The following is a 70086-nucleotide window of genomic DNA, read 5'->3' as shown; positions in this document are numbered from 1 at the left end:
GGTTTATAAACTGAGTGCTGGAATCCCCTCTCTCTCATTTGTTTACTAAAAATCTTATATACTTCTGCATTTTTATGTGTTTTCTCCATCATTTGAGATATCTGGACATCTGCCCAGATATCTAGGAGGCAGCGTGTCTCCTCAGAGCTCGGTTAAGCCACGGCTCATCTCTACCTAACCTACCTGCGTTTGTTTGCTTCACGTGTCTCTCTCTGTTGTGTGTGTCACTGGGCTATCCTACATTTCCCATAATGCGCGAAAACTACGGGAAACTACGGGAGCTCGTCAAATCCAAAAAGGTAGATTTTTGCAACTTGGATCGGATCAAGGTCGGGCTGCTTTCACACCATAAAGGAACCGCACCAGGGTTCGGTAGGAACCGCTCCGAGACCACCTCCTCAGCTGGGTCTCGGTCCGCTTGTTTGGACCGCACCAGAGTTCGAGTGATTGTATTCACACCAGTCAAAAAGGTCCGAACCAAGCAAGGAAACGAACTTGAGTTCGTTTTAATCGAACTAAACAAGGCAGGTGTGAATACACCCTAAGGGTTTTGACTGGTGTGAATACAATCACTCGAACTCTGGTGCGGACCAAACAAGCGGACCGAGACCCAGCTGAGGAGGTGGTCTCGGAGCGGTTCCTACCGAACCCTGGTGCGGTTCCTTTATGGTGTGAAAGCAGCCCGACCTCGATCCGACCCAAGTTGCAAAAATCTACCTTTTTGGATTTGACGAGCTCCCGTAGTTTTCGCGCATCTATCAAGAAGCGTCTGTGTGTCTGTGGCACGCATATGTCGCGAACCGTTGGCCCGATTGATTAGAAACTGGGCAGGTGTCTCGCTACGGGCACGAAGATGTGCACTGCTAAGTTTGACGTTGTTTGGATAAGAAATGTAAAATATATCGGTAAAATAGATTTTCTCCGCTCTAATATTTCCAGTTGCCTGATGACAGTTCTAAATTATTGCGCTGGCTCAAACGCTAGATGGTAACCATGGCAACGGAGACTCAACGTTATTTTACAGACAAAACATGAGTGATTTGATCATCTATCTATAAATCAAGAATTTCTTTTAACTTATCTGGTGAGTTTGTGTCTGTCTGTCTGTCTGTGGCACGCTGATTTGAAACTGGGCAGGTGTCTTTTTGTGGGGAGGAGACATGGGTCACGACAATGGTCACAACTGAAAAATCTTCTTCAGCTCCCACTATAGGAATACATACTTCCGACGGGCACTGCATTAGTTATGGGAAATGTAGGATAGCCCAGTGACACACACAACAGAGAGAGACACGTGAAGCAAACAAACGCAGGTAGGTTAGGTAGAGATGAGCCGTGGCTTAACCGAGCTCTGAGGAGACACGCTGCCTCCTAGATATCTGGGCAGATGTCCAGATATCTCAAATGCTGGAGAAAACACATAAAAATGCAGAAGTATATAAGATTTTTAGTAAACAAATGAGAGAGAGGGAATTCCAGCGCTCAGTTTATAAACCATATTGCTAGCATAATAACAAGTAGACCTACAGTACGCAAAGTCTCCATTGTAGCCTATTTACGTGGGACATTTGGCTTCCTTCTTTACCCCGCCTATACGTTTACCAGCCAATGGCTGAACGACCTTAGCACATGTGTTTTTGTTTATAAATTCTGGTCCGGTTGCAATTAATCACAGTGTGAAAGCGAACCGCACTAAAAAAAAAAAAAAGAAAAAAAAAATTGGTCCGGACCAAAGCAAGTGAACTAACGGACCTTCCTGGTGTGAATACGCCTTTAGACATGTAGCACCCACCTAGACCAGACCAGGCACCCCCACCCCACCCCATAGCAATGACACTCCTTGATGGCAGCAGCCATCCCCAGCAGGATGCAGCCTGACACAGACACACACACAAAAACACTTTAGGAACAACTAAAAAAAAAACATGAAGAACAGCACAAGGTGTTGACCTGGCCTCCAAATTCACTAGATCCCAAACTGATCAAGTATCTGTGGGATGATCCACAGAGGCCCCTCCCCTCAAAGGCCCCCCACTAACAACATTGTGTTGCCAGACTCCACAGGACACCCTTGTCCATTCTCTGATGAGTCACCACAAGGAGACCTACACAATATTAGGAAGGTGGTCATAATATTATGCCTGATCGGTGTATACCCAGTATTAAAGTGCTGCCAAGCATCTAAATCTTCCTCTAGATGTTTGCTAGAGATGACCAGTGTTTCTAAACTGTTCCTAGACTGGTTGAAATGGATGTAAACCATCTGATATCAAAGCTTGTGACTCTGAACTCCGTATGTACGAGACCAAGGTAATGCGACGGTGACGAAGAGGATGTTTTAAACCAACATGCACGTGCTCTGCCTCCATACTGGAACTTTACTCACAGCAGTGTTTCTGATTAACATGGAGACCTGAAGGATTCATTCATCTTTAATGGCCTAACAAGAGTAGGAACACCCTCATCTCCAATGCAAATGCCTCGTATATTAAAATTTTAAAAGGGTGGTGTAATCTTACATGTAGCATGCAGATTTATTCATTTATGCTATTTGGGTTGTGGATAGAGAGATAATGGCGTCCTTTCAAAGCAGATAACGCCACATCAGCGTTTGGTTGGTTGCTAGGAGGAAAGCAGAGAGAGGACTAAGTGGTCGGGAGGTGGATTTAAGTTTCTGGGGAGATACAGTATGAAGCCTCGGGTCATACGCTGATGAAACTGGGCTCCAATAGTGACTGTCTGGGTTTGTGAAGGCACAGCATGTGTCCACCAACTTTAAGAATAAGAAAGAGCAAGAACAATTACAGGGAAGGTGTTTTTGTGTATGTAAATGAGCAGGCTAATGACTTATCAGAACAATATCCTGGAACAATATCAAAGTTAGTGTCGTGGTTGCAAAATTGCAGTCAGAGGATGAGATGCACGTTGAATATTAAAGGGCAATTACTGTTTCTTACAACATGGACCGTTATTTCTGGCATAAAATACGATCGTTTATTCACCCATATGTGTAATTTGTAGTCATTCGGGAGATATTTAGATCAGTGTATATCCATATAGTGGGAGTGACTGGGGCACCGAAACGCAGCCTCTGAATAACGCACTATTTGCCACGCATTGTTTACCTGTAATTTGCTACAGCTATGGTTCGTCCACAACCTCAGACTCGGAAAAATTTTCAGCCATGTTGCAAAAAAACAAAATATTGGTGAAATGAACGGGTTTCGAGGCAGATCATGCGTTATTTAGAGGCTACGTTTCGGTGCCCCAGTCACTCACTACTATATGGATATACACTGATCTCCTGAACGACTCCAAATGACACCAAAGTTATATGTGTGAGTAAACGATCGTACTTTATGCCAGAAATAAGGTCCAAGTTGTAAAAAACAGTAGTTCCCCTTTAAGTAAAGATAAAGTAATATACTCAAACAGATGATGCATGACGTTGGCAAGGCTGCAGTAATTGTCATGCTTTAAATAAATATAAAAACTCAGGGGTTCCAGATTAGGTGGCAAACCTTAGAACCTCCCGAGAGGCTGACAGCTGGAATCCATCTCATTTAAACTTCTGACATCCAACGTCTGGTCGTGATTCGCTTTCTTTTATGTGTGGTTTCATCTCGCCAAGCTGCAAAGAGTCCTCTATCACCGTCCGACGAGGAATTTATACAAATCTCAACGTTATTATGAGATGAATCATTTCATTAGATGTGACGGGTGGGTTTACAGAATATGATATCGGCACTAGGCTAATTAGAAGGTGGTTTCACTCTCATAATTAGTTTCCTCTGGACGCGCTCGCATGCTTTATCTCTCTGAGGCCACCTGTACCGGTGGATGCTATTTGCATTTCTTAAGCCCTTTGTTTGTGGCGGCATGTGAGCTGGATGTACTCAGCACCTGTGGCTGCTCAGATAGTGTGACAAAAAAGATTGTGGATCTGCACAGATACATATCCCAGAGGAGGGAGGGAGGGAGTTCTGTTGCCGTAAACAGCGCAGCTCAGTTCACTCAGAATATTTGTCTGGAAGGCTCTTAAAAACCAAATAATGTTTCTCTCTTCGCTGGAATCGCTGACTTTGAATGTGGAAAGTAGGGCAGTTAACAAATGGCAGCAGCTGCAGCAGTATGTCCTTCCCCCAGGTAAGGAGGAGCTGACAATGATACTATTGATTATCACTGAGCTTACCTCGCGTCTATCTATGATGGAGTAAACGCTCTCCTGGCTGCTAATGCAGCTCTCCAGTCTGCACGGCGTCCTTGGATGTTACTGTCATTGAATACTGTCTATATGCTGCGTGTATGACTTTGTGACCCACGTGAGATTGATGTGAATCACCACGGCTGTCTCTGACAATAAAAATGAGCAGTAGGTCAGCATAGTGCTTTGACTTAGTTTAAACGTTTACACAAATGAATCCAATATCTTACTTAACAATAGCAGAACTTAACTGTGTGGATAGTTAAGTAATTTGTGGTGCTTAGTATTGTAAAAAGAACAAATACAACAAAAAATACAATACAATATGAAAAAAAGTGCTTTTGTAGAAACACCTGTTAAGAGACTTTCTGTATAAAAAAGGTTTTAATCATCAGAACTGCTTTAAATGTGATGGGTCGTTCTAACCTTTGGATTAGAAATGTGACTTTTGGGTATCCAGACCCTCTAATGGGCCATATTTCACATGGGTTATATTTCCAGGTTTTATCGTTCCTGCATGCTAGGAAAGGCTTCAACAGCTTGTGATGCACAAGAGGATGCACGGATGGTAGTGATGTGCAAGCATGTTGCTGTTTTTCTATGAAGAAAACAAAGTACCATAACGTAAATTAAAGCAGAATGAAGTACAGGAAAATACAAAAATACTAAGAAAAAGAAAAATATACATAATAGTGCTGCTATATTAAAAAAAAAAAGTTCACATGGAAGGAAGAAATTAAGACCTAGTAGCACAACCTCTTCACCTCTGAATTTCATCTTCAGTTTTCATTTGATTTATTCACACATTCAAAATGAGAGGGCGAGGGAAAATGAAATACTAAAAATACTAAAAACTAATAATACCATATATATAAATACACCTACAGTAACAATTACTAACAATATCTTATTACTACTAACTTAAGCAGCTGAATGAATGACTTATTGTTTGACATGGAATTCAGCGGCTGTAAAATACTCTTTTTTGCACGTACCTCTCTACGTCCAGGGCAGACGATGCTATGAGTGAAAAACACAAGATAAATCTAAAAAAACAAAATGCATGCATGCACATTTTCTTATGCACGCGCAATGTCATCATAATGGTAATAGTATAATGCCATAGCCGTGCTTCAGCTATGGTCTAATTTTCTTTATCAGCTGCAACCATTGCAAGATTACTGTCGTGATAGTTTAATAGGATCAGTGTTTTCGTTTAATTTTTTAACAGCCAGCACCTTTAAGTGATGCAATTACCCCGCTAAGTGAAAAAGACCATTAACAACCCTTGTGAGTCCCTTATTTACACTATAATATTTTAATTAAGCAAAGGCACCTGAGACGGGGGTGAGACATGAGCAGCGTGAGCCAGACTCCTGTGGGGTGACGACAAGAACCTGATGAGACTGAGGCATCCCAGCTGTGCAAAGACACACACACACACACACACACACACACACACAGACATGCAGATATTCAGACCTCCCGCTGCAAGCATACAGTGAAAATCCTATTTGTCACAGAAGGCTTTAATTAATAAGGCTTGTGCTGGTAGAAAATTGAATTAGCTGATTACAGTAAACAATGTGGCCGTTGTTAGAGGAATGAAATGCGACGCAGGATCCCAAATATATAGTCAGCTACATTCATAACTGATGAATGCGTAGCCTTTTTATAGGCTTTGCATTTTAAGTTGGACATATGGTCGGGCAGAATGACTTGAAACTACGTGGACTCAAAGTCTTATTAAAGTCAAAGAGGTTTTTATTGTCATTTCAAGCATGTGTAGCAGGTACAGTCCATAGTGAGGTGAGAGGACGTTCCTGGAGGAGCATGGAGCTGCATGAAGACACAGGACTTAGGACAATACAAGGGACTGAACATAAAGTGTGCATGTGCAAGCTGATGCAGACGATACAAAAGCAGGTGCAAACAGTAGGAACGGTGCAAACGTTTGCAGACAACAGTGCTAACAGTGCAAGAAAGAGAGACGGTGCATGGAACATGTTTGCTTTTGAATAATTTGGACAGTTATTAGACTACAAGCCGAGGGAAGCAGCGGGATCCTCTGGGGAACCTTGGATCCTGGGATTTATGTGGGCTCATGATCTCAATCGGATAAAGCATCAGGCTGAACAACCTCGCAACTTACGGGATAAACGTACCTTCAGACTCTTTAAACAGTTTTTACCCAGTTTTAGCAATAAATGTTTGAGACTCTGGTCTGTGAAACTTCAATCTGCAATATCTGATTAATACTTGACACGGGTACTGTGCAATATGAATCAATAAATATATAAATAAATCTTTTTATTACTGTCGAGATGTTGTGTTTTTTGGAACATATACTGTGTTCTCTTACCTGCACCTTACTGTATTTTTTATATACTGCCTGTTTTCTAGTGTTTTTTATGCTGTCTTTGTTTGCTTTTACTCAGACCACATAGGAGATGACTCTAAACTCTCATTGTACTGCATGTAAGGACAATAAAAGCGTTCTGATTCTGTTTCGGTGCCAGAAACCAGTGCACACCTTCATCTACCAATGGCTCCATAGCAGCACAAGGGGGACCTACACAATATTATGCAGGGGGTTTTAATGTTGTGGAGTATCTGTGCACGTACCACGTAGAAGCGCCATCTGAATGCATCTCTCTCTGAGTTTCACCCCCCATGCACACAACACTGAGTGTCACACCCCAGTTAGTGTTCGCTGTCTCTTTATTTCTGCTTGCCTCAGCAATGTGACTTTTAGAGGAGACACTCTCTCTCCCTCCTCCCCCCCACCCCGCAGAGAACGTCTCCCCTTCACCGCCTGCTGGGCAAACTCGTTTTGGTGTCGGCATCACGATGGCACCCTGCCCTGGTTTCTCCAGCCCGGCTCTCGTCTGCAGAAGGATGCATGCGCAGCCTAAGCAGAAACACTCTCTCCTCCCACATGGGAATCCCTCGGCTACAGTGACAAATGTGTTGTCGGTGTGTGTGTGCTGGGAATACTGACAAATATGGTGCAGTCAAAAAAGTGATGTACTGCAGCAGTTAAATAAAGTTAAGTGTATGAATCAGAGGGAGAGCGTCTAATCCCGTATATTGTGAGTCTCTCTGAGGCACAGTAAGCTATAGGTCTTCATTAATCACTGCAGATCTCTGCTGTGCTATATAAAGTATACGTACAATAATCCTCGTGGTTATGAGTCCTATAAGCTGAGAAACACAGCTGTCGATTGGTCTCGGTAGAAATTTCTTTAAAACATGTAGTAACTAGATATTTACATGTAAATGAAACACGTTCAAACACATAAATGATTCTTACGTAGAGATTTGTTGTTGCTAGATATTTACAACCATGTAACTGAAGCCAGTGTTGCTGGATCAGGTGGTTTCACTTCCTAGTGAGGTGGAGAAGGTGAGCAGCTTTAAGTACCTGGGGGTCCACATCAGTGAGGACCTCACCTGGCACTAAACAGCACACAGCTGGTAGAGGAGGCTCAACAGTGGCTGTACTTCCTGAGGAGGCTGAGGAGGTTCAGCATGTCGTCCAAGATCCTCCATCATTCAGAGCATCTTGACCAGCTGTGGTACGGCAGCACTACGGCCATGGACTGAAAACACCTGCAGAGAGGATCACCAGGACTCCACTGGCCTCTCTGCAGAGCATCTACCAGTGTAGAGTCCACAGGAGAGCTGCCTCCATCATAAAGGACACCATCAACCCCCAACATGGACTGGTCACACTCCTACCCTCAGACCAGAGCTGCAGAAGTGTCAAATGTAGGACCTCAAGACTGAACAAGTCCTTTGTCCTCCACGGCCATCATGGACTATGCATCTATTTTATATTCTACTTTTAATATTTTACATGGTTAGGCATTCGGGTGAACGGCAAAGAAGACTATCATTGTACAGGGAAACATGTTTCTACACTGTGCACATGACAGTTGACTCTTTGAACTGAATCTTGAATCACTTGTGCAGCTTTGAATTTTATTTTACAGCTAAAAATAGCGATGGGCGAGTGAACTAAGTTTGGGCTGGTTTAGGATCATCTGACAGTTTTTATAATTCCTTTTTAATGGTGGTTTGAAACCAAACCAATGTACATTTACTCTTCCTCTGTGTTTGCTCTGCCTGTGCCTCTTTCCAAAGAGTAGAGAAGCTCCATCAGTGTACCACATGATGTGATCAAATGCTTCGTAGTAGCAGAATGTCAGTAGCTGTGGTTATTGGCTGCTGCTGTTTGTTTTCTTATGGTAGACTGCACCAGTGTAAGGAGTCAATATACGAAATGAAATATTATTTTAATATTTTGGGGAGTTTTACATGAGTGTTGGTGTTTTTTTGAACAGAATTAGGACTGAACATCCATGTGTGAAGGATTCACTTCTTCAGATTTAAAAATTATTTAATCGAGACTGATAAATTGAAACCGTGTTCTTCCTACGATAAAAGGAGTATATTATTCCAGTCAGGAGAGAGACCAGTAGAAGCTCCATGATGGGACTGAATAGAGACTGGTTAGACTAGTTTCACTTCAGTTGGTTTCTTTTTTAAATTCTTTCAAAATAAAAGCACGTCAGCTTTTAATGACATTTAATGGAACAGACACGAGATTCAACATCGATAGTTGTAGTGTTTTTGTTTTGTTGTTGTTGTTTTTTTTTTTTTTACAACAAATTATAAAAATATTTTTTTAAATAAGTTGCCATGGATACAGTGAGCAGCTCTGCAGGCAGCAACATGAGTCCTGTTTTCTATCTGTTGTTCATTCTTTGCTGTGTACTGTTGGATGTACTGACAAATATCACTGACTTACTCTGATGCTGGAGAAATATTTAAAACCTGGAGATTCTCAGGGAAGATAGAACATGTGTGCTGCAAGACCTGAGCCTTGTTTTTAGTGTTAACGTTATGGAAAATGAGACAGAATCAGTCTCAGGGTCAGAGTAGAGTTCCTGCTTAAAGACACAAACACACACAGAAAGGTTGAATTAAAAGAGAAATATAGTCAAATGACTAATGCAGAGTTTCACGTAAACATTTTTAACTCATCATCATCATCTACTCCTCCACTGTTCATATGTTTGAAACTCTGTTCTACAAAATCTGGATAAATACACTGACCCAGACTATTTTTTATTATTTAGAGTGAAACAGTTTATTTGATCTAAATGTAATGTTATATTTAAAGAATGTAAATGTTGGAGCATAAAAACAGGTGCTGCAGATGGAAGTCATTATAGAAACTGATGCAGAAGATAAAATCACTTTCAATCCTTTTGTTTTTTAAATGAACACACAAACAATCATAACCAGTATTATTTATATCAAGGTTAGTTCCAAGGTTTACATGTTCTTGGATATTCTTTGATTATAACAAACAAAAAACGGACAAAGTATAAAAATCAAATAATAAAACCAAAAGACACAAAACAAGTGGAAGATCAATTATTCATCATATGGAGATCATATGGTTTCATTCCATACGTTTCTGTACACTTTCAATTTGAGATTAAAAATTAAGTTGAAGCTTAAAGTTCAAACTAAAATTTTGAAATCTATTCAGATTAAACCAGGATTTAGGTGAATGTGCATCTTAAAGGAACAGTCTGACATGCTGTGAGCAGGTAAATGTCAGATCTGTTGTTAAACATGAAGCTCCAAGCAGCAGAGTTTCTGCTCAGCTCAGCATAAAGACTGGAAACAGAGGGAAACAGTTCGTCTGTCTACCAGCACCTCTGAAGCTCACAGGTCAACATGTTCTAACTCAGGTGGTAAAACAACTTCCTGTAGTTGTGATGAGGTGTCACATGTCAGAACATGTTGGCCTGACTCTGTCCAAAGGTGGAGGATCATCAAGGAGCAGTCACCTCCTCCTCCAGTCTCCACTGGTTGATGGTGCTGTGATGACAAGACTGTAGGAAGTCACTGAGCTCAGGAGACAGAGGTTTGACTTTATTCCTGAACCTTCAGACAGAGCCAGGCTAGCTGTTTCCATTTGTTTCCAGTCTTTATGCTAAACTAAGCTAAGATAAGCTAAGCTAAACTAAGCTAAGCTAAGCTGGAGCTTCATGTTAGCGATATTAATCTGTTCGTCTCTCAGCAAGACACTGAGAAGACATGTTTCCCAAAATGTGAAACTATTCTTTCACATAGACAGCAATAGACATCCATATGACTTCTATTGTATTTGATTTTCTATTGTGTCTCTTTTTAATCACCTATGTAGTCTTTTAACTGTCTCCTGCTGCACGTTTCCCCACAGTGGGTTAAATAAAGGATTCATTTATCTTATTGTACAGAAGCAAGAACACTAAATAAAAAAATAACATGACAAAATATATTGTATAAATACATACAAGACCTTCAACACATCTGCTCATGACTTCATGTCTCTGATTCCTTTGATTAGCAGAGAGTCAGACTCTGAACCTGATGTCAACCTTCTCTGATGAGGATGCTGTGACCTTGTCTCCATCAGGTTGTGTATCAGAGACATGTCCTCTCTGTGACTCCAGCTGTCTTCAGACAATACATTTACATTTTTACAAAGTTACAGATAATATCTACAACACTTCTGATCAGTTCTGCTCGTCTACTTTCACAGATTTCATTTAGTGTTTTTTTTTTTTGTTCAAGTGTATCTGGATTTGACCTGAAGTATAAAAATTAGTATTCATCCCCTGAGGAATTCATATTTGCTCATATATGATATCACTTTATATCAAACAGGCCACTTTATCTTAATTAGAAAACACTGTGTATACAAGTGTACACCACTTTACAATAAAATATATGTTAGTAACATGGATCAACTTTTGTACATTTTGGATTTAAATAAAAATTAAACTACCCTCTGATTGAGAAAATATTCTGTCAAAATGTTTTCACTGAAACTCAAAGTGGTCATCACAGGAATAAAAGCAGACAAGGATGAAACATACAAATCACTTCAGATCTGTCACCATCAGTGTCACCAGTTTTATCTATGTCGGTGTGTCTAGAACGGTGCATCCTCAAATTAGAATCTGACTACTTCATATTCGTCTGTGACTGTTTGAAGTCTGCCTGCAGAAAGAAAACACAATTATTTCCCCTCAGTTTCCTCTGACACAACATTTCTTTGTGTGTCTGACTCTAAAAGTGTTTTAGTATCAGAAATGAACTAAATCATGTTGTTCTGATCCACTCCTCTTGTTCATACTTCCTCCTGTGATAGTGGTCAAAATCCACAATCCTCATTCTGAACTAAAACAGATTCTAAAGTTCAGATGAAGCTTCATCAGTCTCAGTCAGACTCAAATCAAGTGGGTCTCTTCAGAAGTTCCTGTCACTTTAGAACTGAAAGGAAGAGAAACACTGAAAGGACATTTGGTTTAATGAAGGAGAAAACTTTGACAAATATCCAGTGGATGAAGTCAGACTGCTGAAAGCCTCACATTAACTCCAGAGAATAGAATGAGGACTGTAGATTGTGTCCTGTCCATGTTAGGATCAGTATGAACAGGAGGAAGGATTACAGCAATCAGAAACAGGTTCAGTGATCATGAGTGGAAATATGAACAGAAGGTTTCATTTCTGACTAAACTACTGTCAAGACTCTGAGCATGGAAACACACAAACAAGATGGTGTCTGATCAGATTTACTGGTAGAGAGAATGATCTAGAACTTACCTTTAATAGACTGTTTTTTTTTTCATGTAATAAACAAAGAAACTAACAGCAAAAAGAAGAGCAATAATACTGGCAGCCACAGCAATAGCCACCCATACAACAGAGTACCCTGAAACAGAAGACATAAAGTTAATGTAACACTCCTACAGTTTGATGAACAGAAAGTTCCTCATCAAAGAGAACACCAGCATGTGTACATGCTCCTGAAATCTAAACTCTAGCAGTCAGTGCAGATTAAAACCAGGCTCAGTGATGTTAGCATGGATCTAATGTCCAGTTTCCTCCTGCTTGGTTTCACAGCTAACAGCTTGCTTTAGGTTTTGGTGTCAGTAGTGAGGAGGCTGATGTTGTAGCATCCTCCTCTTTCTGAGACGTGTTGTTCATCAGTATGAAGGATGTTTGAATCTCTGTCCTGCCTCTCTACTTTAGGCTTTTCCATGTGACTTGTGCTTTTCCTCCTGCTGTGATCCTGACCTGATCTGAAAACATGTCTGACAGTCTGTCTGGAGGTTTTCTCCACCCTGAGCCGAGGCTGTGATGATGGACTCTGGACTACATCTCAGAAACATCTTCATCTGGTCATGCTTCTTATTGGAGCTTTTAGATCATGAATTATAATTTTAAATGGAAACTGTTCACATTATAAATGAGTTGTAATTATTAATTTGAACCAAACAGCAGCTGATCAAAGATTTAACTGGAGTGTATTTTATTTTATTTTCTATTTCATTTAAAACTAGAAACCATTAATGTTCTAAATAATTTAGATGTTAAGAAAATGAAACTCCTAACAAGACAGGAGGTGAATCTACATCACACAGAGGTGAGATCTGAGATTAAAAGAGAAAAGAAAACACATGTTAGAGACGTTTGTGTGAAATCATCAACTTAACAGATAAAACTGAGGAAAATAAAATAAAGTGTTTCTCTGTTTATTCCACAGATATTTTATCAGCTCTATTTTATGTCCATCTTCTCTTTAAGTCAAAACCTAATTCTGATATTTAGGAGCTTCACTGCCAGCAATGAGAACTAATCACATGTTAATCATTAAACTGTAAACTGAGCCTTTATGTTTCTATGTATTATTTTAGGACCTGGTGCTGTCATTGAACAGATTTAGAGTTAAAGTTCAGTCCTAGTTTTTAGTTTGAATAAAATCATGAATGACTGGAAGCTCCTTCATGTTGTTTGTTCTGTGATTCATGTGTGACCTGGTTGATTAAAGTCTCTGTCTAATCTCTAATTACAGACAAGAAGAACTTCAGTAGATTTTAGAGGCACATGTGGATCCATAGTTCTTCACTTTATTACATTTTAATCATTAGAATTATTTATTAATTCTTCTGTTTCAAACCAAATTCATTTTTAAATGTGACTAACTCTCATCTTGTATTTCTTCTTCTACAGATGCACCAGCTTTTTCTAAATCTATTTTAGAGTCTGAGTGTGACTGATTCCTCCACACTGTCTCCTCCTCCATGTTCTATATGTTCTTACTGAAACTATGACCTCAGTATTAAATACATGTTTACACATTTCTGACAGCTTAACAAGAAAAAACATTATGAACTTTGTAAAAGTAGAAATTATGAGAGAATGGAGTTAAAAAAATAAATGAGAACAACTGAAGATTTAAATAAACACGCACCTTCAAAAGATACGTTTATCTTTCGATCAATCTGATGACAGATTTCTTCTTGTGTGGAAACACAGCGATAGACATCAGACTTTGTCACAGTGGCCTTGAGGATAATGTTAGATTTTCCTTCACTTTCTGTGACTTCACTTTCTTCAGCAGGAACTCTGTTGTTATCACTGTCCAGCCACTCGACTTTAGGTTTTATAAAAGCATCTTGAACTTCACACTCCAGCACACGCTGGCCATCTGTTTGCTCAAGGTTTGTGACACATGGCTTTGGAGATGAACCTGTGAACACAGAATAAACAACAGATTGAAAACAACACTTGACATATAACAGTAAAATGTTTTGGTTCATCCTTTCTGATTCTATATATGTGGATTATAATGTGTTTAGGAGTAAATAAAAACTCAGTACATACCTGAACTGAACCTCTCAGCTTTCTTTGAACTTGATATTTGAACAGAATTTCATCTTAACATTTTATAGAGTGAACTATTATTTTATATCACCACGGATAGAATAGATATTAATAATACACAATAAATCCATATAATATCATCACAAATAGTCACCCAAATTATCCTACAACTAAACATTATGACCTGAACACTGGAGAACTGGAGAATTAGACTGAAGTACTTGTACAGTGGGGAAAATAAGTATTTGATACACCGCAGATTTTGCAAGTTATAAAGAATGGAGAGGTCTGTAATTTTCATCATAGGTACACTTCAATTGTGAGAGACAGAATCTAAAACAAAAACCCAGAAAATCACATTGTATGATTTTTAAATAATTAATTTGCATTATATTGCATGAAATAAGTATTTGATACACTAGAAAAGCACAACTTAATATTTAGTACAGATCCAATTACAGAGATCAAACGTTTCCTATAGTTCTTGACCAGGTTTGCACACACTGCAGCAGGGATTTTGGCCCACTTCTCCCTACAGAGCTCCTCCAGATCTTTCAGGTTTTGAGGCTGTAGCTGGGCAACACTGAGTTTCAGCTCCCTAAAAAGATTTTCTATTGGGTTTAAGTCTAGAGACTGACTAGGCCACTCCTGGACTTTGAAATGCTTCTTACGGAGCCACTCCTTAGTTGCCCTGGCTGTGTGTTTTGGGTCATTGTCATGCTGGAAGACCCAGCCACGACCCATCTTCAATGCTCTTACTGAGGGAAGGAGGTTGTTGCCCAAAATCTCGAAATACATGGCCCCATCCATCCTCTCCTCCATACGGTGCACTCGTCCTGGTCCCTTTGCAGAAAACTACCCCCAAAGCATTATGTTTCCACCCCCATGCTTCACAGTTGGGATGGTGTTCTTGGGATTGTACTCATCCTTCTTTTTCCTCCAAACACAGCAAGTGGAGTTTATACCAAAAAGTTCACTTTTGGTCTCATCTGACCACATGACCTTCTCCCATGCCTCCTCTGGATCATCCAGATGGCCATTGGCAAACTTCAGACGGGCCTGGACATGTGCTGGCTTGAGCAGGGGGACCTTGCATGTGCTGCAGGATTTTAATCCATGGCAGTAGTGTGTTACTAATGGTAACCATTGAGACTGTGGTCCCAGCTCTCTTCAGGTCATAGACCAGGTCCTCCTTTGTAGTTCTGGGCTGATCCCTTACCTTTCTCATGATCACTGACACTCCACGAGGCGAGATCTTGCATGGAGCCCCAGTCCGAGGGAGACTGACAGTCATCTTGAGTCCCTTCCATTTTCTAATAATTGCACCGGTTGTTGCCTTCTCACCAAGCTGCTTGCCTATTGTCCTGTAGCCTATCCCAGCCATGTGCAGGTCTACAATTTTGTCTCTGGTGTCCTTAGACAGCTCTATGGTCTTGGCCATGGTGCAGAGGTTGGAGTGTGATCAATTGTGTGTGTGGACAGGCAGGGGCGCCGCTAGGGATTTTGGGCCCCATGAAAAGAATCTTTACAGGGCCCCCCAACACAGCGGCTACATTTTTTGATGCTATTTTACATACAATTATGCATTTTAATGGTATTTTTGACTATCGTTACCATATTTGTGAAAGAAGAACAACATGACAGTTGACATGTACAGTAGGGGAAGAACTGAGCACTCTGAATACAATGGAATTCATTTTGATTCATTTATTTGCTGCAACACTGATTCTTAAATTGGAAATAAACTCTTCCATGAAAAAAATAGCAATTATAATCAGTGGAGAGAAAAAAATCTCAACAAAAACAAAAACACCATTAAAATACAAAATGGCCATATATGATTTCTCATCATTTAAGTAGAACTTAATATATGAAAGAATGGCAAATATATAACGTTGCTGACTGAGTCAAGCTTGCTTTTGCAACCTTTCAATCACTGGTCCTTGCTCAACTTTTCTCACCAAAAGCCCAATGCCGAGCCTTCTCACGTGCAAAATCACTTATCAGGTCTTTGAAGTCCAGCTTTCTAGTCAACTGACTCTCAAATGACAGCATAGCAAGACTGCAAAGTCTTTCCTGAGACATTGTGGACCTCAAATAGTTGTTTTTTTTGATCATTTTTAGTTTACTGAACGCTCTCTCACCACCAGCAACAGTAACTGGCAGGCTTGCCCGCTGTGGCGCTGTGACAAACCGCCGGTGCGCTACCTGCAGCTGATCCAGTCGGACTGAACCATTTTACATAAATAGAGGGGGGGAAGGGGGGCCCTGCAGGAGTTGATGTTGCCAAAACAAATAAAGTTATTGTTACCAGGACATTGAAAATAAAACATTTGTGATTATATGTTAGTTAATAACTTAGTGTCATTATTTTTTTCTGTATTATAATTTCATCATCATTAGGGGCCTCTCTGGGCCCCCCTCAATCATGGGCCCCTAGAATCCGTCTCCTTTACCCCCCCTTTTCGGCGCCCCAGTGGACAGGTGTCTTTTATACAGATAACGAGTTCAAACTGGTGCAATTAATACAGGTAACGAGTGGAGGATAGGAGGGCTTCTTAGAGACAAACTAACAGGTCTGTGAGAGCCAGAATCCTTGCTGGTTGGTAGGTGATCAAATACTTATTTCATGCAATAAAATACTAATTAATTATTTAAAAATCATACAATGTGATTTTCTCCATTTTTGTTTTAGATTCTGTCTCTCACAGTTGAAGTGTACCTATGATGAAAATGACAGCCCTCTCATTCTTTATAAGGGGGGAAACTTGCAAAATCGGCGGTGTATCAAATACTTATTTTCCCCACTGTAAGGAGAAACTGACAGATGAGACTAAATCAATGTCAGAGGATCATTACAGATACACTGACTGATACTGGATTGATTAGAATGGAAATAAAGAACATCACTAGTATAGATGTGTAAAATATTAAGAAATATATCATTAACATTTAACCAGAAAGATGTTAATGTGTCTCCATCAGTGATACATGGAGATGTAAAGATCATCTGATTTGAACTGAGACAGCTACACCAGTTTAGAAAACCTTTATCAATATTAGTGCATCATAAATAAAGTATTGAGAATCATCCAGACGTCAAAAATGTACTTTCTATAGTTTCAGGTCACTTCATTTCTATAATAACTATTTACAAACCTTCTACATGATTAAAACTGGTCCAAACTAAAGAGATGTTGGTGTATAAATGTGTCCAATAATCAGTGATTAGTTCCATCACATCCAGGTGAGATCATTCATCAGTGACGTCATCACAATCAGGACTCACCTGCAATATTGTCCTCTGTTCTGTCTTTTAAGGTACAATCTAAAAGAGAAAAGAAAATATATGTTAGAGTTGTTTGTGTGAAATCATCAACCTGACAGTAAATAAAACTGAGGACAAGAAAAGAAATGATCAACCTGTTTATAACAGACATATTTAATGATCAAAAAAAAAAAAAAAAGCTAAATTGACAGATGTCATCAACGTCCTGTCACATTTCCAGAAGAGACTGGTTTCTATCAGTGTTTAGTGGCTTATAGTCACAGAGTTGGGTCTAACAGCAACAGATCAAGAGCAGAGGCTCAAATTGAATCATTTTACTAGTGGTTTGATGATGATTTGACTTGAGTCCATCTGGGACACATGAACCAGTCGCTTCTGGAAATAAACAGGAGTCTTTAACTGTTTCATGGAAATACTCACCAACATGGAGTTTAATGATGGATCTTATCATTGGCTGATGACTTGGAAAAATACAGCTGTAATATCCACTGTCTGTCACCTTTGTGTTTCTGATAACTATGGAGGCATTACCAGACTGCAGTTGATCTTCAAAATGAAAGACTCGACCTTTGAACTGTGGATCTTGACCTGGACGACCGTTATTAGAATGTTGGCCTTTATCATACAGGAACACCTCCTCCTGATCATCTTTATTCCATTCAAAGCTCTCAGATCTAATGTTGGTAGAGTCTAAGGAACAGGGTAAAATGAAAAAATCTTCATCTTCTTTCACTCTCATCTTGGTGATAGGTGTGTCTGGGAGACAAAAACATTTATTGTATTAATCAGTGTGTTCACATCCAGAGTGATCAGTCAGTAACACAGTTTACATGTTTCACCACAGTTAGACTGAAAACAATCAGTTCATGAACAGTTTAGAGAACAGTCAGGTTTGACTTTTAGTTCTGTTTCATGTTTGTTTGTTCAGACTTTGTTGTAACAGTATCATGTTCATCAACAGAAATGTATTCAGAGAGAAATATTCAGAGATATAATTTGGGCTTCATAACATATGATACACTGTTGATTATATCCAAGTACTGCATCCAGTGTGTTTCAGCTTAGGTCATAATTAAATACTTTTCATTCAAACAGCCTCATTATGAATGAAACCATTTGATTTATCTCTAGAAATAAAGTTACAACATGGTGCAGGTGTTCTCTCATTACATCCTCTCCTTCTTGTTGTTCTTGTAATTCATGTGGAGCATTATTTAGCAGAGTTGTTTCTGCAGCTGATTCTTCCTGCTTGTATTTCTCTTCAGACTCCAACAGTAACTTTAGACTCAAATAAAACAGCAGCTTCCGCTTGACCTTTGCGCGGCCCTGCTACAGGTGTGTCACATAGACTGTGTCGTAAAACGGAGACGAGCACAAAGTCACTAAAATGTCTGTAAACATAAAACGTTTTCTCTCAGTAAAGGAGATCTTTTGTAGTCACACCACATTCACACAGAACCTTGATGAGTATATTTGTAATGAGACTGAAATAAATAAAGTCAGGAACACCTCAGTATGACGAGGTTTACTTGACTTCCTCTTTTATTTCTACTTTATAACTTTAATAAATCCTGGAGCCTGACGAACCTCAGAGCTCATGTTTCATTTATCTGTCGATACCAGGATACTACACCTCACACACAAATACTGGAGTTTTACTTCAGTAATGGAGAATTATTCTACTATATACTATAGGCCTACTCCTACAACACGATATATCAGAGTACTGTCAGATTATTTTAACAATAATTACTAAATATATGACCGTAAAAGACTGTTTGACTCTTACCTTCAAAACAACTTATTATTCCAGGTAAAGTCAGAAAATAAAACAGTAGAAGCTCCATGGTGCTGCGTATTTTCAAGTTAAAAGTTTAAATGAAGTGGAGACAGGTGCGGTTTCGCTTTTGTCTCACCTACGTTTCTTCAAAATAAAAGTGCGTCACGCGCGTAACGAACATGAGCTTGAATGTCGATATAAGTGTTTATTTTTTTTCAACAAATTATAAAAATCATTCCAAAAATAAATGAATAATTTTCTACTGCTTTGAACAGATACGTCTAGCGTCAGGGGCGTAGTTCATTCTCTCAGTTGATGTTATCAGTATATTTGAAATACATTATGACATCAGTTAATTGGATGGCCCAATACATTCAATAAAATAAATAAATAAAAATCAGGATTTTCATGGGCCTACTGCTTAGTTTTAGTTTAGTTTTTATTAGTTATAGTTTTGTCATACTTTGGGTTATTTGTCAGGTGTGGTATTGTATAATAAAATATAATAAAATTCAACAAAAAGATAAAAGACAAAAGAGAAAAGATACGTTTAAAAAATGAGGGTGAGTTAATAATGACTCTTTTTATTTTTGGGTGAACTATTCCTTTAATCCAGGGGTGCCCACACTTTTTTGGCTTGCGAGCTACTTTTACAGTGACCAAGTCAAAGTGATCAACATATATCCTAAGTCATATTAATTGTTGATACAGTGTTAAAAGCTCTATCCATCTCTGTTTTTATTTTTATCAAGAAAAACTACTGCACCTTTAGAAAAATAGCGCTGTCTCTTTAAGAAACACGGTAGTGTTGAGTTGTTGTTGAAGTTGTGTGTGGCTGTGGATGTGTGCCGCTGAACTGAGGGTATGTTGCAAATATAAAGTAAAAATAAATAAAGATTAAAGTTTGTCTTGCTGTTTGTTTGTGGAGGTGCGACAGATAAATGATTAACATCTAAAACGTTTTTTTCAAAGGTACACGATCTACCCGCACTAGGCTACCTGTCAAGTTTTGGATTTGAAAATAAGGGAAATTTTCCGGCGCCCGCCGCGAGCTGTCCCACCACCCCAACCAAGCTCCAGTATCCCTTACATTTTAAGACAGGTGTACAAGAAATCTAAAATCACCACTTGTCAACCACTTATAAACTACAATTGGCTTTATGCACAGCTGCACTACTTCCTGAACTTCAGCCAACTCCATTGTTGTCCTGTCTGCCATTATTGGACAAATTGATTAATCCAGGTGTGCCTGACCTCTGTAGTCACGACAACGATAATCAGACACACCTGGATTAATCAGATTTACATGAGGGTTTTGGTTTTTTGGCAGGAGGAGTGCCTTCTCTGTCGTGGCGTCCATCATCCATCTCTCTTTTTTTTCTTTTTTTTCTCGCGTTGTCAATCATCTGATGTCACACACTAACCTCGCGACAACTGCCACCTACAGTACCTGTAGTAGGCTACTGCAGGTGGCAGTTATCGCGAGGCTAGTGACAGAGCTCAGACTGGGAATGTTTTTTTTTTTTTCACTCCGCCCGGCCTGGGGTATTATTATTTTTTAATAACGCAGGTTAAAATACGGGAGATTTACGGGAAAATACTAATACGGGAGGACGGCGGGAAAGAAGTTTAAAATACGGGACTTTCCCGGCCAAAACGGGATACTTGACAGGTATGGTGTGGCTGTGGATGTGTGCCGCTGAACTGATATATAAAGTAAAAATAAAAATAAATAAAGATGAAGGTTTGTCTTGCTGTTTGTTTTGGAGTTGCAACAGATAAATGTTTTAGACTAACATCTAAAAAAAATAAAAATAATTTCAATGGCACACGATCTACCCGCACTACCATCGCGATCTACCGGTCGATCGCGATCGACGTAATGAGCACCCCTGCCTTACATTTTCAAAATAAGAAAGCTAAAGTCACCACTTGTCAACCACTTATAAACTACAATTGGCTTTATGCACAGCTGCACTACATCCTGAACGTCAGCCAGCTCCTTTGTTTCCTGTCTGCCATTATTGGACAAACTGATTAATCCAGGTGTGCCTGACCTCAGTAGTCACAACAACAATAATCAGACACACCCTGTTCCTCTTCAGAAAAGTAGCTAAATTCGCTGTCCCATTGATCGCGGTATTTACAATGAGGGTTTTGGTTTTTTGGCAGGAGGAGTACCTTCTCTGTCATGGCGTCCATCATCCATCTCTGTTTTTTTCTTTTTTTTCTCGCGTTATCACTCATCATCTGACGTCACACACTAACCTCGCGACAACTGCCACCTGCAGTACCTGTAGTAGGCTACTGCAGGTGGCAGTTATCGCAAGGCTAGTGACAGAGCTCTGATTGGGAATGTTTTTAGTTTTTTTTTTTTTTTTTTTACTGCGCCCGGGGGTATTGTTAGTTTTTAATAACGCAGGTTAAAATACGGGAGATTTACGGGAAAATACTAATACGGGAGGACGGCGGGAAAGAAGGGTAAAATACGGGACTTTCCTGGCCAAAACGGGATACTTGGCAGGTATGGTCTACCCGCACTCGCGATCTACCGGTCGATCGCGATCGACGTAATGAACATCCCTGCTTTAATCCTTCTCTTTCAGGGGGCGGCCTCACAGAGGCTAGCTTGTTTTGGTACTCAACATTAGCCGCCTTGTGCGAGCTTCTTAAACGGACTTTGAGATTCGTGGAGTTTCTCCCCTTGAGAATCAAGCCACATATTTTGTCACAGTCTGTTTCCACTACAAGACACTTTAATCTTTCTCGTCGTCATATTCACAAAAGTCCCATACAGGACTTTGCCGCTTCCTCCCAGCTTTTGCTGCAACCGCCATGGTGCTGCCATGTGACATCACGGACCGTGAGGTGCCGTAAGGTGCTGCCAGCTGACGTAAAACTGCCAGAGCGGAATAAATCGATCATATGAATCCAACCAGTTGAGGCTATAATTAAATTGACAGAGACGAAAACGAAGGAAATTATAGCTGTAATTTCAGTTCGTTTTCTAAACACGCAATACAGTTTCAGTTAGTTATCTTTTTTCTTTTAATTTTGTTTTTATTTATTTCAGTTAACGAAATTGTTTTTTTCAATTTTAGTTTTCGTTATTTCGTTCGTTTTCGTTAACTATTATAACCTTGGTCCTCTGGAGGGTCAGGGCGGGCGGGGGTGCTGCAGCCTATCCCAGCTGTCATTGGGGCGAGAGGCGGGGTCCACCCTGGACAGGTCTCCAGTCTATCACAGGGCTAACACAGAGAGACGGACGACCATTCATACCATTCACAGACATTAGATTTATTTTAATCTAATTTAATGTTTTTATCAGCTCGGTAGTCATCTGATCCCCTTAGTTAGAGAGTAATTTTTGTTCCTACCTGTCCATCCCTAACTGTCCTACGGTGGGACAGTTAGGGGTGGGACGGTCTCCCTGTGTGTGTGTAATGGAGGAATAAAGTTGAGTGTTTACTGTCCTGATTAAGGAAGATTCAAAACTATAACCTGCAAAACACCAACAGCCCAGAGAGTCTGGAGAAAGAAAGAAAGAAAGTCAGGGTTTCACCTTTAATACAGGTGTGCATCTGAGTGTGAATGGTTGGTTGTCTGACTGGCCGCCTGTCCAGGGTGTCCACAGCTGGGACGGACTGACAGATAATGGCTAATGACTAAAACAACTCATTTCTCATCGTTTACGTTTGTACGTATAATGTCGATCTACAAAGATAACATGAGAAGTAACTTGAGTTTTACTGATGCGCTCAAACTAGCTAGAACCTCAGCTACCTGTCTGCATTGTGTTTAAATGGCAGGAGTCTCAGTCATCAACACATAGACACAGATATCTATTCTCTGGCGTGTTTTGATAGATATCATTCATTCCTCCGCTGTGCCGTTACCAAATGGCATGTCATTGTGACTCCAGTCTCTTCTACGTAAAGGTCACCTCCACTGGCATTCGGAGGAGGAATTAAACTCCCATTACTGCCAGAGAAATCAGTTTCCACACAAGGGACCAAACAGGGCCGAGGCGGTCCTCTGAAAACTTTAATTTAAATTATGGATTGCGGTCATTTCTGTTGCATTTTTCACTGTGATTGTTTTTGGTTTCCCTGGAACTGTGTAAAGGTTAATTGTATAATTAAGTGGCTGTTACTGCCTCCGCTGCTGTTGGCAAGCCAGGACAGGACCCAAATCAGGGGAAAGTGGTGAAAGGGTTGTTCAGTTTCAGGTAAATTTAGGTACAGATACCAGACCTTAAACACAGAGACACAGTTTTACATCTATTAACGTACACTATATTACCAAAAGTATTCGCTCACCTGCCTTTACTCATTCTATGAACTGAAGTGCCATCCCATTCCTAACTCATAGAATTCAATATGATGTCGGTCCACCTTTTGCAGCTATTACAGCTTCAACTCTTCTGGGAAGACTGTCCACAAGGTTGAGGAGAGTGTTTATAGGAATTTTTGACCATTCTTCCAAAAGCGCATTGGTGAGGTCACACACTGATGTTGGTCGAGAAGGCCTGGCTCTCAGTCTCCGCTCTAATTCATCCCAAAGGTGTTCTATCGGGTTCAGGTCAGGACTCTGTGCAGGCCAGTCAAGTTCATCCACACCAGACTCTGTCATCCACGTCTTTATGGACCTTGCTTTGTGCACTGGTGCACAGTCATGTTGGAAGAGGAAGGGGCCCGCTCCAAACTGTTCCCACAAGGTTGGGAGCATGGAATTGTCCAAAATGTTTTGGTATCCTGAAGCATTCAATGTTCCTTTCACTGGAACTAAGGGGCCAAGCCCAGCTCCTGAAAAACAACCCCATACCATAATTCCTCCTCCACCAAATTTCACAGTTGGCACAATGCAATCTGAAATGTACCGTTCTCCTGGCAACCTCCAAACCCAGACTCGTCCATCAGATTGCCAGATGGAAAAGCGTGATTCATCACTCCAGAGAACGCGTCTCCACTGCTCTAGAGGCCAGTGGCGGCGTGCTTTACACCATTGCATCCGACGCCTTGCATTGCACTTGGTGATGTGTGGCTTGGCTGCAGCTGCTCGGCCATGGAAACCCATTCCATGAAGCTCTCTGCATACTGTACTTGGGCTAATCTGAAGGTCACATGAAGTTTGTAGCTCTGTAGCAATTGACTGTGCAGAAAGTCGGCGACCTCTTTGCACTATGCGCTTCAGCATCCGCTGACCCCTCTCCGTCACTTTACGTGGCCTACCACTTCGTGGCTGAGTTGCTGTTTTTCCCAAACGCTTCCATTTTGTTATAATAGAGCTGACAGTTGACTGTGGAATATTTAGGAGCGAGGAAATTTCACGACTGGATTTGTTGCACAAGTGGCATCCTATGACAGTTCCACGCTGGAATTCACTGAGCTCCTGAGAGCGGCCCATTCTTTCACAAATGTCTTGTTTCACAGTCTGCATGCCTGAGTGCTTGAATTTATACACCTGGGGCCAGGCCAAGTGATTAGAACACCTGATTCTGATCATTTGAATGGGTGAGCGAATACTTTTGGTAATATAGTGTATCCCTTGTGACATTAGGATGAACATCTTATCCAGGACAGGCTTTATAATTCTGTATTTCCTTGTTCCTCCATCCCTCTCTGAAGGCTGTTCTCTCCTCCAAGACATCTGCCTCAAATACAGACGAGTCTTTGTGACATTTTCTCACGTCTCCTCCTCCTCCATCCATCATTCACCCGGGCAGGTGTTGGAGAGCAGAGCGGCATTCCTCCACACGCTCAGTCACAGCCTGGAATACTGGAGCCACGAGACTCAAACACTTTTCCCAGCCTCGGGATAAAGCCCCAACACCACGGCTCAGACTGGTCCCATTCTCTCCCATTGAGTCCAAAGGTCACAGTCCCGCAGTACGGGTCAAGATGATAGGCTAGCAGCCGCCTGCCTCATGCATATGGATGACAGACGCTCCATCTGCTCTGCTGCAGAATGCAAATGCACACGTCTCTTTCTCTGCTCTCCTTTTCTGCCTCAAAGGGCAGCCCTGCCAGACCTTACATGGCATCAGTTCCACTTGTTGGTCTCAGAGTGCCGATTTATGCAAAACCATAATAGAAATGCAAGTCATTGCAGCACAGAGTCCCCTGAGCTCCACCGAAGCCAACTCTACTTTCCTGTCTGCTGACATTTATCATCGTTTCTGTAAAATTAAAGGAGGTTACATAATTCTTATACTGTTCTCGTTCTTTATTCTGAATAAAAACTGTATTGTTCAACTGGGTTGCTCTCTCATATTAATTTGTTTTCATCCATGTTTGAAAAAAAATCCTGTTTTTTCTTGCTGAGTAACATTAATTACAGTACTTCACCCTGGAAGGCCAGATTCTTCTTTATTTATTTATGTACTTAGTTCTTTTTATTTAAAAGCTGAGACACTGAGCTCAAGTGCAGTTTTTTTAAAGAACACTTCTCTGTTAAACAGACTCAAGCACAATCAGTTTTCTATTGCACAATCTTTTGAGGTCTTAAGATCATCAGATGGTTTGGTCCCCGTCATGTCCATGGCTGACGTGTCTTAAGAAAGCACCCCCAAAAAAATAAAAGAAGGAAAAACTGCTCCCTGGGTGCCCTGCTTGGTTGCCCACCGCTCCAAGTGTGCTCCGTTGGATGGGTTTAAGCGACACGGTTGAATTTCAGCAGTTTTCTTCTGACAAAGAACGATCTGCAGAGCTAGATATTAACACTTCTATGTCCCTGTAGTTTATTCCTGTAACAGTAACTCGATGAGCACTCTGTAATACCCATTAAGCATCTCTAAAATTAATATTTTGAGTCCAAACTCTTTTTTATTCTTGATCAATGTCTTGTGTAACATGCATCAGCTGTATCTTGCATCATTAGATTCTACTCTAGCTGCCTTTCATTGTCAGTTTGTTGCCATATTTTTCAGTCTAACTATAACTAGTGATGTGTCATGTGCAAAAGAGCTGACTCTAAGAGCCGATGCTTGGTAGTGAATCAGAAGAGCCGATTCAAATTGAGTGAGAGTTGTCTCCCCACAATGTTTTTTTTTTCTTTTGCTCGTTCATCTCTGCTCATGTTTGTGGTAAAACTTTGTTTTAATGGGCACGCCGTGGAGCCAATCACATGGATCATACTGTCATGTGAAAGGAGAGAGGCAGACAGATGCTATGGCTGACTGAGTCACTTACAGCAGACAGCGGTGAGGAAGTACGGGGGCACGTAGCTATGCGTGACACCCGTGGACGAAGCAGCATCTGTATTAAATTTAAAGACGTTGGGGAAGACAGAGAAGAGTGTCTTTACTGCAGGGCTCCACCACAGACCTGCACAATGACATTTATACCGTTTATTTAATGAGTTTGGTTCTGTTTTTGCTTGAGTGGATTTTGATTTTGATTTGATTGCTGTGTTTTGTTCATTTGTTTGCACGATTAAAGTTTTATTGAAATATTAAACACTAGTAAGAATGCTTCTGTGACAGAATAACTGCACAAAATGAGACAATTATTAGGCTCCTCATAAAAACATTTAAAGCAAAAGGGCTCATCAGGCTATAAATGACACTAAACAAAGAGCCGTTCAGGACCCGAAAGAGTTGGTTCTTCTTTGGGAGCCTTGGCAAAAGAGTCGGCTCTCAGAAAAGAGCCGAACTGCCCACCACTAACTATGACTGGTGGGAACTAAGTGTCCACACTGTGTTCCCTACGCAGTTATTAAATTGACGCACCTTGCAGAAAGTTTGAACGGCATGGCGTGAGATGAGATGAGGCCTCTACCCTGATACCTACTAGATTTTTGAGACTGTGAATGTGGTAAAGGTGTAGAAGAGGAGACAACAGCCTGGGTAAAGGGCAGCCTAAGAGGTATGTTTTGTTTTTGAGCTAATATTTTACATAAAGAAATGTAGCTATGTGGCTCAGTGTTATGTTTTGTATGTTTTTAAGTGTGTAATTTATATGATCCGATGATCAAGTCCAAATCAGAAATGTTCCATAAAGGAGACTGTGACATTAAAGACTACGTGTGAGCTCTGAAAGTTGTCGGCTGTCAGGTGATGATGATAATACACTCAGGACGGTCAGATGGAGGCACAGAGGAGAACAAAGCTCCCAGAGGTGAGGGTAGATGGAGACACGTGACAGGTCAGCGCGTCCTATCCCGTTCACTTTACAAGACTTATTGTGAGGGTGCATGGCTTTGGGAAAATGTGAATGTCACTGTGTAACTTTCAGCTGCAGAGACAAAGCTGTGAAGTCATTTCTAAATTTAGTTTGTTGGCTGCTGTGCACGGGCAGCTCAGGTTACATCTTTATATCAGCCCGTCCAGGATGTAAACACAGCTCATGTGGGTTTATGACTCATCTCAGGGTAGATAATTGGTAAAGCAGTGGCGTGTTACCACTGTGTGTTCTACTGGAACATTACTGGACTAATGTGGTGAGGATACTTCACTTTTACAACCAACCTTCCAGAGTCTGTGTTTTGCTCAGTGACTGTCACGTTACAGGTGTTGCATCAGTCTTGCCAAAGATGGTTCCAACATTGTATGTAAAATATTTCAAAATGTACCCAGCAACTGGTTTAAACGTTACACAGCATGGCACACACTGTACGCTACGCCCACGTTAAGTTTACTTCAATAAAAAAGTTTGTAACAGCTGATATGGAGTTGTACACAGCCATTTTTTTTCCTTTGGTCTGTTCTCCTCAGGTGTCACCACAGAGAATCATCTGCTTCCATCTCGTCCTATCCTCTGTGTCCTCTTCTCTCACACCAACTACCTTCATGTCCTCCTTCTCTACATCCATAAACCTCCTCTTTGGTCTAGACCTCCTCTGTCCTCAGCATCCTTCCACCACTGTATTCACTATCCCTCCTCTGACCACGTCCAAACCATCTCAGCCTGTCCTCTCTAATGTACTCACTTGTTTATTAATTAACAGTATTAGTCTATATTCTTATAGACAAATACTGTATGTAAAGTTCTTTCTACAGAAGCAGAGAGAGCTGAGCGTGCTGTAACTTAACACAAATGAAGTAAGAAAACATCTTCGTCAACACCAGGATTTAAAAGAAAAATGCTGGAAGAGTGAGGAAGAGGAAGAGTAAACGACAGCAGAAATATTTCCAGGTGACTCCCCCTCCTCCTGCCAACAAGTGATGAACCTGGCTGGGTCATGTTTGTTATTCACAAGGTTTATGGACATTGGAGTTGTTGACATTTGCTACTCATCAGTGATGCTAGATGCTATCACCTTATCTAATGCTCGTTTGATTTGATTTTAAACCACTTACTCTTCATATCAGTTTAATATTTTTACATCAGTTGTACAAACCATTTCCAGACTGGGGCTTTGCTATCATAGGAGAAGAGGCCGACACCTGAAGGCTCTGCCCCATGTCCCTCACTTTTATAAACTCTAGGAACCACAAGATAGCTTGCACTTTGAGATCCAAGCATTCTACTCAGGCTGAACGCTACGAGGAGATCTTTAAGTTATGGTGGAGTATGTAAGGAAGGAGAGAACAGGGGTCTAATGAAGAGAAGCTAACATTAGAGAAATACGAGCTTTCTTGCTAATCCCCCAGCATTGCTCTCGCAGCAGAATTCATCAGCTCTTTATCTTTATCTTTATCTTTCTGAAGGGAATTTGGACAACCTGATAATACGGAATTACAATGGTTCAGTCTGCATGTAACAAATGCATTAATCTTGTTTTTTTACCGTCACTTTGGGACAGGCTGTTCTAGTTTTAACTGTACTGCTCAGGTGGTTTTGTGTGCAGGCTAAAAAACGTATTCTGGTTGAATAAGAGAGTATGGGATTAGACTGTGAGACTCTAAAGGTGCTCAGATCCAAATACAGTGACTTCACACATGTTTGACTCTTTATTCTACACACGACTTTGAAACAGGACCTTAGTGGACACAGTGACGACGCCCTGAAGCTGAAACTATTTCTACACGCCCAGCAGATGCATTCATTTGTAAAAGTTTTTTTTTTTTTCTGGGCACCAAATGAAGTCTGATGTTCACTCCCTTGCTGGCTAGTTTCTAGTTGCTGACATGTTGTTTCATGTTGTGTTCAGGCAGCTGAAAACTGACGTCTTCTGTGCTCAAAAAGAAACTCAAATGAAACTCAGAGGCCTGAGCGCCAGCATATCAAAAGATGCCGTGGAGCTGTGTGGAGCTTAGGGGGAGCTGAGGAGATGAATAATAAATCTCTGCAGGTTTATCACTCCCAGCAATAATCCGTCGTGTTATATGTAAAATATTGATTCTAGCAGCTTTGAGGGCATTACAATCCCCCCGCCCTCCATCGATTCTGTGTACCTGAGAAGATTCACTACACATTACTGAGCGTTAAAACTGAGACTGATCAGGTGTGAAACCAGCGTCCAAAATGTATTTCCGTTTCCCTGAATCCCATTCTCAGTGACAGTCCTCCGTTCTCTTTAAAGCAACCAGCAGTTTGTGAATAATACAAGGCGCTGATGCAGCGACAGAGGATGACGAGGCCGCTACATACAGCAGGAGTCTCAGCAAACACGGATCAAATGATACGGATTAAGGAAGACTTCGCTTGAGCAGAAGTTCTTTGGCTCCAAAAGCAAAAGAGATTCAAAAATAAAGGTTTATGTTTTATTTGAGACAAATATTTCACAGAGTGGTGTGAAGACCTTAAACCATTAACTGTTTATACTAAACCCTCCTATTATGTTCTACTATTCAGTGTCTCTAAATACATGATTGACATAATTGTTTAATGGGGACAACTGGGTAAACAGAAAATTAAAATGATGATGTGTTTTTAATGTCCTTTACACATGTTGTACGCATCAAATTGGAAAATAAAGTATACTCTCAGGGGGTCTAGGGACAAGTTCTTTTCTGCCTGGAATCCGGTGTTAAAGCATTTAGGTAAACTTAAAACTGTACCCACTTCTTCTTCGCATTTGCATCTGTGATTATCACTGAATCCATGTGAATCATGTTTAGCTTAGTGCACAGTTTCAGTGTCGGCGAGGCTAGATGTGTGCTGTTTTTGTTATATTCTTTCTCATTCAATTACTATCTTTCATGTCATGCCTATTTTCCTAATTTTTTATTTTTTGGATTGGTGTCCAACATGTTCCTGGGAGGTGGGAGGGGGGTAGTTAAAATATAAATATGAGACGGACATGGGATCCCCCCAGAGATGCTTCGTGGGACCCGCCGTGGATGCCGAGCAGGAAAATAACATAGAGAAGAGAAGAGACGCTTCACTTCTCAGCGCTGTTCTCCGTTACCATGGGCAATGTGAGATCACTGCCATATAAGACGTTCGAACTGGCCACACTCTGCAGGCTCTGTGGTGGCGTCGGCCATCCTGTGTGGAGTGGTCTGCTGGAGCAGTGGCATCGCAGAGAGGGAAAGGAAGCAGCTGGATAAGGTCATCAGGAAGTCCAGCTCTGTCCTGGGCTGCCCCTTGGACTCGGTGGGGGAGGTGGGTGATGGGGGAGTTCTGGCTGAACTGTCCTCCATGCTGGATGATGGGTCCCGCCCCCCCCTCCATGGTGACCTGACGGGACAGAGGAGAAGCTTCAGTGACAGACTGCTTCACCCTCCATGTGTGAAGGAAAGATGCAGAAGGTCTTTCCTTCCTGCTGCTGTTAGGCTCCATGGCGAGCACTCCTAATATCTAAAATATTGTTACACCTTATGGTGTAATAACACCAGTCTGTGCAATATGTCTATTATCTGTTCTATCTCTGTCATTTCTGCATGCTGTTGCAAACTGCAATTTCCCCATTGTGGGACAATTAAAGGTTTTCTTATTCTTCTTATTCTTATTCTTAAATGTTATGGTTCATGATAACAGAAATAGTTTTTCATACCTAATGTTATAGATGACAAGAATATGCTCTTAGAAATAATATAAAGCCAATTAAACATTCATTCATTCATTCATTTTCTTGTCCTGTGAAGGGTCATGGGGGTCTGGAGCCTATCCCAGCGTCATTGGTCGAGAGGTGGGGTCCACCCTGGACAGGTCTCCAGTCTATCACAGGGCTAACACAGAGAGACACTCACACCTACGTACGGCCAATTTAGAATCACCAGTGAACCTAACCAGCATGTCTTTGGACGGTGGGAGGAAGCTGGAGTACCACACCACATGTGTCGCCCCCAATTAAACATGTCTCTTCTCAGTTTTAGGTCAGTTAGTGAGATCTTATGGTGATCTGCTTATTTCTCCATAGTCACATAACAGGTGTAACTGGATGTATAAGTTGGGTTGTTTTATTTAAGGAGCTATTTAGGTAGTCAGCAAATAAATATAAAGCACCTGACACATAAACTTAGGTAAAAATTTAAATCATTTTCTGGAGGTTTAAATTAAATTGCTGGGGTCAAACTGACTGTTAGTCAATTAGAAGGTAACATGAAGGTTAATACATGTGCTTTAAACCAGTGACTCTCTCCAAGGTGCTGAAATCACCTGAGCCCACCTCAGGCTGCCGGAGCCTGATTATGAATCAGAGAAGCAACCCCGACCAGGGTGCTTCACCCCCAGCTTCACCCTGCAGGTTCTCAGTGAGCCTGAGTCTATATCCACTACTGTATGTGACCAAGAGATGGGAGCTATATGAGCGGAGCAGATTAACGGACAGCGTTTGATCTGTCTTTGATGTTTTTTTTCTTCTCAGCTTTCTCCTCCTCCTGATTTTCCCTCCATGAATCCCTCCAGTGAGCAGCTGACCTCCCTCTCTCAAGCTTGACATGTTTTCGATGCTCTCTGGGCAATACTGGGAGAGCGTTCCATGGGGAGCTCCTGTCTGGTTACTAGGCAGATGTTATTAATATTTAAAGCCTGTGTTCTTGTGCAGGTTGCGGTTGGTAAAGTCACTTCTTTAGCGGTGCAAAGGCTTCAAAGGCTCACTTGGGATAAGGTGGGGAGACTCCTCCAGATGCAGGCTGACAGAGTACAGAGAAACACACTTACCGCACGTTTGCTTATTCATATTCTAAAGCCCCCGACCTCCAAGCTGATACAGGGAGATGCTCTCTGTTTCGTACGGACGCTAGAAGTCTAGAATTTTAGCCAAGTTAGTTATGGCTGCATGTGTGTGTGCCTTATTTCTGAGATGCGTGACTAAGGTTGGCGAAGGAAGTGTCTGAGTAATGAAACACCTCTAAAATCTGTTACGTAGGGAGGAGGCATCTTCACGAGGAGGGAAGGAGGTGGGGAAAGAAAACAGGACAAAAAAAGAACAAGTGTGAAAGTGATCAGGCTGCCAAATCTGCCCGGCAACCGCAGTTAAACTGGCAACCATCAGCTGACTCTGTTGCTCCCATCTGACCTTTTCAACCAGTAGTAGCTGTATCCACATTGCTGGCCTTAGCTCCAGACGCTGGATGTGGACAGACTAACTCAGGTGTGTTCAAACGAGGAGGACAGAGGACAGAGGACAGTTACAGCTCGTTTCCAGGACATGTCCACGCACGCAAATCCTGACCGATTACCGACCGTGCAGAGATGCAACATAAGCAGATAAATAGATGACTGGATGACCTCCAGTGTGTCAGGGAAGCAAAACACACACACACATACTCACACATAGGTCATATTACTTCTGTTACATTTGGGAATTTAGAATTTATCCGTGGTCCTAACCTTAACATGACCCTGACCTCAACTGCTGACCCATGAATGAGTGTTTCCCTATAAAGGAGACGGCTTTTGTCCCAGTTACCTGGTCCTGATTCTACTGTAGGTCCTGGAACGTAGCAGACCCGCACACTGACTGATGACTCACACATGGGCATGGACAGCAGCGGTAGCAAACAGTTATCAATATAAGTGTGCATCCATACAGTTACATGAACAAACCTCTTCCAGGTCAGAGCTAAACAGGGACACGAGACAAACAACGTGCACACTCAAACAAAGAAAATAAATGGATTAAAGAAGTAAAAGGAAAAAGCTTAATCCCCCTCCAGAGCTGGGAATGTATCAAGAGAGTTTACCACTGCTAAAAAAGCTGTTAGATGATTACTGAGTCATTTCCTCTACCGTATTCTTCCAGACCTGGTATTTGTTGGGACTGGGACTCAGAGAACGGTTCACATTCACACTGCAGTGGTAAGACGTCTCTGTCGAAATGAGCCGAAGTAGGTTATGACTAAAAGCTAGTTGTAACTTTGCAAAAACAGCAAAACATTAAGCAAATGCACAGAGCAGGACAGACGATGTTACCTTCTAGTCCGACGGCAGGAGAGACCAGCTCTGGCTGACTTGTGTTGTTTTGTGAAGCCACTCTCTCATTTTTGCCTCTTAAGTTCTTAACTCTTCATGGGGCATTTATTAAATTTCAGTCCTACAGTCTTGTTGTAGGGAATGATCAGACTTTTTTACTGTTGTTCAAGTTTTCATTTTCATGTAGGAAATCAAGATTAATAAATTTTCCATATATGGTTCCTTTTACCTTAAGTGGTAAACAAATGTAGACATGTATTTAGAGCATTAGAACTTAAGTGATGGTTCAGACACTTGTCATCATACACATTATCACATTAGAAAACATTAGGACACTTCTTCTTTGCGGTACCTAATGAAGCAGTTACACTCAGCGTTCATGCAGACGTGAACCTTGCAGTCCAGTCACTGGACCTGAGAATGTTGCCTTGATCTTCTCTGATTGGCTGGGTGGAAACCACATGCTTCTAAACCTCACTGAGAGACACCGGAGACACAGTTTAACGTGTATTTAACATCTATAAAGGATTAAACATGATGTCTGTACCAAGAAAACTGAGCAGATTTTTTAAAGCCAGTTGAAAACCTAAAGTTTTGCACGTTTCACTTTCCTTACATCGTCTGCATGCTGTGCAGAAAGCAGCGTGCATGGACTTTTAACAGGACAAATAAACAACGTGATCACATCACATCTATACTGGCCTCCCTGCACTGGCTTCCTGTTCATTTCAGGATCCGGTTTTTAAGAGTCTGAATGGCCGGGCACCATCTTACTTGTCAGAATTATTTTATCGCCACACTCCAGCCAGAGCACTGAGCTCAACAGACCAACTGCTACTGGACCTCCCCAGATCCAGGCTCAGACACGATAGAGGTGATAGAGGCTTTTTGGTGTTGGATCCCAAACTGTGGAACAGTCCACCCCTTCATATCAAAGTCACCCAGACCTTGGAGCATTTTAAATCGTTGTTGAAGACCGGTTTGTTCTCGCAGGTCTTCAGTCCAGGTTGAGCAGGATATCTTGGATTTTATTATGCAAACACAGTTTTTATTCACGGAGCCTTTCTCCTTACTACCATCAGAATGATTCTCAAGCTGTTATGTTAATGCAAAATAATTCCAATAGGCCTGTAGCCACTGCAACACTTCACTGAAGAGGAATGGAACTTAGAGGCTGTTGGTAGAGACCCTGGTCTACCCTATCTCCATTCATATACTTGTTTTACCCATAAGCCATTGAGGTTTTCTAACTAGTGCATGACCTTTATGACCTCTGATTATAGAACAGACTGTTTTTAAAGCTCCTGCGACTTAACATTTCCCATTAGGACGATTTAGTCTAATAACAGCCATGCATTCACATCATACACACAAATGAATTTCCTCACGGTGAGCTGAAGTTACTGTATCAGTGCAGCCCAGATGTGGGAGAATTCATAATCCCGTCGACTTGTACCGACGGCAAACGCTGCTGTATCTAAGAGTCTAAAATCAACCTTCAGTGCAGCTTCTGGTGGATTCTTAACGTGAGGTGAAAGCAGCAGAGCTTTAAATTTAGAGCAGCGAAGCCTCAGGTAACAGATTAGAGGACAAATTGGTCCCTGCATCCTTTGCTGGCTCAGCCTTCGGCTTCTGGACATGATCTGACTCACTCACTTGTCCGTCCTCTGAAAATTTAATCAAAGCAGAAAAACAAATCTCCAGCCGGTGAGAGGTGCACTTTTTATTTTTTACCTCTGCTTTGGTGCATCGTGAAGGAGAAACCCGTGTGAAGCAGGGAAGATGACGTTTGAATCAGCCCCAGGAGAATAGTTTGCCTTTGGCTGAGGAAACAGCAGCGTGAGCTCTGAGACTAACCGGAGATAAAGAGAAGGGCGGATGGGGGGCAGAGGTAGGCAGGATGGGGCAACAGATGAAGAGATCATCATCTTGAGGCAGATGTTTCATGTAAGAATTCAGTATGAAGAACTTGGCCGGCAGAAGGTTTGGCAGCTTGCAGCTGGAACGTGAAAAAGGCAAAAGGAGAAAAAAAACATTTTCACTTTCTCGGGCCGGGTGCGAATTTGGCTGGTGCGCCTCTTTCCTGCTTCGCAGTGAGTCTCGCTAAATGAGAGTTGGGAGTGTGGTTTGCGGAGGCTCCAGCCAGCCAGCCAGCCAGCGCCTCCGTCTGCTCCTGCCTCCTCCCAGCACCATCACTTGGCTCGCGCTCGGCTGACTGTCAGTCGTCCTGACAGCCTGACCTCCCAGAGGCTCGCGCAGCCAAATGCCGCGTCACACCGGGCCTGGCTTCGCCCGGGTCTGGCCCTCAATCATTTTCACACCCACATCCACCTCCAGCACCACCAGCCCTGCCTCCTCTTTACACATGATCCTACCTAAAACTGAGAGCCCTTTGTTTGTTTCTTTCTATTTATAGCTCCCTCTGTTTCTGCGGTGTAGACTGGGAGTGGGAATGCTAATATAAGAAATATAACGTCATTACGCCACACACAGCCTCCACTGGGAGATATTTGTTATCTGCCTTGAAACAAGAACTTCTAGGGCTTCATATTCCCATCGCACCGGCTAATTTTACTCGTCTTCAAGTCGAGACAAAGCTATCGTTTGATTGCACCTGGCAGTGATCAGAGCAAAACTTTTTGTTCAGTCCAGCTCTTGAGAGATTAAAGTTTGCCGGAGACTGTGAGCGCTAAAAGCGTCGGTTGCCGCCACCCTGAGCCTCTTTGAAAGCCGCCTATGTTATCTGAAGCTTAGCAGGCGCAGTGTCTCATCCTGTGAGGAGATGACAAGGTCTGATAAACCACAGCGTTTACTGCACAGGTTAACAGAGGCGATCGATAGCCTGCGCTCGATACACCACGAATACTGAACGGCTCGAACAAGACTGTATCACCACCTGGGGAAATGCAGAAGGAGGGGAGGTCTTTAAAAAACAAGAGAACAAAAAGGGAGTTATAATGAACTGATGAGGAAGCTCATTTTATTTTATTTTATAATCTTGTCAGACGTTCCGTCCCATAAACAGATCGGAAGCACAGACAAAAGCAAAAGACGATAAAAAATAAAAATGCTCTTAAATGTTATGACTGAATATTTCTGCAGGAGCTAAACCAAAGCTCTCATAATAAGATTGTTCTTCACTTCATGTCTGACGTTAGACTGAACACACGGCAGGGCCAGTTTCTGCTCTATGTATAGAGTTAGCATCTTGCATAATTAAAAACACTAGAATGTGAAAATACCCAGGGGCAGGAAGCAACTTGTCCAAGGGCTCCAGACCGGAGGGCCCCTAGTTTGATTAGTTACAAACAAATGTTCAGTCGTTTGCAACGAGTACAAGCAATGGTATGTCCTGCAGTAAGACAAAAAAAAGTCTCCACCTGGATTTAACTAAGGAAATAGGTAGGAGCCTCCTATTGGATAATTACTGCATGGGTGATTATCTTTCAGCTGGAAACAAGTTATTTAACCCCAACTGATGCAATGAGTAGCTTCTCATTTCTTCAACAACCATGTCTAAAGACACATCCTGTGGTCGTGGAAAAGATGTTAGGCTGTTTGAGAAGGGTCAAATCATTGGCATGCATCAAGCAGAGAAAACATCTAAGGAGATTGTAGAAACTACTAAAACTGGGTTAAGAACTGTCCAACACATTATTAAAAACTGGAAGGATAGTGGAGAACCATCAGGGTAAGAAGAGAGGCAGATGAAGTGGTGCACCCATCATGCCTAGTGTCTACTGTACAAGCCTGTGGGGGCAGTGCTATGATCTGGGGTTGCTGCAGTTGCTCAGGTCTAGGTTCAGCAACATTATGTGTCCAAAGAATGAGGTCAGCTGACTACCTGAATATACTGAATGACCAGGTTATTCCATCAGTGGATCATATTCCAAGATGACAATGTCAGGATTCATGGGGCTCAGATTGTGAAAGAGTGGTTCAGGGAGCATGAGACATCATTTTCACACATGGATTGGCCACCACAGAGTCCAGACCTGAACCCCATTGAGAATCTTTGGGATGTGCTGGAGAAGGCTTTGTGCAGTGGTCAGACTCTCCCATCATCAATACAAGATCTTGGTGGAAAATGAATGCGACACTGGATGGAAATAAATCTGGTGACATTGGAGAAGATTATTGAAACAATGATACAGAGAATGTGCTGTAGTCAAAGCTAAAGGAGGTCCAATGAAATATTAGAGTGTGTGACCTTTTCTTTTGGTGGCGACTTTTTTTTTTGGCCAGGCTGTGTAGTTCATCCTCTATCTTATAGAGAGATTGTCATTTCAGAAGCTTTATTATTTGACCTTATATTGTCCTCATGTGGAACAAAATTGCCACAAACTAAGATCAAGTACGTGGAAGTTTGTTTACAGGACTTGATTGGGAACCAGCTGGATAGGTCCCTGCATCCTTCCAGATGGATTTTGGTTTCAGTGGTAGCCCAAAGCAAAGTTCTGCCCGTGTCTCCTTCCATTTAGGAGAACAGGTGTAACTGGAGATCTGTTGTAGCCGTACGCCTGCTGGGCTTTACTGCCGTGTCCATTACCACTAGAGCCATAACAGTGCTTTCACACAAGCTTCTCCGACGCTTAATGGATACAAGTACATGAGGGTGCAAGCTCTGTGCGTCATTGCGGGCATTTTAAAAGAAACGTTGGATCTCTACAGGAGTGCTCTCTGGCTCCTTGAGCTGCTATTAGGGCACTTCAAACATCTGTTCCTCTTGAGAATCTGAAACAGTCCAGTGTGAAAAGATGAATGATACCAGGAGGAGGGATGTCCAGGATGCAGGCTGTGGAGGCTGTGGGTAATGCTTTTAGACCATCTATACAGAAACATCTGAAGAGACAGAGCTGGCTGGTCTGTGTTTCAGATTATGTGTACAGAGTGCCAGATTTGGCAAATATATAGAGTCCTGAAAGAAAAGACCCATTCAGTCCCATAAATAGATGTAGTTTCTATCAAACAGGAGAAATGGTGAATGTGTCGGGGACCGAGTTTATTTGTGGAGTGTTACTGTGCTACAGAGCAGGATGGTGCATGTGGGACTGACTCAAAAATAAACCATGCTGGATATGTTTGTGCATGAATGTGTGTTTGTGTGTGTTTAATGCAGTTTCGGTGTCACGAGGAACACACTACACCGTTTGGATGCACAAAAAACGCACATCGGTGGGATTCGGTTTATTCTTGGAATCATATTGATCGGTCAGATTTTAGGACAGTAATTTCCTGTATCCGTGTCACACGAGTCGCAGGAGACTAACATCTTGGGTCCGTTCGCTCCAGTGGGGGAAGCGAACGTGAGCACAGACTCTGACTGATGCTTTAGTGACCGGACTAAATGTTGGGCCCACTCAGGAGATCAGACATGCAAACCATTTCATACCATTAGTGCAGCTTGCATCTCATCTTGGCGTCAGAGCATCTTGTCTGTGCTCAGACCTACATACTATTTTGTACATCCCACCTAAAGCTCTGTGATGATCAGTCTTTCCTTGAGCTGTCCGTAGTGCTGAACCAGCGGATTAAATCGTGTGATCAGAGAAGGAAGCTACTCTGATGATGCATGGATGTTGAAGTTAACTGTGAGCTAAGGAGTTTCAATGAGTGATGCCTGCTGACCAGTGACTTCAAGTGAGAACAAAAGGCGTGCACCAAGGAAGTATCATTTACACAAGCAAAGAAACAATTAAAAAAATGTTGCGGTGACTCAAATACAAGAACATGCAATGATCAGAAACATCGGACCTGTTAAAGCACCGGTGAGATGTGGCACATAACAAACCCATAGAGTACTTTAGGCTTCAGAGTCGGTCATGTGATGATGAGATATTCAAAAAAGCAAAGTAGTCACTGGTTTTCTTTGGCTGGAATGACTTGACTGACTCAGTAAATACCATACCACTCATAATGGACGAGATCGTCTTGGCGTCATGTTGTGTAGGTTTCTTCCTTTGAGCAGGACAATGCATAAAACATAAGCCCACTTTTACTTCTCCATGCCCATGCAACATGCAGAGAGTTTTGGTGTTTCCCTCTGCCGGCCCTGAATGTATGGTTTCAGCTTGCATTGGCAGCCTCGTTGGCCTAACGCGACCAGAGCGGCCAATCTGTCTTCATCGCTCTACGGATGAGAACCAGAGACGGGGATACAGATAAGAGCTGCCTCCAGACCTTTCTCTTCACCTCACCAAGGTTAGCTTAGAAGATAAACGCCGCTGTTCATCCTGTGACACCACATCAGTCCCCATGGACGTCTTCAGCTTCACACGAGACGTCTGCGCTCCTCCTCCAGATGCTTCCAGAGCTCTTAGATGTTGTCCATCTGCGTGGCACGGTCGCGCTGGCGTGCATGTATTATTTATAGGTGTACTCAGGATGCGTCACATCTACTCTGCGTGTTAAATCGGTGTCTCACGCGAGTGTTTGTGGTCGCCTCCAAGAGCACGCAGCTCTCTCATGTGAAGCGGTGCGTTAAGAAGGTGGTGCTTCAAAGTGAAGGACACTCGTGGAGCAAATTGATTCCAGAGGACGGAGCACGCTGCTTCTCAGTGAGGATCTCTCCAACCAGTAAAAGCGAGTGTTCACCAGAGAAGATGAAATAAATAAATAAAAGACACTACAAATGTTAATAAGTTCTGTCCATTATCAGTTCATGCTGATGATGTTTGGATGCATCTGAGGGAAGGATTAGGTTTTTTTAGGCCCTGAGCAGAGAGCAGTTATTCATTTAGCGCCTACTTCAACCCCTTCTGATTTTGTGCTTCGCTTCGGTTGCCATGCACTTCGGGCCGCGGCAACAGGCCTGAGTGGGTGCAGCACGTGTGCGGCTCCACCCGCACATGACGGCAGCAGCGGGTCCATAATCTCCTTGTCTCGCCACAACCGTGAGCAAATGGATTCTTCAAACCGCGCTAATGCTTCATCATAAACGGTGCCACAAACGCTAATGGATCCAGGGAGCTTTCCAGACTAAGTGTCAGTTTAATGCGACCCCGCATTCAGCTGGATTTATATTTAAAGGGTCACAGCGTGATCCTTACTTACTCCGATGGCCTGAGCATATTCGCCTTAGCATGATTTTGTGCGTGATCTCATTAGTTCACATGTGAAATATTGCACCAGCTGTAGGTATGCAGGAAGAAATAGCTGCCAGTGTGGTGATATGTAGCAGGTTTTTGCACAAAGTCAAAAGATTTGTGAGACTGTTTAATGGACTTTCTTTCACTTTTGACTCTTTTTATAATGGCCTGGTGATATTCAGTGGGTTTTTTCAGTATTTTTACACGAGCCAGCCCAGTTTGGGTTACATTCAAGTCCAAGGGGTTTTAATCAGGTTGCACTGCATGACCCACTGAGGAGGAGCCTCTGTAATAACTGCTTGTCAGAGCCACTGAACATAGACACTGGTCTTTAGGCTGCATGCACAGTTAAAGTCTGGCAGAGGTTCTAAGGTTGAAACTGTGCTTTAAGTGGAACAGAAACAGTTTTTCGTGCAAACGTCTGCATTTTTTTTGGGTGAAAACTAAAATGTGCAGAGGAGGCTCAGCTCAGAGAGTTTTTTTTTTCTTTTTTAAGCAGTGATGCCATGTACCACCCCTCACCCACACCCACGCACACACTACCCCCCCTCCTCCTTCGCCCCATGCCCCGCCGCCCTCTCTCCTGCCTTTGTTCTCATCACAACAAGCCCGGAGCAGATGGTGCTCTGCTTTGCTTTGGCCGGCGGTGACAGACAGGCGCTCTCAGCCAATAGCCTGCTGGGTAATCAGCTGACTGGTCTGGACAGCGCCAGGTGTTTTTATCATTTTTCTTCTCCATCCGTGGGAGGAGGAGCAGCAGGCGGCGGCGGCGACAGCGGCGGCGACAGCGGTTGAGGCAGAGCGGAGGAATATCGGGGCGACAAAGCGGTCGTCGGTGGTGGGTTGCAGCAGGTTGGAGATCGCTCTGCAGACCGCACCATGCCTCTCCCCGGGGCGCCCTGGGACTGATCGGATACGCGAGCGACAGATCGTTGTAAACAGCCTCCGGGTGAAGCCGCTAGGACACAGGGAGCCGTGCTGTGTGTTGTCTCATGAGCCCGTTCATTTGGCTCCACAGCGTTTATCTGGTTTATTGTTGCGTACTGACGCGTGTGTGTGGATGAAGAAGCTGCGCGCTTGGGAACATCGGACCGGAATGCCAACAAGGTGAGACTCCTCAGCAGAGGAAAAGCAGGGTTTGGGGTTTTTACAGTTTTATTTTAAGTTGTAATTTCATTTAGAAAAAATAAATAAATAAAATAAAACCTTACAGCTGCAGATTAATATTGTTTTATGTGTTAAATCTTATGTTTCCATTCACAACACATTTCCCTGCAAGGGCGATGCAATGAGTTGAGATATATTTAGGGTGCAGACGCATCAAGGGCATAATCAGATTTTCTTTACATATAAATCCATGCAGTGTGCCTTTATCCCGTCGGTGCATCAGGCTGTGGGACTGATCTGCTGATACCGGATCATTTGACCTTACAGCGTGTGTGTGATCAAACGTATCAGCCTTTAATTATGCGCCAAAATCATATTCCACACGAAACAAACTTTGATCTCGTTGCGGTACCCGCGGCGCCAGCAGGAGCTTTCCTCTCCGTGCGCGGCGCTGTGGAGATGTGATTTGCATATTAATGTCAAAGTATGTCGGCAGATGTCTCGATTCCTCCAGCTCTGAGCAGAAAAAAGAAAAAAAAGAAAAGAAGTCGTCTTCTTCGGGGATAAAGGCAGGGCCCTCTGCTGAAGATGCTGCGGTGAGAATGGGGTTGCAGTGTTAGCAGGGGGTCTATTGTGGCTCCCAACGCTGCTTCTGTCGCTGCAGCTGTTGCGCTTTTGTGATGGAGACTGGCATCACTCAACTTTAGGCCGAGAGAGAGGGGGACGTACTGTAGGGAGGTTAAAGGGCTTTGTCTTGAATGTTTCCATTGCTTTACCAGTTCAGTGTCTGCCCACCTGACTCCGTGTCTGTGGCCTCCAAGTGCTGAGAGGCGTCGTTTCCCTCATGAGGAGCCCTGGGTTCAAATTAAAGTGATTCAGCGTTGATTCAGCAACTTAACAGAGCAGTGAAAGACACAAAGACCTCACTGTGTTTAATGGTTGCTCACGTAGCACGGGGGTATGAACAGGTTCCTTGAGGTTCATTTCTTGAGGTTTTCTCTCAGGAGGGTACATCACTTTAACAGAAGTCCCATTATTTTATCAGAATGAACAGAGAAGGGTCACCTGATGGAGGGGGGGCGGCGGCGGCATCGGGCCTTGACTTGGCGGAGTGTATAACCACCAGGATCCACATGAGAATCTCGATCATGAGAATCAAGTATTTTTAGTTTGGTGTGACAACGCTAACGGGCTGCGTATGTATGTGCTGCAGGTGTCTGTGTGTGCGTGGGTGGGTGGGTGGGTGGGGCTGTTAGGAGGCAACAGAGTTTCTGGGAGGAGGAGGAGGAGGAGGGTGGTGGGGGTTGTGTTAAAGACTTCAACCCCAATCACCCATCCCACCACCGACACTTAGGTCTCTAGGGTATAAAGCACGAGGGGGTGGGGGGTGCTCAGCTCAAGCCTCCACCATTATTCCTATAAGACGGCTTTAACCCTTTGTCCTCTGGGCAGACAGTTCAGCTCAGACATCAGTGTGTGTGCTGCAGGAAGGCTTGGTCCCTGAAGGAAGAAAGGAAGACGCCAGGGCTCGGCGTAACGTGAAGCTCATGTCCTGTCGTTAAGGCTCCGGGGAACATTTCCCTCCCCATCTGCAACGGGCAGTCGCCTCATCTACGAGTATAAAGATGAGGCGACTCACCTGTTTGAACTGTCCTCTAGGAACTTAGTTAAAGCAGCTTTCATTCAAGTAGCCGTGCATAAGAACAGCTGCACGTTAAAGAGTCCTACACTAGAGAGACAGGACTGACGCAGTTGGATTCCAGTGGACTGCTAAAACCACTGGATCCTGCATTTTTCCACCAGGCAACGTGAGATCGTTGACACCCGGTGCAGCCTCGTAACATCATCGAGGTTATTTTTTGCACTTGCTGAGAAGTGTCCTCCAGAGCCTTGAGAAGACATTATCCAGCGTTTTCTTCACAGACTGATGAGCAAACGGAACGGCTTGTGTGAAACTGAGTGTACCTGTTTATCTCTACGCAAGTTCAGCCTGTTAGGAAACACATTTGATCTCTGCATATTAATATTAATGAGCTGATTGTTCATCTTTAATGTTGAAGACGCAGCTTTAATGACTGAGAGTGTTTTAAAAAGTGATTCCAACTTCTTCTGACGACAGATTTATATATTCACTCAGTGCTGATGTTAATCATGACATTAGAGTTTCTGGTTAATCTCCTGTTGACTGACTTATAGCTTCATGACTACACCGATCAGCCACAACATTATGACCAGTGACAGGAGAAGTGAATAACATTGACCATCTTGTGACAGTTCAATGTTCTGCTGGGAAACTTCTGGACCTGGCATTCATTGGTGTGGATGTTACTTAGACATGTAGCACCCACCTAGACCAGACCAGGCACCCCCACCCCATAGCAATGACACTCCTTGATGGCAGCAGCCATCCCCAGCAGGATGCAGCCTGACACAGACACACACACAAAAACACTTTAGGAACAACTAAAAAAAAAAAACATGAAGAACAGCACAAGGTGTTGACCTGGCCTCCAAATTCACTAGATCCCAAACTGATCAAGTATCTGTGGGATGATCCACAGAGGCCCCTCCCCTCAAAGGCCCCCCCACTAACAACATCCTGTTGCCAGACACCACAGGACACCCTCAGAAGGCCCATGTCCATTCTCTGATGAGTCACCACAAGGAGACCTGCACAATATTAGGAAGGTGGTCATAATGTTTTGCCTGATTGGTGTACATTTCAACTGTAGCGAGAGAAACTTGTTTGCCGTGCTGTGGCGTTATCTTATCTTGGAGTGATCCCAAGTTCAGTGTGTACATTTAAGATTTGGATGGCTCCTCTTAACTTAACACATCACTGAGGAGAAGGAGCTGTATAACTTAGTCGACCACAGATCTAATCAAGCATCTCTTAGAGAGGCTGAAGATTTCCACTCTCTGAAGGTGAAACTATTTTAGGAAGTGCAGAAATGAAGCCGCCGTAAAATCAATAATGAGTGAGTCATCTAATGTGAAAGCATTCACACTTGCTCATATGCGCAAATATGGAAGAAATCCAGCATCAAAAGGCGACGTGTTTATGATAATGTCTGCTACTTAGCATAATCACCCTGCATATGTTTTGTCCTTATGTCAAAGGAAGCCAGCATATTGCACCACATTCACACAAACGGGCCGCGTAGTTTGAACAACCTGGTCTCGTTTTAAAACTTCTGCACGTCCGAGGCTCCTCTGAGGAGCTGGAGTGTGTTATATTGAATCCCTGGAGAGAGAGAGAGAGAGGATGGAGAGAGCCCAAAGTCCTGAATCCCTTCCTCATTAAGTAAGAAAATAATTTACAGGACTGACGTGTACATGGAAGGTGTTATTGTTGAGATATTCTGTTGCTTTTCTTGTCACAGTAACGTTCAGTTCTCCGTATGATATATTCCTCCTTGTCAGTTTTTCTTGTCACTCAGGTTCTGACATTTAATTCAGTGTTTTTCTCACCTCATCTTGCTCTCGTTTGTAAATAGATGTGTTTATAGTCTCTCTGGGGTTCTTAGTCTCACCCACGCCTGTAATTCCTTCCACCTCATTTCTCTTTAAGTGTGCACATGGACATAGCATAGACTGTATATAAATATGGACAATGCATCACCACTTCCTTGCATTGGTCAAACTGATGTTATTTTCCCGGGGATACGGGCGGCGCCATCTTGCGACTTTGCAGCCAGAGTCTGATCAGTACGGTCTGAGGGTGGAGCCACGACATTGATGCCCCGCCCACACTTCCTCCAGACTCACTCACGTTTTAGTTTAATTAATACTACGCTCTTGAATCAACTTTATATTAACAACCTAAAATGACAGAAACCATCCTTGACAAAAAGATAATTTGACATGTATTTTAGTGTTTTAGTTTGGCCCAAGTCCTACCCTCTAACATGGAGGAGGCGGAGCTTATGACATATACTGCAGCCAGCCACCAGGGGGAGCTCTACTTGCTTTGGCTTCACTTTAGAGGAGCTGTTCCGCTGTCCATCTTTATTTACAGTCTGTGAGATAAAGTAAAGTTTGAAAGGCAAACCTGGACCAGCAGACGGGTGAGGGATCTATGCGGGCCTCCCAGGAGAGCCCTGATGCAAGGGCACTTTATTTTCTCGTGTCATCCTCAATTCTAATCAAATTTTATGGAAAACTGTCCTCAGACAGACACAGACAGGAATTTGATTATCAGAAATTGAGAGACGTTCTTGGAGATAAAGAATGAATTACTGTACGTGTTTGATCACATGCACCAAAAAACGGTTCTCAGGAGAACTACGTACCCTCATGAGCTGTTTGCATTCCCAATCACAATAATGGGATGTGACAGCGTTAGCGCCATAGCGGCATGACTTGAATGCAACATGCAACATGTAGCAATGCTGAGCATAGGGTCAGTAAATCCTGGACCTCTCTGCAGGTTAATTTCTCCGGTTTTTGATCCATTTTCTAAGGCTAATGAAAAGAGCTGCTGTTGTTTTCACAGCTAATGTTTTACCAAAGGATTTTAGAATGGTGGTGGTCGCTGGTGCCACATGCATTTATTCGCTGTACGTAATGTACCTACCTTGAAGTGGGAGCCGATAAAGACACTAGAAACTGAGTTCTAAGATCTTTTTCATTTCCTACATAACAAAAATTAAAAAAACAAAAAACAAAACGGAGGTAGTTCCTTAAAACGTTATTGGAGCTGTGTTGCTCTGGTGCAAAAATGCCCGATTATTTTTCATTCTCAAAACATTATGAACATTATAACAGACATATTTTCCTCAAATATTGGTGGACATAACCTGAACGAGTACATAGTGTCAGTTCAGCACGCCTTAACAGGTAAAATGGAGGTTGTCTCTCGAAGTCTTAGCAATCAATGAGCAAACTGTTCCTACTGCACCATCACCAGAGGTTTTCTTAGCTGTACTGGAGCTCACATGTAAATGCTATGCACACAGATGCCAACTAGCATGCAACATTTTAGTTTTTCCTTTGTTTGGGACAGTTTCTCAAATGGAGGCGACAGGGGTCTACTTTCGTGGCATGAAAACGAAACGATGTCTTCACGACTCTCAGGTGTGTTCAGAGTTGATTTGGCAGTCTGCGTGCTCGTAGAACCTGCAGCTGTTCACGCCGTGCAGAAGAGCTTTGAAGGTCCCACTGAAGTCCCACTGAACTGGGCTCGGCTGTAGTTACAACTGGCAACGTACGAGGATAAATATTTTAAGTCTAAACAAGAAAAATCTGAAATGACATTTGTCAGGAAGGTCTCTAGCTGCATTTGGTATCTGGTGTTTGTAGCTGATACTTGTATACTTATCAATCAGTGTTTGTTGTTCAGTATTCACTTTAAGTTTCTGTGTCTGCTTATATTAGAAATCCATTCAACAAGAAGAGCCGCCCTACTAAAAGCTGTGCAGCAGCTAGACATCGTGACGGTCTTCCCACAAAGGTTAATTAATCCACAAATGTCAGAATATCATCTAAATAAGATCTTCGCGTGCCGCCGGTGCAGTTGCACGACCGAACCGTCTTCCACACACAAGCCCTCACAAACTGCGTCTGTTTGCGCAGGTGTCCGTCGTGATAATTAAAACGGCCACTCTGTTAATTTCTTCTGGCACCATGAAAAAGTTCTGTCCTGCTGTGGGATGAGCTTAATCAGTTTAGTCAAAGCGAAGGGAATGAATCCTTAAAGGGCACTGGCAAGATCAGGAATTGAGAAAGCAAGTGACAAGTCCCGTATGAGCATTAGTAAATTCATTTACATTCATCGCTCTGAGAAGGAGTACAACTACCATGAGGTCACCTGTATTAGACTTAACTGGCGTTAACACACAGACAGGGCTCAGAAAATCCTTCAGGATCGGCTAAAAGGAATTTGTTAAATTTATATTTTTGCTATTAATAGAATTAGTACTGAGACCTTGCTAAACAATGAATATGAGGATAAAATGTGTGATTATTAGGTCAGGACTTTAAACACATGCCCCCGAGGTCTGCTGAGTAAAAGCTGCCACCTCCAAACCCTCCATGTCACAATCTGAGGCTGTGGTTTTTATGTTAAGTGTCCCGTTCTCGCGTTCAGAGGAGGCCGTGGTGATAACCTCTGGGTTTCCCCTGTTCGCTGCCTTCCTGTCTTCCCTCCCGCTCTGTGTGTGTGTTTTGAGCTTTCCTGTGGCTCGGGGGTCACAGTGGACCATGCAGCATGTGTCATGTTGTCCCAGACCAAATAAAAAAACCAGGATGTTGGACACTGATGCTTCTAGTTCACATCAGAACGGCATTTCTAAATAATTTTACCGTTCTTTCATTCTCAAACAGGGAAGATCGAACATTAACCCCATTTGGGAAGCAAGCAAAAAATAGTAAACATGCCTTATAAACTTTATTCACAGTATATTTATATGACAGATATGTTCCTGTTAAGAGTAACCTCATCAACACACGTAAGAATGAGTTATAATTATTTTACTTTAATGTTACTGTTGTTGATTAAAATGTTAATATGTCGGTATTTTACAGGCGTTTAAAGGACTCTGGTGCATCATTAAATACTGCATCCCATCTTCCGTATTGCTCACAGCACACATTCATTGTTTTAGATATTGTTCTGCAGCAAACTATTTAGTCAGTGAGGATGTGTCTAGAAAGAAAACCTGCCCTGTAAATTGAGCAGTTCTACTGAGATTACCTACTTTCTGCAGTCTTAGAATCTGAACTGATATGTTGCTTTTAATTAAAGTGCTAAGTGACCCGTTTCTCCCCTCTGGGTCTGAATCCAGTGCCCCACCACCACCCCCAGCTAATCTCCACTTCACCATCTCCATCTGCTAATCCAAACTGGCGTGGCAATCGTCGCAATATGCAGCGCTTTAGCTTAAAAAACAAGACGTTGCGCTACCCCCCGTTCCTCCTGCGCCGCCCGTGCTCCGCCCCGTTCCATAGGGAATCCCTGGCTGGCATAGGAGGAGCACACTCATGTTCCCGTCTCCCCCGGTGCTGTTGCCAGGCAGTTTATGTTCAGATGTATCACACAGCTCTCTTGTTTGAAAGCCTCTTAAGTGCTGTCTCCTTAAGCTGGTGTTGACCACAAAGAAGGTGGAAGCACGGCGCTCATGCCGCATGGCTTTACACTGGGTGGGGTGCCTCCTAAATAGACTGAGTGTAATTGAGTTATGGGATAGCTTAAGTGTTGCTGTAGTATTCTGTAAGCGGGCCCCGGCTTGTTAGACACCTGCTGGCAGACTTATCTCATTAATAAGCAATGAGGCGAGATAATATTGTTGCAGATATGTCTACACGACATTCCTCGTAGATACCATCTTAGCTTGTTAGCGTGCTAGCATTCGTTAATTAGCACAAAGTGCAACTGATGTGGTGATTTTAATGATTTGGAGGGCGACGGTGCAAGATAAAAGGTACTGGCTCCTGAAAGGTACTCAGTTCATCTGTAGAGGAACATGAGTATCTGTGCTTAATTTAATGGCTTTAATCTGATCAGCCCAGACTCAGAAAACATCCAACTTATGGCTGCGCTAATATCATCACGATTCACCCTCAACAGATATCTGCACCAACCTGTATGACTTTCCAGTCTTTGCACATTCTTTTCTCCAGGTAATCCATCCATTACCTGGATGAGCTATTTAAACATTTCCGTCGCTAAAATAAAAACGAGACAACTGCATTTTCCATGTATACATGCACAGACAGGGGTGCTTTTAAGTAAAAGCTGCCAGAATTAAGGCTTTATCTTCCAAGTCAGTGGAGTAAGTGTTACTGCCATATGGGCGAGCAGATGCCCATTACACCTCTCAGGAGCTCCCGCTTCCTAAACCAAGTAAACGCACGGGCTGCATGAAGGTTTCACGTCCTCTCACAAGCCTCTCATCAAATCCCTCTCTGTAGTCAAAGGTTTTCTTACACTTAAAGAACTGTGCACAAAGTTTCAGTCATTCTTCCTTCTCTAACCAACCCTAGGCCTGCTGGAAAACTGTAAAAGTTTTATTTTTTTTCATGTTTGCCCTAAATTCAAAACGCTGAAGACGTTGCATTAAAAATTAACACATGCATCTTTCTTTTCTTTTCTTTTTTTTTCTAGCTTTCTTTGAGGCATGGCACATACATAATATCTCACAGTGTTTAATGATGTTCAGAGGAGCTAATGATCCAGTCCGTATGGGCCTGTTGGAATAGATGAAAGTCCTCAAAGGAATTAGATCTGTTTCCGAGCGGTTCAGATCAGTGTTTGGTGCGTGCATTGCAACGAGCTGAACTTGCATTTTCTCCAAACTGTTGATGCTGCACATAACCCGCAGTCTCTCAAGGAATACCGGAGAAACAGTTGTTCCTCTTAGCTAATCTGCTGTCTTATTTAATTGCTGCGTTTACAGGCAAACATTATGTGAAACATGATGTGATAATTGTTACATACGACAAGGCAAAGCTGCAGCAATGTCCCTGCTCATGTTTCTGTGAAGCAGCAATCATGCACATTTACTCCTAGCGGCAACAATAAGATACTGATATGTGGCAGGTAATAACGTTTAAAATGTAAATCTTAGCAAATTAACATAGGAAAATGTGCTTATCATTAATACAGAAGAATAGACGAGACTGATTTGATTTCTAACAGGTGTGGGCAGATGGTTGCATTATAGGAAAAGTCAGAGGATTTCCAAAGTTTTATCCATTGAATAGTTGATGTTTCAGTCTAGACAAAAGTGTTCTTCCAACCAACTGGGTGACCTTGCCAATCACTCTGACAGAATAGCTATAAAAGAAATTTAAGCAAGATAAAACTTACAAACTTTGCCTTCTGAATACTAAACCATATGTCTTGTCTTTTCTTCTTCCAGATTGTCCCGTGACTCCGAGACCCTGGTGTAAGATTCTACTCTTGCTTTCAACCGTCTTCATTTCATGGACTGAAAGACGTAATCAGTTGAAAGTTTGGTTGATGACTGTAACGCACCCTCTTCCAAAGTCATCTGACCCTCCTCCTCCTCCTCCTCCTCCTCCTCCTGTCCCTCCTCAGCATGGCTAGACGGAGGGTAGACTGCCTTCTTCTGGGCCAGGTGTTTGCTGGCCTGATCCTGGTATCAGTGGGACTATCTTTTGTCCAGAGCAATGAGTGCCCCCAGCTGTGTGTGTGCGAGATCCGACCCTGGTTTACCCCCCAGTCCACCTACAGAGAAGCCATCACTGTGGACTGCAACGACCTTCGCTTGACACGCATACCTGGGAACCTCTCCAGTGACACTCAGGTTCTTCTCTTACAAAGCAACTACATTGCAAGGACCAGCGAGGAGCTGGAGCAGCTCTTCAACCTGACTGAGCTGGACTTGTCCCAGAACAACTTCAGTAGCATTCGAGATGTTGGCCTTAACAATATGTCCCAGCTCACTACGCTTCATCTGGAGGAAAACCAGATCACAGAAATGCCCGACTACTGTCTGCAGGACCTCAGCAACCTGCAGGAACTCTACATCAACCACAATCAGATCAACACAATCTCTGCCAATGCCTTCTCTGGGCTCCTTAACCTGCTCAGGCTTCACCTCAACTCCAACAAGCTGAAGACTATCAACAGCCAGTGGTTTGAATCTACGCCCAATCTAGAGATCCTCATGATTGGGGAGAACCCTGTCGTTGGAATAATGGACTTTAATTTCAAGCCACTGGGCAACCTGAGAAGCCTGGTTTTGGCTGGGATGGATTTGACAGACATCCCTGGAAATGCCTTAGTGGGACTTGACAATCTTGAGAGCCTCTCTTTCTATGACAATAAGCTGGTCCGAGTTCCTCAGAGAGCCCTTCAGAAATTACCAAACCTCAAGTTTTTGGATTTGAACAAAAACCCAGTGCACAAGATTCAGGAAGGAGATTTCAAGAACATGCTGCGACTGAAGGAGCTGGGTATAAACAACATGGGAGAGCTGGTTTCTATTGATCGTTATTCGCTGGACAACCTTCCTGAGCTCACCAAGCTGGAAGCTACAAACAACCCCAAGTTTTCTTACATCAACCGTCAGGCTTTTCGTGATGTTCCAGCTTTGGAGAGTCTAATGCTGAACAACAATGCCCTAAACGCCCTCTATGAATCCACGGTGGACTCTCTCCCCAACCTTCGTGAGATCAGCATCCATAGCAACCCTCTGCGCTGTGACTGTGTCATCCAGTGGATGAACTCCAACAAAACCACTGTTCGCTTTATGGAACCTCTGTCCATGTTCTGTGCCATGCCAGCCGAGGTCAGGGGTATGCATGTCCGGGAGGTGTTGCAAAATAACTTAGCAAATCAATGCTTGCCCATGATTTCGCATGATACCTTCCCCGGCCACCTCAACTTGGACATCGGCATGACCGTGGATTTGGACTGCAGAGCCATGTCCCAGCCGGAACCTGAAATCTATTGGGTTACTCCAATGGGGAACAAGATAATGACGGACACCGTCTCGGACAAGTACAGCCTCAGCGGTGAAGGGACGCTGAGGATTAATCAAATCCAAGTTGAAGACTCTGGCAGGTACACCTGTGTGGCGCAAAACTCAGAGGGAGCTGACACCAGAGTGACTGCCATACGTGTGAACGGCACTCTGTTGGACAGCACACAGCTTATGAAGATCTACGTCAAACAGACTGAATCCCACTCAATCCTTGTCTCCTGGAAGATAAACTCCAACGTGATGACCTCTAACCTCAAGTGGTCATCTGCAACCATGAAAATAGACAACCCACACATCACTTACACTGCCAGGGTACCTGTGGATGTCCACGAGTACAACCTTACGCATTTACAACCAGCAACGGAGTATGAGGTGTGCCTGACTGTCTCCAACATCCACCAACAAACGCAGAAGTCATGCGTGAACGTGACGACTAAGCAAGCGACCTTTGCCGTGGAGATATCCGATCAAGGGACCAACACTGCCCTTGCAGCGGTCATGGGAACAATGTTTGGATTCATCAGTCTGGCCTCTCTGGGCGTGTACATCGCTAAGAGGTGGAAGAGGAAAAACTATCACCATTCCCTGAAAAAGTATATGCAGAAAACCTCCTCCATCCCACTAAACGAGCTGTATCCTCCTCTTATCAATTTGTGGGAGGCCGACAGCGAGAAGGAGAAGGAGGGCTCCTCGGAGACCAAGCCCAGCCAGGTGGACACCACACGCAGCTATTACATGTGGTGAAAGCAGCTCTCCAGTGGGAAATACAGAGATGTTTGTTTCAGGAGCACAAATATACATACTTGCTTCTTTGTGTAAAAGTGAACTAAATATTTTCTCGTTTGTTTTCTTTGGTTCTCTGAGACTGAGGGGAGCAGTGAATCGACGTTTTCAGATCTCTAGTTTAGCATACTGCCTTTTTACCTCCTCGCTTGTTTTGACACACAATATGGCAGCTTTGTTTAGCTTCCTGGACTTAGTTCTCACTGTGCTTTACTTTTAGTACTCGTTTTGATGAACACAGCATGAGCATTGTCACGGATTCAGCGCGCTTGAGCAAAGGAAAAAGCTGAACTCTGATCCGTTTTTGACATGTTTCTCTGGCAGAGACCGCAGTCTTTCTTTCTCTCGTAAAACAGTTTCACTGTTGACTATTGTGCACTGAAATATATATACTAATTTGTCTATCAACTCAAATGTAAGCTGACAAAGTACGTTTAGACTTGATATACCGTCTATTGAATAATGTTAGAAATTCTTCTGTAATGTTGTATCAGCTATGATTTAATTTACTTTTTGTACATTAAAATAACAGTCTGTTTGATTTAGACTTTTACGTTTGCAGAGCAACTACTGTAAACCAGCAATAGAAACATGAATGTTATGAACTAGGTAAATAGATGTAAGGCTTTTTAAAATTTCTTAAATATTTTCTTTCTTATTTTGCTAGAATACGTCTACAATCACAGGTTCTGTTGTGGTTTACACATACACACATGTTGTTTATTGAGGAGCAAGTCAAATAAAATCTTCTTTCCTCGTATTTTCTAAACCGTGATTTCAACACCAAGTGTCATTTTTACATACGGTGCGCATTTTCTGCCTGAAAGCGCACCTCATATTAACCGTTTACACGTTTTACTGTTAGCGCAGAGTGATGAGCCGAGCTGAGCTGTAGGTGTTGATTGGGAAGAAATGGAAGATGCACACTGCAGCAGTGTCTCCCCCTGCAAAGCAACTATCTGAGAGCATATTTAAATTCCAGTCCCGGTAGAATATAATTACAGCACAATATGCCTCGGAGTACGTACAATAACTTCAAAACAAAGAAATTAGTCACTGAAAACTCAAAAGTTCCTTCTCTGTTTCATCACACCAAGAACTAAGAAGTATGAAAAAGAAAAAGACAAATTCAAAGGCAAACACCTCTTCATTATTCTCAGCATTTTATACTGCCGTGTATGGGGTATACAGAACGTGTACAGACTTTATTCCGTGTTGGAGCTTCTTTCTTCATGTCTACCAGTAAAATTACAGGAAACAATAATTAGCTGTTCATGCATGTTGAGTTACTTGCAGCCCACCCAACAAAAAAAATGTCTTTGCAATAAAAAATCCAGATCACAGTGGCTCACTGTTTAGAAAATTCAACCTCCAGCAGGAGCCTAGAAACACTGTTTGCCTCTGATGTTAACTGACAGCTCTGGGCCTTGTGGAGCAATCAAACCATCCCCGTTTAGTCTCCCATGACAACATGCTCGTTCTCCTGCATCCCCCCCCCCCCACCACCACCACCACCACCCTCCCCTCTGCTCAATTATTGCTCGGATGGAGGCAAATATTCTTCCGTGTGGAGAAAACAACGGACAATTCATCAGCCCTCACCAACTTTAAGTGTAGCAGCTGTTTCCTTATGGCTGTTGGTTGTTATCTGTGAGTTTATAGCTTTGCATAAATATCCCCGAGTGTTGGCTTCGTATATGGGTTTTTATTCTAGGAGGAATAAATGGCTTATATAAACAAGTAATGGATTTGTATATAAAACAAAATGCAACGGAGCTGTAAGTAGATGTGTACAGAACTCTAACTCCCGTGAATGAATGAATGCATGCAGTAGAAGACATCCATACCATATACACATTTATAAACCACCATTTATAAGAAAATGCTTAAATCAACATTATGGTTTGTTATAAGCAAATTGTTAATTATTTATGCATGATTATAAGTTATTAGAAATGCTAAACAGCGTACACTAAAATTCATTGTGAGTCTTTAAGCAGTTCTGTTCCACACATTAAACAGTCAGGTCTCTGCACACTGTTAATGCATCTAGACACACTACTGCTTTCCCTGCTGCCTGCGGTCTGGCGTTTGTTAAACCTGTGCACTGAAACCAGAACACTTTGAAACATCCGCCGCCGTCCTTTTATCTGCAGGAAACGGACGAGCCTTTCCACCGACCCAGCGGGTAGCCTAGTAACAGACCGGAAATCAGCTCATTGGGACGGCTATCAATGAAAGCTTTTCAAAGCGTGCGCCGGGAGCGTGCGCCGGGAGCCTGCGCCGTGTCCCCCGTCCCAGTGGCCTGTTTCCATGACAACCCCTCCCTCCCTCCGTCCACCTGCGGGCTCTGGCAGCTCTAAGTGAGAGAAGTCCCTGGAGCCTGAAATACCACTGACAAGGTCAACACCCTGCAGGTGGAAAACCACGAAAACATCATGTACGCTTTCAAAGGTGTAGAGCAAAAAAAAAAAAGCAAAGGTGAAGCTGAGCTCTCCTCGGCTGCTTCTTCATGACATGATTGAGGGGGAACCTTGTAAAAACTGAGTGAATACTGTGCAGCAGATAAAACGTCATTGTGCAAATATTTGAACGGTTATTGTTTTAAGTGGAGCCACCTGAAGGCTTGAATAGTCTGATAACAGCCTCATCATTTTAGCTCAACTGGCAGAAATCTTGATAATACAGAAGTGAGTTTGAAAGTTTCTTAGGGGATGGTGTGTTTTATTGGTCCGTGTCTGCCAGATTCTGACTCGTTAGAAATGTTTTAATGTGTTAGAAGCTTTTAAACTCAAATTAGTTGAAGACAGAGGTAAAAGCTGTCTTCTCATTTCTAACTGTCAGTTGCAAACAGTCGTAACAAAGCTTATCATCCAGCTAACATTAGGTCAGTGAGTTTTTACGCTGAAAATGGTCATATACACTGATCAGCCACAACATTATGACAGGAGAAGTTAATAACATCGACCATCTTGTGACAGTTCAATGTTCTGCTGGGAAACTTCTGGACCTGGCATTCATTGGTGTGGATGTTACTTAGACATGTAGCACCCACCTAGACCAGACCAGGCACCCCCACCCCATAGCAATGACACTCCTTGATGGCAGCAGCCATCCCCAGCAGGATGCAGCCTGACACAGACACACACACAAAAACACTTTAGGAACAACTAAAAAAAAAAACATGAAGAACAGCACAAGGTGTTGACCTGGCCTCCAAATTCACTAGATCTAGGTCTAAGTGCAGACATACTGATCTTCTAATCACTTCCTTGGACTATTTGTTTTTTTAGCCAGAACAAAAAAACAGCCAGAGCCACATCACTTCAGCACGTGGAGAAATTCAAAGCTGGCTAAAGCAAATCAGCAGCTCAAAAAAGTAAAAAGCTCAAATGCTATTGGTTGCTTTTATTAAGTGATCAGCTTATTCATGTGACTGACTTTGACTTTGAGATATAAGTCGGGGAAAATGATTATTTTAAAGATGCATTATTGAAATGTAGGTGTTTTTTTGTTTGTCACCACAACTGGAGACATTTTCTTCTTCTTCTACTTCGTAATTGACATTTTTCTCTCAGGTGCTGTCACCCTCAGGTTATAAACTGATAACTGTGCATGTGTTTGCCCATTAGCTCTTTCTTAGACCTTGTTTTTTCACAGATGCCTGCACACAGTATACTTAATTCAATTTTGGCTAAATATAGCGTACTTAAAACATTTTGTTACCCGTTGAAGTTCACAGTTACAAGGAGTTTCACTGTGCAGAAAGCTTTGCCATCAATATTCCACCAGTGGATTGGTTCATTACAGGAAACATATATCCCTAGCTCTTGTAATCCACACGCCTCCTCTCTGTATCAGGGCAGCGTGATGAGCTCAAAGGTATTCATTCAAGGCCCCTTGTTCGACAGAGTGATCACGCTGGCCCAGTCTGGTTTATTTTCATTGTTCTGGGTGTACCGTAGGTGTGACTTCTCGCCTTCCTGCAGAGACAGAACCTGTGTGCCTGTTCTCCAATTATTTCCAAACTCTCACATGTATAAAGATAAATCTCACTACTCGCAAAGCACTTGTTCTCTGATAGGATTTGATGAATGATGCTGTGAAGGAGATGGTGAAAGTGAGGAAAACATGCAAAAGCACCTATGAGAAATGAAGTTTCCTCATGGTTAACAACCAGTTACAGGGTTGGATAGATACATAGATAGATAGATAGATAGATAGATAGATGGATAGATAGATAGATGGATAGCATCAATGTACAGACAGTCATCATACCATACATAATCTGAGAAATACACACACACAGAAATATAAAAATCAGTCCAGTGTCACCTGTCACACACAGATGAGGAGCTGTACAGACTGATGGTGGCAGGAAGGATTTCTTGCAACAGCCCTCGAGACAACAACGTTGTCTGAGCCTTTTAGAGAAGGTTGCTGCGTTGTCTGTCCAGTATAATGGTGTAGAGTGTGGTCGGGTTTATCCATGAACGATAACAGTTTGTTCCGCTTCAAAAGCCTCCAGTCTGCAGCCAATCACAGAGCCAGGCAGCGATGCTGTTCCCCCAGCAGACCCCAGTGGAGAAAAGGCTGCTGGCCACAACAGACTGGTTAAAGATCTCCAGCATCTTGCTGCTGCACACACTGAAGGACCTCAGCTTCCTCAGGAAATAAAGTCTGGCACCCCTTCTTGTACACACCTGTGCTGCTGGTCTCCACCACTTCCACATCCAGACCAAGGATTCCCATTTACACCTGAAATAGACATGTCTATGACTTCCCTATTCATGAAAAGTGTCTGAGGGTGGATTTATTTATATTATTTTATTTACATCAAGGCTTAAAGTTGTCTAATTTATAGGGTGACAGGTATAGGTGTCATCACAGGTTGTTAGCTGTTATCTGAGAGTTCACACTGAGTTTCAAAACCTCTCTTCAAGAAATCATACAAGACACGTAGCGTTGTAGAACGGTCAAAATGGTGAATATGTTAAACAGAGTCAACATGTCTCCAATGTCACAAATGTTCCTTTCCCTCCTGTGTGTAGTACACCTCCATCATCTTCTATTAGTGTTTCCATCACAATGCAAATGAACTATTGCAGGAATGGTGACTGAACAGTAGCAGTGAGTAGGAAAATAAACAGATGTACTCTGTGCATGATAGGGCAATGAGGCAACGAGCTCCACCAGCGTCAACAACAACAACAAAAAAATTAGATCGCTCACTGAATGTTGGTAGGGCATCAGAGCAGAGGGAAATATCATCATGTGACAATGAACAGACCCAGAACACAATCAGCCAGCGAGGGAGAGGCGAGTTTCTCTTCCGTGCCGTCTGAAAAACGGCGCACAAAAACAAAAGAAAACAACGATAGCGTGGAAACGTAACGCATTTCAGTAATGTTAATCATCTGTTAAATGCATCATGAGTTGTAGAACGGATTGTTCTGGTGTTTTCTCTCAGGGCCCAATTATAGAGCTTTGCTTTTTGCCTGCAGCGTGCCGTGAGCGTGAATGTATGTTAAGTCTCAGTGCTGACACGGAGCCTTGGAGCTCATTTCCATCTTCTAAGACATAGCTTACGCTGGTACGGGCTGTGTCTCTCCTCAAACCGGGACTATGAAGTGCTCTGCAGCGATAGAAGTCTACATTCATGGGAACAATAGTCTAAATTAAGAACTAGAGCAAGTGCACTGAATAAACAACAAGGAAACAATGATAGTAGTTTTAACAAACACTTTCATGGAGGTCAAACCATAAAAGGGCAGTAAAATCAGAGGTGACCTCACTTCATGATTGATTGCCTGCTCATCAAAACAATGCAAAGTGTGCTTTTGTATTGATTGCTGCGTACGCGTGAAGAAAGTGGACTGCAGGCATGATTTGTGCAGTGAGTATCTGTACGTACCATTAAACAGCAGCCGGGAGATTTCAGCCTTTTCAGTGTCCTTTGACCTTTGACCTCTATGGCTTTGTTATTCTAACAAGGAGTGGATTTATTGTGCTAGCAGCTAGGAGCTAGCAATAGCAACGATGGTTGGTGCGTCCATCCCTCGGCAGCTACTCAGCTGTTTTACAATCCAGTGACTTCATCTGAGACACCAGTAGCTCATAGATTTTGTACAGATATTCTTGGTCCCCAGATGACATAGCATGGCTGCTTTAGTGATCCCTAGGCTTACCGTGAATGTGTGATAGATTGACTGCGAATGGTTGTTCAGTTTAGCGAAGCAGTGTACAAGAAGAGAAAATAGAACAACATCTTCGTCTTGTTTGAACTTTACAATCCAATCTCAACAACATGGTCAAAACTGAAGACCCTCTACTGCCCCCTACTGGTGTGGAGTATTTCTTCTCACAGCGGTGTGTTCATGGCAGTTGGGCGTTGCTTTTATTTTGTAGTCTATGGAGTGTGCAGGTTTTTTTGGTTCAGACACCTTTCTGGCTGCTAGTTCCTTGATGACTGGACCTTAAAGGGGAACTACCATTTTTACAACCTGGACCTTATTTCTGGCATAAAATACGATTGTTTACTCACCCATATAACTTTGGGGTTATTTGGAGTTCTTAGGAAGCTATTTAGCTCCAGCGTAGCACTGTGTATATCCACATAGTGGGAGTGAATGGGGCACCGAAACGCAGCCTCTAAATAACACATTATCTGCCGTGAAACTCGTTCATTTCACTAATATTTTGTTATGATACGCTAGTGCTATCCCCCGTTGAGTCTGGAGTTACCTGTTATCATCATCCGGGGTCTGTAGATTGACCTACTAACCTCTGACTTGGATGATGTCATCTCTGAGCTCCTCGCACACCCGCGACGGTCGGCTTGTTTACCTGTAATTTGCTACTTCCAGTTTTATTCAACATGGCTGAAGTTATATGGGTGAGTAAATTATCATATTTTATGCCAGAAATAAGGTCCAGGTTGTAAAAAAAATGGTAGTTCCCCTTTAAGTAGAGCCTCGCTATCCTGGAAGCCAAAGCAGAAAGTTGGTCTGGACTCTCTCTGCTGGGGAATAATCATGCTCTGGCAAATCAAATTATTTCGGCGGCTTTATGCGATGATGATGGACAGAATGGAGTAGTCGTAGTCCAAATCAAGATTTCTCTCAAATCAGATAAAACAAAGGCTATGTTAGATTATTATGAGCCTATTCAAGCCTTTTAAGTGAAGATGATCCTTGAAATCATGCAGTCCAAACGTTGTGTTACCAGACTCATATTCTGACAGGGACTGAGTCTGCTACAGCCTTAGGCATGTCCGTTTCATGGCTGTTTTTGTAGAGGAGCGTGCAGCCGTTCAGTTGAAGCTCAAACACAAATTAAATCCCCGGCCTTAATAGCAAACTTTTTCTCAAAGGATCATATTAAACCAGGTTGTGCTTTATGCAGCTAACAAAGGCCCGCTGCCTTCTGTTGTTCAAATGTTTCTCTCGTCTTGCTATGATGATGACACCACATTAAAAAGTGTTTACTCCGATGCGTTGCGCTCATTCTCCGGTCTGATTGGTGCAAGCCGACACGCCGCAGACAGCCCATTTCATGGTTGTGTGCGCGCTGGAGACAGAATGCAGCGATGATGTCTCGGAAGAAATATGCAGCCTGTTCGGTTGTATCATTATTACTGATGAAGGGTGGAACATTAGCACTGAACAGTGAGCGCAAACACTGTGTCATGTTGCCGCTGCTGACAGTTAGACTCTACAAGGCAGAGGCTGAGAAAACAAGACACAGACGGTTTATAAAAGAAATGATGAGGAACATGTGGCCTTGTACCTGCGTGACGGTAACGATTCAGAACTTGTGACTGGCATGTTGTTTCTGCTGCAACAATGGACGCGACGTGGGCAGTCAGATATAAGTGAGAACGCTGTTTAACGTATCGACTGCCGGTAGCAGGCTGCGTTTAACATGGTGCAGTGGACATGTCTTTTAAACAAATGCAAACAGATTGAGGAGAGACTCTTTTGTCTCTCCACAGAAGGAGAAGAGTTCACTGGTTATTACACCCCATTTAAAACACAGACACTGACCCATAGCTGGCTAAGTGGAAACAGACAAAGCGTATCGAATGGATCGGAAGAATGTGTCTTGTTGAGAAACATCTTTACAGGGAACATGCGTGGCTGGCTCGATCTGTGAAAGCTGTGCATTGATTGCTGGAGGTTATGAACGGCTGTTATTATTCCCTTATGTTTCTGCATGTTGTTTCACGGGAGGGTGAAATTAAACTTGATCATGACATGTGACGTAACAACACCTGGCTGCAATAGAGATCTGAGTTTGTTCAAACACAGTGGACATGTGAAGTCATTGCATTACAGATCTAGCAGTCCAGTGTCATGCACGCAAAAGTCATAATTACAAGCGTGTCTTGGCATTCTACTGTGTACTAATCAAGAAGCTCAATAAAAGTGCATTGAAATCTGACGTTTCAGATTGCCTTTGTTAGAAAATGTGCAGCGTAGACGTACAGGAAGTTTGCAGCAACTGGGCAGGAATCAAACCTGGTGCTGCTGCAAAACGTCACATGTGCCAAAACGACTTTTGCTTTAAAGCCAGGCATAAAAGTTAAATTAAAGTTGAGAATGCTGTCTTTCCATGTGTGCCCATTTGGTGGACGCGCAAATTGGTGATGATAGGTGAAAAATATGCACTTCATTCAGACTGGGTGCATAGCTGCTAGCAAGCTTACACCAGTATTTTGAATTGTGGGGTAAAATAGGAAGCTTGCACATGAACCAAACCTTTAAAGTTTTGTTTTCCTGCACTCGAACTATTACACTGATCTTGCATATACAGTATAGTGAGTCTGTGGTATCATTTGAGGTCACAAGAGAAGCTTAGTTGAGTTTATCTTGGTTGTGTTGGTAAATCAAAAGCAATTTCAAATTTCTAACTTCATTCTTTCTTCAGACTCGGGCTGTAGCTGTAAATGTAGATGCTAGGCCTGAGTCTTGCCATGTGAGGGATCACATTGTCGCTGCAGTTGCCTGGCAGCAGAGGAAGGAAGGCACCCAGGAAGCCTCATGGGATGACTGCTGCAAGGTGTGTGGATGCAGGCTGAGGTCATCCCGCTGTGAATCCTGCATTCTCCTTCTCAGATTTCATATTAAAACTTCCTACTTTCTCCTCCATCTAATCTGTGCATGACGGCTTCCTGTGTTTCATTGCCTTTGATGGCCTTTAAGGAACTCACTGTAGCAGTCAGGAAAACCCCACTGAGACCTCTGGGGCTGACTCATTATAAACATGCCTTCTCAAGCCGGCACAGGCAGATGAGAAAAACCTTTGAAATGCTCTTTGTTCTCCACTGTGAGAACCGACAACTGCGCATCCAACAGGCCACAGCGCGGCTCGCCTCACAAGCCAGGAGACGCATCGCAGCCAATTTGAGGCCAAGTCAATCAGCGCAGTATCAGAGGGAGCGCTGGGCTGTTGTTGATAATCTCCCTGGAGAACGTGCTCCGTCATGGCTTTGGTTCATTAACTCTCCAACCATTTGTAGTCGGGCCTCAAAGTTCAGCTCCTTTGTGTTGGTGTGCTTTGTGTGTTCTCATTAAAGTCAAAGGATCCTTAACAATGGCGCCCACTGAGGACTCCTTCAACCTGCCTCATCTGGAACAAGGGAAGCTGTTTCGCTCCACTGTCTGCCGACACAAGTACAACCACGACGTCAAGTCGTATCATGTCCTCCAGCAGAGGCCCTTTTAAAGCTCAGAGAACAAAAAAAAAAAAATATCGCTTAATTATTTAATCAGGAGAAGATGAAACATGAAGCAGATGTTGCAACACTTTTATCAAAGTTTTATAAAATTAATCCAATCATTAATAAAGTTACTATAATTAAAGGAAGACAATCTATGAGGGTGCACAGGCGGCTCTGGTTTTGCATGCAAATGTTTAATTTTTATTTGAAATAAGTCTTTTAAATGTTATAATATTATATATTTTACAATCTCATACATTTTTATGTCCATCTTGACGGGCACTCGCCGTGGGTCCTTTGATCTGAAGTAGCTCAGCAGCTGTTGGACACATTAACGCGACATTTTGAACAGATGTTCACGGTCCTCGACGAATGAATCCCCACTACACGGGTGATTCCTTGACTTTAGCACCACCAGAGGATCCAGGGTTGCTCTTATTGTGTAAAATATCTCAACGAGTCCACAATGAACTGGTAACTGATTTGCATGGTTCCTAGAGGATGTATCCTGTTTCAGTTTCAGCGGTTCTGTGCTAATGTTTAGTATAGATGTAAGCATTAACAAAATCTAAAATGAGGAAAACTTTGAGTATTACGTCAACTAAATATTAGCATGTTAGCATCATGATTTCAACAATGGTATCAAGAGGACTAGTGTACCGTGGGATTTAGTGGCATCTAGTGGTGAAGATGCAGATTACAGCCAACTTCTCACTCTGGCCTTATCCTTCTCTTTCTAAGCATGGAGGAAAACCTACAGTGGCTAAAATGTGGCGGGCTCCGTCGACAGCCAAGTTCACACCATAAAACAGCACAGTGCAATACACAGAAACATAGATATAAATAATAAATGCCATCAGGTGAGGTATCATGACCATATACGTAGCCTACGGTGCAAGGACATGCCTAAAGCTTATTTAGAAACTCTACCGCTGAGGGAACAAATGATCTGAGGTATCTGTTTGATTTGGACCTCTTAGTGAAGGTACACCTCCTTCCAGGCGACGAAAGTCCAAACTCAGCATACAGAGGGCGATGTGGGTCAGCTAAGATGACCTTTGCCCTCTGAATGGCTCTTGCTTGATAAACATTGTCAAGCTGCTGCAGACTAGTGAAAGTGAGTTTTTGGCAAGGGTTCATAAAATGCCCCAGACGATTTTTATTAGCGATGCTAAGGCTCCCGTACCAGCAAATCACTGCAACAGTTAGGACTGACTCAATAAGGGATAAATAAAACAGTTTAAAAGTGATCTGTCAACATTGAAATCCCTCAGCTTCCTTAAAAAGAACAGTCCCCGGTTGGCTTTTTTGAAGATATAGTCCGTGTCGGCCTCAAAAGTCAGTTTGTCATCGAAGACGGCGCCAAAATACTTGCACTGGGTTACAGATGTACCATTAATGTAAGTGGGTTTTGGGACAGGTGCATTTTTTAGAAAATTGATCAGAATTTCTTTAGTTTTACTGACGTTTAGAATAGAATAAAATAAAATGTCTTTATTGTCATTGTACAGGTACAACAACGAAATTAAGGTTTACATAGGAGATTACTTTAAAAGAACAATAAAGGCGTTCTGATTGTCATTGGTTTGAATCCTACATATCAGACAGATTCCCGCTTCTCCGTGTCATGACAAGAGAACGTGCTCCCTGAGTAGATATAAAAAGCTCGTTCTGAGGGGACTGGATTAAAGGGCTTTTGTCCACTCAGCACCTTTTGCATGGACTGCGCTGCAGAATGACTGGAAACTAACTGAGTTAATTTAACTGAGCTCTTTTAAATCCAAACTGAGGCCGACTCTGCAATATGCACTTGAACAAAAGTGAACATATGGAGACTCTCGACAAAAAAAAAAAAAACCTTGTTGTCAGAATTTACCTTGCTGTCAGCCAGTTCACTGTCAAATGCTGCCCCCCCCCCCGCCCCCCCCCCCACACACAGTTCACCTTGTGGCTGAGTGTGTGATCTGATGTCTAGATGCAGAGCTACCGACAGCACTCATTTTTGCCCAAGGACACAGATGAAGGCCGATTCTCAAAGGAAATCCTTGGTCACTTGTGTGCACCGTGGAAATGCCAGCTGACAGTGTGACCTCCCCCCCATCTGCCTCTTATGGCCACCGGACAATAGACCACTGCATATCAATTACACATGACGACAACGCAACACCACTCAAAGGTTATGCAAGGAAACTCTGCACAGTTTACTGGGACTGACTACTGGATCAAAGCGTGCCATTCCAACAGAATGACTATTTACTCACCAGTGGAGACCTTGGCCTGTTTGCATGGGCTGTTATGAACCCAACGGTCAGGCTTTCACTTGTTTTGTGCGAATACGTGAGATACGTTCTTTGAATTTTAGCGTCTTTATCTCGAGGGAGAGAGAGTTCAACTCAGGTCTTAATCACTAAAGAACACTTTCAGTGATGGCACATTGAGCACCCATCAACCACCGTGAGTACCGATTACAATCAGTTAAAATTAAATGTTTGTATTAGTCATCAAGCAGCTTTAATTGCTCTGCTAACTGAGCTTTGAGGGTAGTTATGGAGGCAAAAGAGGAACCCTGGTATTCCTCTTATGCATTTCTGCCATCTACAGGCCATGTGGCATCACTGCTGGGGGTGTCGTAAGCAAACTAAACATCAAGACACTCAGACTGGGTGCATAGCTGCTGGCTGTTTACAGTGCTCGCAAGCTAACGTCAGTAGTATTTTGATTTGTTGGGGTAAAAGAGGAACGGCAAAAAGAGCCCAGAGGCCGAGCTTGCACATGAACCAAACCTTTAAAGTTTTCTTTTCCTGCACTCGAAATATTACACCGATCTTGCACATATATTGAGTCTGTGGTATCATTTGAGGTCACAAGAGAAGCTTAGTTTATCTTGGTTGTGTTGGTAAATCAAAAACAATTTCAAATTTCTAACTTCATTCGTTCTTCAGACTCGGGCTGTAGCTGTAAATATGATGCTAGGTCTAAGTCTTGCCATGTGAGGGATCACATTGTCGCTGCAGTTGCCTGGCAGCAGAGGAAGGAAGGCACCCAGGAAGCCTCGTGGGATGACTGCTGCAAGGTGTGTGGATGCAGGCTGAGGTCATCCCGCTGTGAATCCTGCATTCTCCTTCTCAGATTTCATATTAAAACTTCCGGCTTTCTCTGCCGTCTAATCTGTGCATGAGCAAAGTAAACATCAAGACGAGAAAACCAATTAATCAGCACAGACTCTCTCTCTCTCTCTCTCTCTCTCTCCCTTTTGTCATCCAACCACCTCAGCCCTCCCTCTGTCTCCTTGAATCTCTGTTATACACAGAGCTGTTCTTTTTACCACCACAATGTGCAGTAATTTCAGTGCAATAACCTACTGTATTATTATAGTGTGCATTTGGAATTCATTTTTCCTTTTCTGCTGCAACTTAAAATGTTTGCCTTTTTTTTTTTGTTGTTTTTACAAAAGCTGACTCTGGGAACTTTGCACAAGAATTTCAATGCACCAGTACTTTCTGTCTCGTATCTGTGCAAATGGCAAAAGGTCTATTCTGTTCTAAGAAAGAGAGAACTCATGTTAACCCCACAGTAGTTTAAATGCAATACGCCTAGGCTGCTGAAGGACGATGCACTGACCTCCTATCCTCCACTTTCTTTTCTCTGGCACTGAGCTCTCGTCCTCTAACTTCTTAACTATTACTATTCATGCGATTCTGTGCTACTACTGTATAGCATGATAACTGCTGCGTGCCCCTCTCTCCCCTCCTCCTCCCGTCCTCCTCCATCTTCTTGTGAGTGTCTCCTCTGTTTCCTGTGGAGCCCTATACACTCTCAGAAATAAAGGTACAGAAAAGTAAAAAAAAAAGGTACAAATGCTCGTCGCTGGGGCAGTACCCCCAGGGGGAACAACCTTGTACCATATTAATGGGTACAAAGAAGTACCCCTACAGTCTGTAGCTTTTTGGTACATATAGGTTCCCCTCAAGGTACAAATGGCTCGTCGCTGGGGTGGTACCCCCAGGGTACAGCAATGGTACCCTTACCATAGGTACAGAGTTGTACCCTTGTACACTGTACCTTTTGAGAGACAATTTTGTACCTTAAGCAATACATTTGTACCTTAATCCACTGGTACAAAAGGGTACCCCATTAGATGGTACCAACTTGTTCTCGTTAAGGGTACCACCACAGCGACGAAGCCATTGTACCTCTAAAGTGGCAAAAATGTCCTAGTTAAATGGAAAGGAATGAGAGGAAATGAAACACCACAATCTTAATTTTCAATCAACTCTATTGAATGCAGTTTTTCACTTTTAAATCCCTATGATCCCTGGGAGGAGGAAAAATAATGTATAATGCTTAAACTCTTACGATCTGTTTATAAAGTATAAAGAGGCAACATTAAAAGATTAGTCAATACACAGAAGTGCTAACACATTTGTACAATCTGAAGGTGTCATTTTTAACTTCTTACACACAGTATTTCATTGGCACAAAGACATCACCATCAACTGCATATATATCAAGAGCATTATAATCTAGCTCTGCCCCAGGCTGTATCACAGTCCATACCTGTTCAAATTTGACTGAATAAGCATGAAAGTGCTGGCTAAAATACTTTGGAAATATCAGTTTTCCACAAAGAACCCACGTAGTGTCCACATTAAAAATGTATTTCACTTGAAAAAAAAGAGGAATTCTCTCACCATGCAACACATCCACAACAAAAACATCCTGTGTGGCATACTTAACATTGTTAACAGTCACTTCTGAAACACGTTGAATAACTTTATCTTCACAAAAAGAAATATCAGTAAAATATTGCTCTAGAGCACACTTGAGTGTAAGTGGTAAGGAACAAAATGGAGTGCTAATACTGCTTCTTGGTACCTTAGCTAGGGCGTGGCATTTAGAAAAAAGAATTAAAAAAAAAAAAAAAGATTTAACAGAGGAGGTTTGTCACCCTGGTGACAGTTGTTGGCAGAGGCCTGTCTCCCTTCACATTAATTTTTGCAATGCATCGCTGTAGGAAGGTCAAAGTGTTCTTGTTTTTCGGCTGATACTCGAGATTGAAAACAAAATAAGAATAGAATGATGATATTATCGCTTCCTCTACCTTCATGGCCTCACACACCCTGACCCGGTCTACCATAAGTGAACAGAGGCTTCGTCCCTCAAACGCAGACTTCCAGTCTTCTTGGGTCACCTGGACAACTGGATACGGTGTGTTCGGTTCATCCTGAAGAATACAATAAAACAGACAGGGATGCACGTTTTGATTGGTCAAAAAACAGAGAGATAGTTGATGGACCCCCCCACAAACAAAGAAACAATCATAATCATATCTATGGCCTACCTACATTACCACTCAGTGACTCAAGACATTGAAAAAAATAAATAAATAGATAAATCAATCAATCAATCAATCAAATAAATAAATCAACTACTAACTAGGGTAGACTGCGGCCAGTAGTATAGGTCCGCAGCAAGAGAGCTAGGCAGAAGCTAGAGATGCATACCTCTCCCATTATGATGTGATGATTAACTCTCTCTTTAAAAATGATTGGCAGGAGGATGAGCGCCGCTCTGAAGTCCATACCTAGAAGAGAGAAGAGAGGAGAGAGAGAGAGAGAAAGAGATACTTTATTCATGTTAGGCATCCAGTAGCTTACACATACCCAATCAAAATCTGATTATCATCTCAGAATGCACTGAATTGTCTACAGATTTTTCCATGCACGCGCTTATCAAAGTGTGAGTACACTCTAATAATAAGCTTTTTGTAAGTACCTGGTAGATCTCCGGTGAGCGTTTCTTCTCTGACCTCCAAGTATCGTTTGGCTAGTGGAGATTTTCCTTGAGCCAGGGCAAGTATTTTGGGCACTATCTGGTTAAAGCAATCAGTGAAGCTATTGCTCGCTGGTGGGTGGATACGACCCACCTCCTCCAACAGCTGCAGAAAGAAAAAGAAAGACAATTAAGCAATTGATCACAAGAGGAAGGGGAATACAGAGTATTTGAACACGCTACGGGGAGTTGTGGCACAATGTGAAGCGGAGTTCTAGACTATACTAGCTGTTCTCTTTTTTCCTTCTTTCTTTTTTTAAAAATAAAATAAAAAATACGTATTTACAAAATCTTCACTTCCTGAACTTTACAGCATCTCTTGGTGATTCTGCCAAGATTAGGAAGCAAAGATTTTGTCAACATGGTTTGTTTAAACAGTGCTACAATAGTCTAGAAAGCCAGACTTATTTTCATGTCTAGTTGTTCAGCCCGATGTTGTTCTAGGGTACATCTTCCTTTTAACTTTAAACACTTACCCCTGAGGATGTCTTCAAGAAGGGATATTTCTTCACAGTATCCTCAACACTCATTCCTTCGGCGATCTCCTTCTGCCTTCATGCAAAGGTTCTCTGCATTAGATCGCGTACAATCACAGTGTCTGGCTGCGCCTTGCTGTATTGTGTTTGTAGAATCTTAACATGACCAGCAATTGAAGATGCATCTTCCCCAAGAACATCAAGTTCCTATTGACAAAAATAGCAACATGCATGTTTAGCTGAGACAACATTGAGATACATTACATTGAGATTTGACAATCAAACAACAAAAAATGTTTGTCCAACTCACTGATCGTGGCTTGGTTCTCAGACAAGTGTTTGGACTCTCAGCATCAGGTTGCTTGGACGTCTTTCCATGGGGGCCAAACTTCTCTTTGATCAGTTTCACTTCATCATTTTGGACAAGCGGAGAACGCTCGGTCTTAAATTTGCGCTTCAACGACATGTGCCAGGTATGCTTATTTCAACAAAATAATTGGGGGGGGGGGACACACAACATTAGTCTTCAACAAAACCACTCTTTGGATAAATAAAGCTAGTCTCATGCTTCCTGTTAGGTCTCAGTAGTGACAATGGTAGCGTCCATACTTCAATCAACTGATTCCGTTTATAAATGCAATATGACCACTCACGTGCAGCAAGTCACGGAATGAAAGCACAAATTCCTGTCCTACACTACTGAATTAAGTGACCAGTGCAGACCTGATTAATCAATGGTAAAATTGACTGGATATTAACACATCCCACCCCATCGGTGGAGGGCTGGAGGAAGCTTTGAGGAACACATTTGTGCTTTCATTCAGTGGCCTGCTGCAGGTGAGTGGTCACATTGGTCCTATAAACTGTGGAATAGTCAATTGACATACAGACGCTTCCATGGTCACTTCTGAAACTTAACACACTCCTATTAGGATGAAGCATGGGACTACAACAAAGCTAGTTAGACAAAAATAACTATCAGGGATCATTGACATGGTTTAATATTTATCAGGGAGTAAATAAAGCAAAGCTACTTACATAGCCATTTCCTGCAACATCCTTCAGGAATGGGTATTTCCGAATTAATGCCTGAGCTACCTTGACATATTCTGCATGCGTGGGATACCTAACACAGAACAGACACAAGTAAAAGTAAATGCGGAATCGACACTGATCCTGACGCCAATCATAATTACAAGCTATGGGAATGCAGAATACAGCGACTTCTGTCTAAACTGCACCAGAACTTTGGAAGTATGAAGTGAGTGCACATTACATCCAAAGGTTTGGTTGCAGGGAGGTACTGCATTTCTCTATGCATTATGGTAGGATATTTGTATGCAGCTCCTATAGGTGTCCCAATTCCCATAAAAACTG

General features: G+C 42.6%; 1 protein-coding gene across 1 annotated transcript; it reads left to right on the top strand.

Annotated features, from left to right (window-relative positions):
- Positions 1-41321: 41321 nt before the first annotated feature.
- lrrn1 (leucine rich repeat neuronal 1) lies at positions 41322-53695 on the top strand. The gene is made up of 2 exons (XM_084543638.1): positions 41322-41446; positions 50308-53695. The coding sequence occupies exon 2, from the start codon at positions 50488-50490 to the stop codon at positions 52639-52641; it is 2154 nt and encodes a 717-aa protein (XP_084399764.1). The 5' UTR covers positions 41322-41446; positions 50308-50487; the 3' UTR covers positions 52642-53695.
- Positions 53696-70086: the final 16391 nt, after the last annotated feature.

Source organism: Chelon labrosus (assembly GCF_963514085.1).
Source record: "Chelon labrosus genome assembly, chromosome: 4".
Taxonomy (NCBI): domain Eukaryota; kingdom Metazoa; phylum Chordata; class Actinopteri; order Mugiliformes; family Mugilidae; genus Chelon; species Chelon labrosus.
The sequence above is the reverse complement of the archived record's forward strand: the minus strand, read 5'-3'. Positions and strand labels throughout refer to the sequence as shown.

Coding starts and splice junctions, on each gene's coding strand:
- lrrn1 (XM_084543638.1), top strand. CDS start 50,488: ATGGCTAGACGGAGGGTAGACTGCCTTCTTCTGGGCCAGGTGTTTGCT.